The sequence below is a fragment of the Battus philenor genome, unplaced genomic scaffold, assembly GCF_028537555.1.
Source record: "Battus philenor isolate CCGP_79_NKW_IND1 unplaced genomic scaffold, ilBatPhil1.0.hap1 SCAF_11, whole genome shotgun sequence".
In the NCBI taxonomy this organism is placed as follows: Eukaryota; Metazoa; Arthropoda; class Insecta; order Lepidoptera; family Papilionidae; genus Battus; species Battus philenor.
Window position 1 is genome coordinate 10403951 of NW_027181673.1, and position 72089 is coordinate 10476039.

A 72089-nucleotide genomic window follows, 5' to 3' on the forward strand; every position below is an offset into this window, starting at 1 on the left:
ATTAACTCATTATTAATTAAAATAAAAATAAACATTTCATACAATCTTAATTAGTACAATACCATGAGATCAAAATTTGGTTCACAGAAAACTGACTAGCAAATATAGCGTTAGGTATTCAATAGAGATATGAAAATGGCCGCTTATTATTAGAATTCGACTAAACAATATTAAGTTAACGTTATAATATCGTTGAGCTGTTAATACCTTATGAATATCATGCAAAAACGATATATTTACAATAATTTATTACAACTCGACTTTAAAGTAGGAGGGCGTTTATTTTTGCAATCAAGACAACGAAGTTTTAGGAAAAATAAAGAGCTCCCTAATAAAGTCAAATTCAGTACAACATGCAAGGAATACATGTACGTAGAACTTACATTACTTATTCGATTTAAATGGCTGTACAATATGACTAGAGTAAATATTACGTCGCGAAACAAACGTTAGTGATAAGATTCTATTTTGTACGTACACCTAAATGCATCCGTGAAGCGACGCATGTTTTAGCAGCTAGAATATTTTTCAGCGTATCTCAGAACATCTCAATACCCAGGCGCTGCAGTAGTCGCACTGGATCTTCGTCAACGATACGTTTCCAAGATAAATTTACTTTTTTAATGGATAAAATAAGATATATATATAACTTATGGGTAGTAGTGATTAGAATGATACAACCATTGAGATGACTGATTAAAAAGAGGGCAAATATTCGATTAAGATCATGATATCGCATTATTATACTGACATTGACAGCAACAGTATCTAGAAATATCGTCTGACATTTACCTGACAGAAAAGGCCAAAGTGACGTTTTCGACAGTTTATAAATAATGAAATTAACATGTAATTAATGATTGTCAATATTTGATAAAATTGTAAACATTTATTATGACAGTAAGTCTAATAATACATTTTTTAAATAAAATTTTTTAACAACTTACACCTCGCCAAATGTCAATTATGTGATGTCTGTTGAATGTCATTGTCGAACAAATGTCTTTCGATATTGTTGTCGGATACGATCAAGATAATAATCTTTAGCCAGTATACATATAAAATTTTAAAAACATCTTGTATAAAATCTATTAAACAATATTTCGTTATTACATATATTAAGCACATTGGAAATATACCACTCAAGGGACATTTTTAATTTATACAAACACAAACTATTAGTTAACTTGTTTGAGATAATTTGTCTTTGATGAACTGTGAAGTAATCTATTTAAAATGGTTGCGAAAAAGTCTTGTGGTTAAGGTTTCTTTTTAATGGACATAACCGATACGAAAGAACTGTTAGTTACTGAACTGTTATAGCGGGTCGGCTATGGAGGCGCATATTCGTGCGCCGGCGCCGGCGAATAGTCGGCGCCGTGGAGTAACGATTAGGTCTGGTACTGCAGCATGGGCGCAGCAGCGAGGTTCGCGTGGTGGCCGCTGTTCATCCGCAGAGCAGACAACGATTTGTTGTACCATTCATCCTCCGCGCTCATGCCTGTTGAAATCAAATCATTTAAAATAATTGTTTATTTATATATGACAGATGGAACTTACATAATCATCGTTTTTTCGAAGGCACCATATATAGTAATGTCATTATAATAATAAAAATAAAAATAGTGACGATAAGTTTTAACATATGATTTTACGAAAATATTTTTTGTGTTTTAAAAAATCACCAAGTTACTGAGAAACTGGAATAAACAGCGTTAAAATAATTATTTAGTTTTCGATTTTAGTTGTCGTTATCGATTATTTGTTATTGAAAAATAAACAACCTTCGTTATATAGATAATCTTCGTCTTTTTATGTATGCATTAATAATCATGAGAACGTTTAATATTCAGAAGTGAGCGTTTAGCGTCATTGAAAATCATTAAAGTTTTTACACCTATATCCAATCATACTCTATAAAGCGACCACTTTGAAATAAGTTACATTGATATATTTTTCTGTAAGGATGCGACAGGTCAGTAGTTTCTGGCAGTAGAAAGTCTGAACCGACAGATAATAACAAAAATTAATTTTTCTAACACGCTATTACTGTTTTATCATTACTTCATTTATTATTTTTAAAAACACTGATTTTGGATAAGGTGTACTTTAATTGACAGCGAATGTTGTGCTATAAGCTTTTTATTTTACAGATTCTAAACCTATAGCCAAGAATAAGATGTTATTTCCTAATACCAAATGTCATCGAATACGAAATTAAAGAATTTGACACTTTTCCCCGATACTAGACACGATGTTTTGGCTGTTAATGAACTTGATGATGTAGTTTTTTTATTTACGAAATTATTTTATGATTTACAATCACCCTGTACATTAATAAGATCTCAACGTTTTATATAAATAGAGGCAGACAAGTTAACAAGACGGGACACCCTAACAGATATGTAGGTATAGGGGTGTATAGAGAGCCGGGAGCGAATAGTGAGGTACCGAATCGACCCTCGCGTTTTCTCAAGATGCAATCTCGCCGCAGGAAATAAGATATTTGCCAAGACGCCGCGAGGACGCCCGCCAAAGTAAATGTAGTGGAAATTTTCTTATTAGAATATCTACGGTACGATGCCTCGCTTCCATTACTTGCTCGTTTTTTCTACGCTGGAATCTTCCGCGCCCACGGCGTCGCGTTTCATGATTCGTCGCGTCAGGATTTTATAGAAATGGTTTCACTTATTTTGTGTAATAATTTTAAATTTAGATTTTTATTATTTACTTTCTTTAGTTTACCAACTAGTCTAAGCTCTTAAAAATACGTAACACTGAGTTTGATGTATGTAAATACAAAGCGAGCAACCTTCTCGATGTGAATACGATTTGTACTAAAGTTATAAAATATACAGATATATCACTCTCTTATAACAAAAAAACGTTTTAAGAATGCATGTATTTAAGAAACATGTAATATAAAACATTTTTCTAATATCGCCAGAAGTTAGCTAACAAGTTATCATCACCATCATGAATGATTGGAGTAACATTATCCCAAATGATTGTAAATGCTCCGCTATTTTGGATATTTCTAGACGCATCGCGACTTTTGTAAAACTATGTCTGCCTTTACTTTCTTGACATTTAAGACGGAACTGTTGTGTAATTAATAAAATAAAACATTTATAATACCTCCTTATTAATAGAATTATCAATATCATAAATTATAGATAGTCCATTTAATTTTTGGCGTAAATAATTTTTATAACATTTATTCCAAAACCTTTCTGTTCATAGTTGCAATAATTTAAAAGAATAATATTTTAAATATGTTTCAGTTATTATTTTAACTTTTTGTCAATTTAAACTTGAAATTATTAACTAACTTAAAAAAATTAAAGTTAGCTAACAATAGTTTGATTAAAATAAAGAAAATTAATTAAAATATTAAAGTATGGACAATATAAGTAAAATATTTAATTAAATAATGATGTCACACTTTTGTTTCATTTTAAACAGCAATCTATATATAGACTAAATTATTGCTAACCAAATTTAAGTATACTCCGAGTATTTGAGCTCCGCAGTTATGTAAGTAATTTATCATTTCCGTCTGTTAGTTCAAGTAACATTGAATTAGTGCACCTTGGAGTTGGCATTAGATATGTAGGTCAAAATCTTAAGTACCAATCTCCCTTTTGGTAAACTCAAGCTGGTTAAAATTACTTAAATTCATAAAGAAAATGTTATTAAATACTATATTAAATTTTACCTTATTATTGGCGTATTAAATTTTATTTGAGGCTCTTATAATAATATAAGTGAGATGTTAATTTTTTATTCTGTATGCTTTTGAAAGGTTTTATTTAAGAGCCATCTGTAAACCTCGTCTTTCATTCTGATGGGACGTTTAATTATTTTTTTTATTATCGTTCGTATTTTGTTTTGCATTAGAACTAAATTTTATATTACTTGAATAATAAATGATTTCTTATTATTCTTTTCAGCTGACAGACGTCTACTGCAAGGCTAACCATATTATCGGTCCATCTAGTGTGGAGATCTACCCACGCTGTGTCTGTTGGCTTATGATCGCAACTAGAAAACCTTTTGGCCACAACAAATGACTATAAAAAGTTATAATACTTTTTAAAATTGTGACAGTTTTGTTTTTACGTTCCTTTTAAAACTGAGACAAACGATTTCGTAAAAGGAATAAGAAATTTACTCGCCCGCTTTAACAAATTGTAATTAAGTTTTTTTTTTCTCTTTCAAGATCATCTGACGGAACTTAGTGTTATCTGTGGGGGCGTGGAGAGCAACTTTTCTCATTATTATAAGGGATATTTGTATAAAAACGGCCCCAGTTCCGCGATCATCGCTCGGCTCTTGGCAACTTTATAATTGCCTTGACGGCGTTAATAGAAAGTTGATGAAAACTGCCGCCCGTCGCCCGTTGCTCGCCGCTACTCCTTGTTTCTCTTGAAACTTGCATTTTAGTTTTCACTGCACGGCTTTTAATTTTATTCTGGGCTTTGTTACGGCTTGTTTGAGTAGTAATTAAAATTTCATGATACCTATTTAATAATACACCATACAGGGTGATTGGTTATAGGTGTAAAATTACTAAATAGGTGGAGGTATAGATCACTTGCTGTCAACCAGTGTATGGTATACGATATCGTAACCTAGTGATAATATAATAAGAAAAAGCGTTTTCAAAATTCGGATTTCTACTTTTTAAAATTAATTATTGATAACTATTTGTCCCTGTACACTTTTTACTGTCAAAAGTTAATGGCTTGGCGTAATCCAATGGAAAAAATAATTAAATGTCATATATATCAATGATCACTTTAATAAATGATTGAAAAAATGTAGGAGGTTTAAAGCCCTTTGCTGATATGTTTAATCACTCGCTCCGTTTATGTTTAACATCAATTACACTAATAAATGTATGATATGTTACTTTTGTCGATCAATTATTAGGCTTTAAATACAAATTTCTATAGCCACAATACGTCATTTTAATACGATGTATTGCACAAAATGATCATAATCTAAATTATTGGATAGATACCTTAGGTTTGGTATTTGCATCGATGTTATATTGATGCTAGACTATTATTATTAAATTTGTATGAAAGTAAACTTAACTTGTTAACTTGGTTTATATTATACCTTATTCTTGTTCTTAATAACATGCTACAGTAATATAACATAGCGCTTATTATTTATTACTTTAATATGTTATTGAATACGGTATTTTATTATGATTATTATGATCGTGTTCTGCCATTTAGTTAGTTGTCGAATTCCCGACATCCCTACACGGTTGAAATCCCCTCAACCCTCACTAATTGTTTTGCTACTACTTTTATAATGCGAAAAGCCAAGGAACGGAACAACCTAACAGCGTTGTTATTTGCAGCCAGCTATAACTTGGGAGTCTTCAAGTCAAGAGTGAATAGGTATCTTCTAGCAAGCATGAACCGTAGACCTCGTCACTTACTTACTTGCTATATTAATATGGTTATTATATTAATATGGTTCAAAATTATCACCGTTTCTTCACAACAAACAATACAATTATATAAAGTACCTAGAAATGATTTGTGAATATGAATACTATTTATAGATCTTACCCATTGTATCCTGCCGCATGCCAACAGCGGACATGTTTGCGCCGTGACCCATGGAAAAGCCTTGGGGCATGGGATACGACCCACCGCCCATCTGCGACAGCGAAAATATGTCCTTCTGAAGCTCCTCGTAGCTGCCGTGGTGCTGTTTAATAAAATACATGTGATTTAAAGAATTGCCTGTATTTCTCGATGCCTATAATTCAAATATAAAAGTTGACGTTCTAATCCAACTGATGTAAAACCCCTTTATAAGCAAATGTGTAACTGTGTAAGTGATAATGTAATAAATTTAATTATCTATTAAAGAATAACTTCTAAAAAAATCTTTTATTGTGTGAAGATTTTTAACTAAAACTAAACCTGGGTAATTAATTGCTCTACTACTGTATAGAGCAGTGGTAGTCCAGCGGTAGAAGACCGAGACTTGCGATCCAAGGTCGCGGGTTCGATTCCCGAGATACAATCTTATATATTCACACTTCGTGTATTACTTATATAGTATTGCCACTGGAAACTTGTTTGTGTACTTACACACAGACAGAGGATGTGCATTCCCTAGTGCAGTAGCTTAAAATAAATAAATATTAAGTAAGGTAAAAGTGAAGTCTGAAATACGAAATTTTTTTTAATTGGACAATGAGAAGTAATAACGTGATAGTAAGAAGTCTGTAATAAAAAAGACAGTGACGTCCTGTATCACACAGTGAATTCTTTTAGTTATGAAATCTTTTTACTAAGAGGCCTGTATATAAGAATTATAAATGATAATAACGAGAAAACAAATTATCAATTAATAAAGTAGATATAATCGCGTGCAAAATTATTAAGTATAAATTGACAAAATGTAAATGAGTGCACGCGTGGCATTCCGGCGCCCTGAAATCTCATCAACGGCTCATTAACACACGGAGAGGTCGCGCCGGGGAAGTTAATCGTTTTTCGCCCGCTTGTTTTATGTTAATCGTTCGTTGAGCTGCGGTCGTATGTTTTATTGCCATCAACACTTCCGCTAATTGGCAATGCGATGTGGGAGGCAATTATCTCATACGCAGTTCCTGAGCATCTGCGAGAGTTCTTACCGTTTTGAGAAAGAATTAGAGGTAAGGAAAAGTGACTAATGCCTAATTCGAATCCAAAACATCCTTATTTAAATAGGCATTTGCACGCACTTTTCAAACGTCAATTATATTAATATTATATGTAGTAAGCTACCATTGGCACAAAATGCTAATCAGCTGAGGAGAGTCGGCCAGAAACTCAACAGTTGTATTATAATATCAAGCATGTACATGAATCCACTAACCAAGTTACACATTTCGATCGACTAAAAGTTATTCGACCTATCACTTGTAATCTACTGTAGATAAATATAATCCAATATCACCAGTAGGAAGCTGCCTGCATCTAACTGGAATAATCGAGCTGCTAGAAACAGGGAACTTGGTCTTTTTAGATGGCATATAAATAACAAGCGGCGACGGACTGAGCTCACTCTGTGTTTGGCACTAATCGGTGTAACATAACTCCTGAAGATGACCCGTGGAGGGGTGAAACACGTGTTAAGTGATTTGGCTGTGGCGGTTGTGTGATTCGCATTGTTTGCCGCATACGCATTTATCAGCGGGCTTGTGGGCGGTGCATTTTATTGCATGACTACCACTGCATGTGCGGAAGTGGCTAAATATTGGTCCTTTTCTTGCTTAGGATGGACTTCCGCGAGGTAACGCTTGATTCCATTAAATACTTGGTCTTTTTGTTAGTCATCATGAAGACGCACATCCCGGCAATTTTGCCACGCTTGGCATGCGGCATGCTTAACTAACGCAATTTTTTTTCAAATGTATTCGGGAAATTTTGCTGCTCATCGTCCGAACATCCTTCTCTTAGCCAGCTTTTATGAGCAGGAGATGATGGGGACCATACTGTATGCCGGTACCACCACGGATAACAATACAATTCGATGATTTTTATATACCAAAAAATAACTGTGATGCAATCCTTGTATCAAGACGCAATAGCTATACACGCTACATACAAACGCACAATTGTTAACTAGCGATCCCTGCCCGACGGCACGCTTTGAACGTTGGGCCACAGATTTACAGCCTACAAGAACGCCCCTGCAACAGGCGACGAACACGTGTAAAGCCGCTGCAAAAGTACACCGTCGCCAAAACTAACGATTTATGCGTTGCGACAGTAATTTTATGACATTATTATCGCGGGGAAGAAGTAGTCATGTAATTTTATGAATAAAAGTATTCCGTATAGAACAGCCATGTAGATTTCTTGACACAATAGTGTAAGGTAAACCGTAGGGCTAAACAGTGAGAACAAAATCACATGGTGAAACATGATACTAGAATGGATACCGTGGGAGCAGAAAAGACCACAGAAAAGGCTATAATTCTACTGGAGCGATGATATCACAAAGGACACCGAAAATAAAGAAAAATAGAGAGAAAAAAGACTGATCAAGAAAAAAAAAAGAATGTTTACTTTGTTGTCAGTTGCAGTTATGTACTCGCTTATATTATTACTACATAGTAAATAGTTAAACGTTCCGTATGTAACGTTGTAAACAGTTGTGCTGAACGGTCCGTGTTTTAATTGAGCATGACGCACCTGTCCTGCAGGACAGAGCGCGTGTATTCGATTACGAGGAGCAAACGATGGCTATTGTTCGCACTTGTTCGGCTACGTTCGCGGCGGTATTCCCGGCCACCATTTGCATTATTTTCGGCGTCGAAGCTGGCCCGGCGTAAAATCTCATTACGTCGTAATCAGAGCATTGATTAGCGCCACATCGTAATGAGCGGACGAATTGTGGCCCCACACAACACAATTTGTTACATTTTTGTTAATAACAAAAATAAACTTATACCACACATCGATTATCTGGATTTTCAAGCTATTTTTTGTTAAAATTATTAACGGTAATTATTTAATTACTACACGGAGCATCATTAGCAAGTTCACAGATGTTTCACAAGCCACGGAGAGGACTAAGTTTGAGATTTTTCTATAAGATCGAAAAGTAGACGAACGAAAGTAACTGACAAACCAGCCGTTTGTCAAATTTTAATGTTACTGGGTAACACATAAAATGCATAACAGATAGGCGCTGTGGTATTAAGGAGAGGAAATAACGGACCGACAAGCGCAGCGTATAACGTCCACCCTTGTGGTATCCAAGTTGGACGACCTTGTTAAGGTCATCAGAAGGCGTTGGATGAAAGCTGCTTCCAACCTGTCCTTTTGGAAAGCTATGAGGAAGGCTTATACCCAACAGTGGACCTTCTGGGTGACTGCCTATAAAAGTTACAAATTTTGTCAAACCCAGAGCAAAGTGACAAGATAATCTTTATTTTTAGTACTAACCATCGCTACACACGTTTAGGTACATCGCTATTTTATTAAGTTAACTAACATTATTTTAGCACATAGACGTATTTGTCGTATGTTCATAATTTTTTTTTCATAAACTTAGTTATCTTAGAAAGTCTCCAATTCAAAAGTTTCAGGCTTCAGCGGATATTAAGCGTACTATAAAAATATAACACTGTTCTCACCTGTGGATATCGGTTGATAGTGTTAGGATGGGGATAGGGCTGGTAGCCGCGGTACCCCTGGATGTTCCTCATCATGCCATTGCAGCCCGGTAGCACCGCCGGCGCAAGTGCCTTTTGTAGCTGCTTTTCTTGCTTTCGGTACTTCGCGCGTCGATTTTGAAACCAAACCTGCGTACAAATGTTACGCTCTTTTATCCCATTTTTTTTTAACAATGAAATGAAAATTAATTTACAGCCTTTAACATACTGATAATTGCAAACAATTTAACAAAAGTGACTTATTGTATAAAAAAAAACAAATAATTGCCTTACAAGGCATCCTGATAAATATTTGTTAAAAACGGTGCTGTTTTTGTAAAATATATAAATAAATATCGTCGACACTGAGTTCTAAACTATTCAATGAAGTTCAGTATTAGAGATAAAGATTAAAATAAAACACAGTTACGTAAACATCTTGAAATTTCATACATTGATAAAACAACAGAACTTGATTTGAATCGCTTAATGCTTGATACATTATTAATATATCGTTATATATCGGGCTATTTAATCGTTTACCAGTCAAAATACACAATAATCTAAAAAATAGTAAATAAGTGGCAAAAATAAAATGGTAATGACATTAAAACAACTCAAACGCGCACACAAAAGGAAAGCTCAACACGCAAGACCTTAATCCGTTGTTGTCACCAGAAATGAGAGTATACGTCGTTTGATATGGTGATTAGACCTGATTAGAGGAGGGCGGACTGTGGGGCGGAGTGTTGCTCCCTCCGAACGCACTCTCCATATAAATAAACCGATACACCCTATACCTAACACACCCCGAACAGTCTGTCAAAATTTAAGCAATTTTGCTCTTTATCTATCAAAGATACGATTGCTTTTTGTGTGAGTGGGCTCGCTACATGGATACCTTGGCGTGGGTGGAGGGAAGACACATAAATGGCGCATTAGTTTTTTTTTCTGAAGCTATCCAAGTCTCGTATTTGGCTGCGCGTTGTGTTGAAAAATAAGGCTATTTCCTATCTCGTTAAAGGACGATATGTAATTTGTGGTAAATCATTCGAAAAATTTATCTATTGTAGCTGTTTCAATGCTTCATTAAGCATCCTATTTTTTGGATTTCAAGACGCAACTTTTGACACGCACCTAGAAAAATGGATTCAAATTCAGAAGCGTTTTTTGGTTTGAAATATTTTTCTTCAATGATATGTTGCTAAATTTGCATTACGTATTGTATTGACGTAAACAGGAGAATCTGTTAACAATAAAGATTGGTCCAAAATAACAATATAATAACTTTCATTCAAATAAGTTCGTAAGTTTATAGGTTGATTAATATAGTAGAAAAAACAAAAAAATGACAAAAATAAGTATAATTTTTTAAATTTAACTTAGCCCTTTAAAAACAATACATAAAAAGATTTCTTTATATTTGTAAAGCGGCTATAATTTTTTTTGTTTAGCGGGCAATCTGATAAAAAGCGATACCGTGATTATCGAACCAGCCTGTCATAATTTAATTTCGCTGGCATATCATTTAATTACCAGTTAGATAGGTTATTTTTGTAGGTAGACCCGTAATTAATCGTCCTTTTTAATATATTTATATTACACTTTAGCACTACGAAAATGTTTCTTATAAACATTTGTAACAATTTTTTTTTTAAAAATGCTAAGCTGAATGATAGCTATAAGACATATAGTCCGCCGTTACACAAGGATATAGAGCTCCATATTGATGGCCACTACAGCTTTAATACTTTTGTGTTAAATCATTCTTGCGCGTTCAAATTAAAACTTAGAACGCAGAGTTCAATTTGGACGCTATCAGCGATGTAGACGCAGCCATTGCGTTCGGGTCGAGATTGTATATTGTAAATAGTCTTTATATAGTTTGTAAAGGGAGTCAATAAACAAATATTTAAGTGTGAAAAATAAATGGAAAAGTAAATTATTATGATATTATCTTCAGTCCGATATAAATTTCTGCGTAGCATTTAACTCCAGTAATAAATGGACAACAATTCGTCTCCGAGTTTCGGTGTTATCCGATGAAAACGGTCGTATTTAAACTGAAAAAGCACGGGGTTCCAACAAAACATTTTCTTATTTCCAATTGTAGAATTCATTTGAGGGCAGAGACAATGTCGGGAGGCGCGCGGGGAGGATGAGCGGCTAACTTCGTTACGGATCCATTTGATGGGATTGCAATGCCTCAGGGGCCACCCTACTCCGCTCCCCACAACCCCACCCGCTCGCTCTGGCGTTGTATTTTTATATCGAAATTTCTGAAAGGGAGCTCGACGTCGTCTTTAACGTTTACATTCTTATGTAGCGTCGCCCGAACGCTAATAGGTTCCTCCGGGCGCGTACGTACTCGTTTTTATGTACTCGAACGTACCCGAGCGTACGCCTTACGTGTTATTACGACCTTTTAACGGTACGTATGCACAACTCCTCGATATAATTACATTTGAAAACCTTTTATATTCTTAAGCATGGCTTCATTTTGAACCCAGTACTCACACATAAGAATACGGGTTTTTTTATTATAGTTGTATTTTTGAAAAGTTATTTGTCTACAAGGGTAAAAGCTTTAAAGATATGGTCGTATGTAATTATTTCACCACACCGAGCTTTCCCTTATCTTGTCATGACATTTGTTTTATGGACATTTTGTCTATAATTGTAAATATATGTAATCGTATTTTGTTGAATATACAAGATGATTGGTTATAGATGTAAAAATTATAAAAGGGGAAATGTATATGTTAGCAAAAAGTTTTTAAATAGCTATTTAAAGTGATCGCTGTGAAATAAGTTAAATTAGTTGTTTCTTTATTAGAATACCAGACCTATAATTTCTGGCAGTCTCCAGGGCCACATACTAAGCAATTTTAATACGTATTAATTCGAATTTTAAAAAAAGATAATATTTTATTACTACGTTATCGTTACGTTATTTATTATTTCTGATTTTTGGATAAGGTGTACCAAAAATAATTGTCAGCAAATGAGTTAACGTTCACTCCTCTAAAGTAATCAGTATATTACACAGTGTAACTACACTTCGTAATACACTTTTTAACTAATAGAAATAGTACTATAATGATATTAAATTCGCTTCAATGTAACTATCAAAGATGTTCGAAGTCACGTTTTTAGCAAATGTATAAGAGCGTCAAATTAGATGCCCGAGGGACAAATCAATATTTAGCCCCGAGGGATAGAGATTTTTAAAACTGAGATAAAGATCGCGAGTTAGACCAAGTATTTCATTTTTATATGAGCGGGCACGACAGATGGCGCTTTAGTTTAATCCGCCTCAGGGCCACGTTGCAAATTTCATTAACCCAGTGTTCGCATCATTGATATTTTGACCGTGTAAAGCTTCTATTTCTGAGATTATTTATCTATTAATGATACTATCGTTGTGTCCGACAACTGTAACAAATATTATTAAAGTGTTGTTTTAAAAAGCGATCTGATTATGTTGATTTAATTACATATCTATCAAAAGTATTTGAAACCACATTAATGTTGCTACTTATTAATTTTTAGTTAATTAAAAAGTTATAGATAGAATGATGAACACACGCAATTAAGTGAAAAAAAAATGAAATAAGTTAAAACGAAATACTAAAAAGAGAAATCACGTAAGTACACGAACCTAATAAATTATATACATATATAAAATACAGTGTATCGCTAAAACATCATATTCATCATTTTAGGCGAAGGATATCCACGACCAGACATGGCAATCCCACAGAAATTTCCAATAGGACCGGTACGACAGACTGTATCCAGATATTTAAAACAATAAAAATTACAAAACGAATACCACTGAAATTATCTACGAATAAATAATGTATATGTCACAATGTTATCTTATATTATTTAATAATCAAGCAGGCTACTAATAGAGTTATGACATTTTTGTAATCGTAGCGGAACGAAGCCTCCGTAGTTCCGTAGCCGAGCGTTCGTTCAAAGTATCTGCTACGAGACAAATCTGAACGTGATCACCACTGCACAGAATGAACGCATTTAAATTGAATGTTTATTCCGATAAACTATTTGTAGAAAGTTTTATAGCATAGATAATTATTTAAATAGTGAAGTGTTATTTTAGTGATATTATTGTCTTTAATTTTCTAGAAATATTTAAAGTCATAGATTCAAGAAGTTACAATAGAGACAAACATTTAAATAATAAAGTACTTTATTAGTCAATGAAGAGCTCTTTCAACTTATAATGACAGACGAATTTCTAAAGAAGGCGTGGCGTCTTTACACGGCGCTACCTTTATGAAGTGCGCGAATAATTGTCTATAGTTACTAATAAAGGCTTGCAATAATTATCCGGTATATACGCTAAGTTACAAATTGGTACTCAGGAAATAAAAATAAGTCCAATGTTCGCCACGTTTTAGGGTATACAAGAACGCTCGATACACGTACACAAAGATAGACACATGTAAACAAATCCTTAGTTCGTTATTTATTTTGCCTGTTATACATATTGTACAATAGCGGACTTAATGCTTTATAGGTTTCTCAACCAGTCAGCTCGGAGTAGTGAATAGATAACTAGTAGGCGGGTTTATATAATTTATGTATCCGTAAAGTTCTACATTTATCATTTAATTAGAACATTTACGTGTAATACATATATATGCTGCAATTCTTCCTATAATAGGTCTTGAGCTTTTTTTGTGAACATATAACGATTTGCTGACTCTCTAATTCAGAGGAGGAGTTAATTCTAAAGTATAAATGCAATCACTAACCGAAGTGAGAAGCATTTTATTATATTAAATATGTTCAGCGAAAACCAGAAAGGTATTGTACTATACCTGTATCCTGGCCTCGTTGAGTTTTGTCGTCCGCGCCAGTTCTTCCCTGCAGTAGATGTCCGGGTAGTGGGATTTTGCAAAAGCAGCTTCTAATTCCGCTAATTGTTCCTGTTCAATGTAATACAAAGTTAAACATCATAATAAAAAGTATTACAAAAATTCATAATATATCAAAGTTGTATTGATAACTAATTGTTATTGACCTGTAATATATTATTTTAATTTTTACCCAGTGCAGATAATTTGGGCCAGTGACAAAAGAATATCTGTTATGACTGTATGACTGTATTCAGTAGAAATAAGACATTGTTTTTAATTTATTTTATCTATAGAGACAACAATTCACAGCCCTTCCGATTAATTCGATAAGTTTAAATATAAAATAGGTTTTACACTGAAACGGCGACATATTTACGAAAAAAAATATGATTATGAAAAATAGAGTAATAGTTTAAATGCAATTATAACATACGCATTTATGTTATAAATGGTTTGTTAATAGTAAATGGACAGTGCCTTTATAAGTTTTCATGTTCTTTATTCAACTGAAAATCATGACTAGGGTTTCCACAACGTATTACCCACAAGTCTTGTGTTATGTTGGCTATATCGCCCGCAAGACACCAGATGACTTAAACTAACTGGATGTAAGGAGGGTAGACGATAAAATACCACTTGGAAGATGACTCACCCGCGGTCTGAACAAGTCAAGTCAATAACTAAACTCTATTACTTCTGCCCTGAAGAAAGTAGAGGATGGAATGGCATGGAAAGAGCTCGTCATAGATTTCATTAAAGCATTCTACGACAGATCTTCAGTATTATAGAAACGATTCAGAAGTTTTCTTACCTGTGTAAAAGTAGTTCTGTGCCTTCGCCGCGCTGGTGTAGGACAGGAGGCGGTCGTAGGCGTGTGTCCAGCGTGCTGTGGGCCCAGCGCCGGTGAGAGCGCTGACGAAGATCCCGACGTGCCCGTACCTGAAGTCCCGCCCGGTTCAGGTTTTAATTTCTTAAATGCGCCCTCCGCTGTTAAGTTGAACATATCTTTAGGCATTGTCCGAATAAACTACACAATGTATGGTATCTCTTTCATCTTTCTGAGAATAAGCCCTATATCACAAGATATTGTATAATATATACAAGATATTGATAATGTTTAAAGATTAACAGGAAAAACTTTCTTAGAAGGTTCTTCACTGTGACTCATTCATGACATTACGGTACTAAATAAGATTTTGAAATATAAAACGTACGTGCACCGTGAGGTATTGATGAATTTTTGATTTCTTTTAAGAAGGCCTATAGATAAAATAGGAAAAACTGTTTTCACAGTTAATTTTAAAACATGTTGTCCATGTCTATTATTTATGGACGCACTAATTTTAAGATTTATTGTAAAAGTTTTAGTATATGTTTATATTAACATTGTTGATGGTTAATAAATTGAAATAAGAAATAAATAAATATTTTAAAATTAAATTAACTGAAATGATTAGTAGTAATTTAAATTCATTGACCATGAAGATGGTAAGTATCATGGAATACTAATGACAATGACCAACACGTTGTTGTTACAAGGTAAGGAATTTGTTAAATTTCGTAATAATAAAGAATATTCCGTGCCTTATCACTAACATTACATTGCTGGTAGATCATTTGAAAATTTTGATTCATTCTATGCATATTAAATATCAATTTATCTATGATGAATATGAAACTTAAAGTCAAAATTGTTTTTTTATTGATTTTGTCTAAACTAGAATAGTTTAGAGGGCATATTTGTACAAATTTTCTTTATTTTTTTTTCAAATGTCACATCTATTGTTCTATGCCGTAGAGTTGTTGTGACTTGTTCTTATAAAATAAGCAAAAGTGTCATATGCAACAGAACAAACAATTGCTTCGTGGCAGAAATATCCACTGTGTTAATAATTATCTACAAACTATATTGTAAAAACAGTTACACATTGTCATTATACATAACGTATTTAGTCTAGTATTGTAAATCTTTGCTATAAAATCGTTTAACTATAAGCGAAGATAATAAATTTTTATATTCCGTTGGATACGTTTTCTAAATTACTTTTAAATTTGGCGTGAGCGTTTTTAAATAAATCTAAACCGAAAACTTTTCAATTTTTTCATGGGAGTATGTTTTAAATTTAAGAATGTGTTAAGTCCTTTATGATAATATTGTTCTTAAATAGGCGTTTGATATTTCATCTTACATTTTTGTGTATTATATTTATTTTTGTGCTTTAAAAAATGCTTCAGACCCTGACGAAATTATTTCTCTTCAAGAATTTTGGATGAAAACTACATTATTGCATTTATTGTTATGTGTTGGTCCTTATAATGTATCGGATCTGTTTTCCAAAATGACACTGGATTATTTTTGAATCTTGATTCACATTAAAAGCGTATTAGGTTTTTTTCGTAAGCGTTCTTGTTCTTTCGTATAAAAAAGGCTTTAGTAAATCGCGTCCGCAATCACGACGACTTCAGCTCAAAGAAACGTCCCCATTTGCATAGCGGGTGGCTGGCAACCGGCATCGATCCTTCGTAGGTCAAGTTCGTGGCTCTCTCGGTTATAATTGTGTTCGTTTAATCCTATTATGGAAACGATCGAGAAGATATATAGACAGGACAGTTCGGAACTATGTAATTGATATAATAATGTTTTTGTTACTCATTTGTTTCGTCTATAATAAAACCGCTTTTGTTTGAGCATCTAATTTGAACATATAAACGAGCAAACTTCACAAATACACATAAAATTCATTAACAATGAAAATGAATAAATTTTAGTTGTGGATGAGGCAAATAAATTGTTACTTGACTTTCATTTTTTATTGTTTTTAATATAGTACATTTGAATGTATCATTTAAATATTTCACTATTTAAGAAGAAGGAAGTTAATGACTGTAACACAGTCTATATTTAGTACAGTTGCCAATATCATAATAGAATATGATAATTTAATATATTAATAAAATTTTAAATACTTATTATAATAAATTGGATTCAGTGTATTGTATAATGTGTATCTATGTAAATAAAAATATATCGTGCATTGGCGGAACAGCAGTAAAAACAGAGACTTGCGATCATCGGTCACGAGTTCAATTCCTGGTAAAAAATCTTATATTATTCACACTTTGTGCAATAATTATATAGGATTGCTACCGTTCAAAAACAACAAGTTTCCAGAGGATGGACAGTAGCGATTTCTGCGTACCATAATACCACATTTTGATCTAAAATCCACCTGCCAAGCGTGACGATTATAGTATATCTCCTCATAGATATTTTTGTGGGAGGTCTAAAACGTCGATAAAATAAATATATTCCTTTTTCCGTTGTAGTTTTCAATAAATTTTTTAATTATAATAACATTGAAACTTTAAATAACGTAGTTGTGCTCTACGGCTTATCACAATGACTTCAGTTGATGAATAAGTAATCCAGGTTTATTATTATAAATCTTAGAAATTATGGTTGAGTTAAACTTATTTAATTTCGTATTGAATATATCATCCTCTTCATTATTAACCTTTTAGAAATTGGATGTCAACCCTTAGACATAGGCCATTTTGGAAATCTATGGAAAACCATAGATTTACGACCTTGACAAGACTGTCGGCGTGGAACATTTTCAGGGTATACTTGTGAATGTACATGCTATTTTAATCTGTTATTGCTACGTTAATCTGTTCTGCGTGGTGAGTCACCGGCCTACTAGCACTACAACTTGTCAGTCCGCTTTTTGCTTTCGTTCATCTTCGGGTCTCCTAAGCTCTGAGTCCATGGCTCGTTGAGAGATTGTGAGCTTGTCAATGGAGCACGTAGTGAGGTAGCACGTTTCTGTGCCATAAGTGATGACTGATGAATATGTGTCGTAAACTTTCATCTTAAGGCGTTGAGAGGTATTAATAAGGGATGATTCAATGGTTTCAATATTTAATTACGTTTTGTTGTCATTTTATTTAAGAAAATCCTATTTCTATTATAATGAAGTCTGTATGAAATATGTGGGAAGAATCAATCGCAAAAGCAAGAGGTCAATTGTGAATTTTAATGGGCAAAGTAGTTTTATTGATCTGTGGTTCTAGTTGTATCTTTATTGAATTTAGAACGGATCTTATTGTAGCCAATAAACAGAGTTAGAACGGATGATATCGGAACCTGAGCTATAAATGTTGAAAGTGATTTTATTATCTATTTTTAAATTCCGTCTGTACAAATTCCGCGTGCGCTTTTAAAAACGCTGTATTGGAAGAGTAATCAGTTTACCTTTGGTTTCTCTGAGCTTCTGAATTAAGAGGGGGAGATTTTAAAAGCGTCGTTGGAGGTCGGTTTGGTAAGTATTCATGCATTCCCTTTGACGGCGTTCCAGCTACTTACTAATTAACGTGGAGCTAAGTGTTTGCGTCCGCGGTAAACGGAGCCTTTTAGCGTTTAAAAGGTTCGTTTTTTATGTCTATATTTTACAAGCTTTGACGGTTATATCGGTTTCGCCTTTTTATCTGTCATTTTTGGTGGCAATTATGCCGTTAGAGTTGACTTTAAAAAGACTTTGTAGCCGAATTTAACGGAGCGTTCGGAAATTAATAAAATATAATATCGGAATATTTTAATAATTTTTAATTTTTGTGTTAAAAAAATGTGTATATTGACGGAGTAACTAAGTTATAGATAAATAAGCTTCGATTTAATTGAAACGTTTAGTATTGCTTTCATTAACGTTATAGCCACAGGACGTCTACTGATGAATGCAAGCCCCCTGCTTGGGTGTCCAGTAAGACCGGTTGCAAGCGACCCGCATTCAGAGTCTCCCGACGATCTCACAAGGTTGCTACCTTGTGGATGGACGTCAGGCGACCCCAGCGGCCTATTGTTCTGTGCGTTTTATCATTTGTCCACTGCTACTTCAAGTTCTCGTTGGGTTGTTTATATTAAAATTGTTGTTTATAGTAAAAAAAATTGTAATAAAGTAATAACGTTTGATATAAATATTTTATCTACGGAGATGTTGCAGAAATCACGGAAATTCTGTGAAAAGTCAATGAACAATATTTATTTGTAACATCGAATAGAGAACATTTGGTCGGGGGCGTTATAAAAATTCAATGTAACATGTCATTAGGGGGCCGTAATCCCCTAATTATGACGATTGACATAAAAGCGCCATCTGTGGCGGCTCGAGAGGTGTCGGATGACTGCACCCTCAACACAGGATTGACTGATGTCAAAATTACGTCACTCTTTTTTTATTTTTAAGAATTGCAAGAAAGTTCCCACTGGTAACTATTTATGATTTTTTTCAAGATAATGAATAATTTTATTTGCTAGTTTTTAAAGCCTGCGAAAATGTTTAAAACAAAACTATTAAAACTCAAAGTTATTTCGCTCATGTCCACTTAAATAAAAAATAGTTATTAGCACAGCTATTGAGACACAACTATTGATTTGGGTTTTACCATTTGATAATTAATTCAATTTCTTGCATATTAAATGTCAGTTAATCTACATAGCCTTGTTAAGGTCGTTAGAAGACACGGTATGTAGCCTCCGTCGTCTATCGGAAATCAATGAAGGAGGCCTATGTCCAGCGGTGGACGAACGGCTTAAATTATGATGATTAATCGTTATGATTAATCTGTCTTCGAATACGCATTAATGCGTAAACAGTAAAAATAGTTTTTTTTGAATTCTCTTCGTGCGTAAATGAATAACTATAACTTTCAATCACCGTTATCTGTCGTAGAAAATGTTCAACTGTAAACGTTAATAAGTAGTTTACAGGATGATTTGGTACTAGTTTTAAAGATGTGAATGTATAGTCAATTGGTAGAAAATAAGGTTAAAAGCTTTTACACCTATTTTCAATCACCCATATAAAATAATCGGTCTGAAATATGTTACTAAAGTATTTATTAATCTTTTAAGTACTTACACTGAACAGCTTAAACAGGAACTAACTCCTACAATTTATTACAACTGGCGAAGTGCTTAAATAAAAATCGAAAATCTATTTTAGGTTTGTCGCCCTAGCAGAGAGGGTTTATGCCACCTCCTGAGAGCCCGCGGGGTACTTCGCCCTTCAAGCGGTGTGCATATGTTGTCACATGCCACTAATAGATTTGTAATCGGCGCAAATGCCGCAAATCCGAATGATTTTAATCACCGATTCATTGCTGTACACAGATATATGAGTAGAGTAGTGTAAGGTACAGAGTATAAATTAAAAAAAGCCATGAATTATTTCATAGCAACGATATTTTAAAAAAAATTGAAATATTAAAATGATATGTCATTTGAATGTCATTGATCAGTGGTAGTACTGTACAGTATAGGGTGTCCGCCCACCTCAGGTGGACACATTACATTGCTATGGTCGTTGGTAAACTTGATGCAGGCTGCTTGTTTCCGGTCCTATTGAAAGTATATGTGGGTGACCTATATCAGCAGTAGACGTCTTACGGCTGAAACGATGAAGACATCAATTGTATTTTACAGGTAATCGTGATGTTAATTAACATTGCAAAAGAACTACATAATGTCACGGTTATTTCTTTTACAACTTGCAACTTTTTCAATTGCCAGCTGATAAGTATAAAGCGCTTAAAGGGATTTGTAGTACGTGACGGGTGCGTACGCGGCTGTCAAAATCGACACTCCATTATGTCGAGTACGCACTTAATGCGACTTGTTAAACTGCAATTGGGTTACCACTTTACATTCCATAGGGTCCAGTATACATTTTAATTTGTTTCTTAATATTTATAATAACAATTTTTTAAAATAATCATATTGATATTATATAATTTAAATATAGGAAGATTGGTTTTAGGAATAAAAACTTTAAAGGGTTGAATGTGTAGGTCCATAAAAATCATTTATTTTAGAAATAATAAGATAATTATGTAATTGGAAGAAAAAGCGTTGTCAAAATATGGATTACTGTACATTAAAATTAATAATTGTTTACTATCCGTTCCGGTAGAGTTTATACTGCTAAAAGTTATCGGTATGTCGCAAATAAATCAATGTAACTTATTTCATAGCGATCACTTTATAGAGAGTGATTGGAAATAAATGTTAAAGCCTTAAAGATTTTTGCTGACAAATGAGCTATACATTCCTTCCTTTAAGGCTGTATTTGAAAATACATTTAACATCGGTGTTATATTTTTGGATGTCCAAAATTTGTCCATAGCCAATTTTACTTTTATATGTTTATCTATTCGTAAAAGTACATCTTGTGATTCGTGTACTGGTGTAATTATAGACACCAGAGATCATTAATAAATGATTTACTAACGACCATATCCATTTTAACTAATGGTTTGATCGTAAACCTTAATGTTTTATATTTATGAATAATATTTAGTTGTTAAACTGATAATTCTGGAGAATGTTCTATGTGTTATATATAATGATAAATAAAAGGAATAGCATAGCTTCACTAATTATTTTAGGTAAGTGACCAAATTACGAAGTGAATATAGAAATGTATTTAAAATAAATTAAAGTCGTATATTCATAAACGAATAATTTTTCTTTAAACCATATTTTATTTTCATAGTAAAATTTGTCAAATTTCTGATTTTATTTTTAAATCTGAACTAAATGTCAAAAATAACAAGTCATTGCTTACTTATTTTATTGTTCTATTTTATATTGAATGTATTTATAATATTTAGCTGTAAGTAGTTGTAGTGTATGTTAGTATTTGGTGAAAATAGGTATAAGATAAAAATAAAACTTTTTTAAACTGTTTGCAGAAAAGTTATCGGGTTAATTGATGTTATATATTCTTCATTAATTGAAAATTGGATAATTCAATAATTATGTAACTACAGCATAAATAACTTTATGGTTGTATCTGTAAATCTTTATTTCAAGATAGCGCCAAAGAGGACTCCGTTGTCCTTTCAGCCCATAGACACTCAGTGCAAGGCATAGGCCTCAACCAAATACATTTATGGGGGCATATACAATAATTGCCAGGGTTGGTAGGCGGGTTGTCAATCGTAGTGTGATATTATGGTACGCAGAGGACGCTGCTGCCCATCCTCTGAAAACTTGTTTGTGATTAGTGGCAATGCTATTTAGTTTATGCACAAAGTGTAAGTTATATAAGATTGTATTCCAGGAATTGAACCCTCAACCTACAATCGCAAGTTCGCTATCTCAGCTCACGGGAAATGCGTATTTGTCTCATAAATCATTGATGTAAATTATGCCTTGTTCCGTTTTATTCTGCATTCTTTAAAAATAGTATTTTTTGGGCCTAATGTCATCAGGTGACCAACGTAAATATGGTATAGAGTAGGAAATGAATAAAAAGAATTTAGGCATGTTTATGGCATATCACACGTAGTTCTATTTTTACTTAAAAAGTGTGAGAGGAATATATTGTATTCACTTGTTAATTATTCTAATAATATACCAATTACCAATTAATCCTCATTATCGTCCATATTTTTCTAAATTGTTATATAAATTGTTCCAGGTATTTTGATCGAAATTGCAGCAACAAAAAAGTGGGAATTCGGCATTTTAAAAAAGCCTTCAAAAGACAATGATTTGAAAGAAGACGACGACGATTTATTTACAATAAATAGCCGCATCAAAGACGTGTCTAACGAGTCTGAACCGCAGTCTGAATCGACACGTTTGCCTAATTTAATATTAAAAGCATTAAATAAAATAAAATTTTATTTTCAGGCTGCACCAGTGCGGCCCCAGAACTCTAAACAGTTAGAATTAGAAACAGTTTATTATTTAGACTTCGAATAATTAAAAAAATAGTTATTACTTAGTCATATGTAAAGTTTATATAAATATTACATTTAAATGATGTAACTACGGATAGCCTAAAGCCATTTAGAACTTTGAAATTAAATTATTTAAAACAAAATTTATAAGTATTAGGATAAATACAGCTAATAAATTATTTATAGAAGTGGTTTTATTTCTTTTTGGATTACATTTTCGTAATATTTAATTTATGTCTTTTCATTATAATTTTTAATAGAATAGCCGGAAACGTCACCCAACATTAAGTATATTGAGTGGTAAATTCCTCCGATACTAATCTATATTTCTCATCCGTATTGAGGTTTAAGCTTTGGGTAATAGGCATATGATATGAATAAATCGATATTAAGTTTTACTTAACAATCTATAATTATTTTGTACGAATCGGAAAACTTTTGAAAAATGCGCCCGAAAATTGAATATCGTTTACAGGCAATAACCGTATTCAAAACCAGTTGCATGGTATTTTTTTACATTCAAAAATAATAAATGCATTTATGCATAATAAAAAAGGCCTTGCAAGGAGATTACGACACTGTTAACAAATTCTTTGAACAGCAATTTAGTTGTGTAACTGTTTTATTGTATTTCGAAAGGTGCATCGCGTTGGCGCTTAATACATTAGGCTAAGTTGGTATGACTCATTAACTTAGTTTATTGAATCGCCTCTGAAGGTAGAATATAGTAGCATTTACGATAAATTGTTTGACAGCAGAAAAAAATTAGCTAATAGATAAAATAATAAAATTTCTGAAAATAAACTAACGAATAACTGAAGTAAATATCAAAAAATGAGTAGTGGTAGCCCAAGGTAAAGGATTGAGACTTGCATTCGTAGGTCGCGGGTTCGCTACTCGGGATATCTTTTGAACTTATAAACTTATAAAGTGTGGATTATACACTTTGTGCATTAATTATCACGGATTGTCACGGCTCACAAAAAATTTCCATAGCGGATAGGCAGCAGCATCCACACTGCGATGACTAATCCGACTGCTAAGCGTGGCGATTAAGATATATATATATAGATATCTTTGGAGGAGGCCTAAGCTTTGCAGTGGGCGTTTGGCCAGTTTTTTGACAGTGAGCCTTAATCATATGACTTACTTTCATATTGAAATTTGAAGTGATAATAAGGCTTTAGAAGAAATTTCTTATTTATATACTACTGTATTAGGAATATTGTTAAAAAATACCCATCTGTATTTTTTGTAATATCTTTTAATATCTGGTCAAGTTAGGAATCTTCGAAACTGTATGTAATTATAAATGGATAATAACATGAACGAAAGAATGATTTTACTCAAAGAATAATTTTTGTGAAAATAGGCTACAATTTGTTTTTGTGGCATCTACAGTTTGCATAGATTGAAGAAGGCAGAGTATCGAAGACGTCGGAATTTCAGACCGTATCGTATCATAATATTTTTCGCGGTTAAACGACCTAAGAACACGATGGTTTCCGAGTTCTTAGTTCGTTTAGCCGAAAGGGGGTGACCGTTTTATCCGACACGCGTTGAGCATTCCTATCGAATGTTGCCCAAGAAGGTCAAACAACGGCTTGATCGCTTCCTATAGTCAGGTTAAAGGCTATAGAGGCAACCAATGGCTAAAACTAATGAACCAATTGGACGATGGTAGGTCATATTCGATGTAGTGATAAAAGAAATATCAGGATAAATACCAGACAAAAATTTTCGGAAGTCGTGTCCTTAGTGATAAACACAAGACATCGGTTCGCTACGACAGCGTTTAGCTAAACAGTATTGAGTAGTAGAAAATGAGTTATCATTTTAAATTAAAAGAGGTTTAAGCTAGAAAATTAGTTTGGGTTAAGATGTTCATTTCTTATAATTTAATTTCTATTTTGCAACCACAATTCGGTGAAAATATATGCCAATGAGATAAATAGTAGCTTCCACTTAAAAATAACCTTAAATCGAATTTGTGCAAATAACATGAGCTACAGGTGTAACAAATGTTTTAGGCAGAAGAATTTTGGTAATATGTCATTAATAAAGTTAAATTATAATACATGTGCGATTCGCCTCTAAAATCTTTGTTCATAGATCCCGTCGGAATATTTTAGTCTAGTGTTGGTAGTTCCCCTTAATGAAGTTTGTTTGGTGGGTATAGTAGCCGACATTCCATTTGGCAAAGATTGTCTGAGTTCTGTAGAGCGTTGTATTTATGACACTTTGCTCCTACAGTTTATTAATAGACAAAGATGATAATTTACCTAACCTAGTCGAATATCACGGTCTATTTAAAATTATGCCTATAAAACGACCATATTTTTAATTGTTACTAAACTATGATATTAAATAACATAAATTAGTTATTAGTTTTAAAAAATATTTCTTCCTTTTAGTTATTAATTATTTTTTATGTACATATACTGATCGTGTCGAATCGTAGATAAACGTTGTATATTAAATCCTCTAGTTTTAATAAAAAACCTTATAGAAATGAAAACAAAGTCAAATTTAGGTTGTTTAGTAGGTTGTACCGAAACTTATAACTTTAGTAAAAGGGTAGTAGAACGGACCAGAGTAAAAGGTGGTGGGCACACACAGGCAGGCGGCCGCATAAAGGCATTCCGTCCGGCACGTACGAAGCGACCATTGTTAGCAGTTGCAAGTACGTGCCACTCCGATGTACACCGACCTTAATTTGTATCTGTGTGACCAATTTCAATATGTAGATATACCGTGGTCTACTTTGAGAATTAGATGCGAATACACGCACATTCCTTCTGTACATTGTCTTTTATATTGATATGAAAATTAATATACATAAATCTTTCTATGTCGTTTTGAAATTTGTTTTAAGTTTTAAAATTAACCTTACAACACATATTGTAGAATGTACGACAATATTTGAAAGACGCCTGTGTATAAATTAGTAGAAATTATTGTAGTTTTAGTACATGTAAGCATCTATGTTTAACACACTTACTCTTAGACCGTAAATCTTTGTGTAACGATGACGCGTTGTCTTTACTACAATCAGTAAATACAGAAAAAACATTATAGTTCCCGGTATTTGATTTGGCACATTTGGCGTAAAAGGCTTACGGCGATCGGCAAGGATAAAGTTTTGTAAATCGATTTCTTTATTGTACAGTGCTCCTATAATAGTTAAAACCGATTGTTTATAAAAGATTAATATTTAGAACGATAAACATTCTCGATGTACCTAATATGTTAATATGATGCAGCCTAACACTAGCTTACAACTAGTGGTAATGCAAATGATTAGGCACACTTTCCATATGTGTTAATCTTAAATGTTATATCACCGACAAATTGAAGAGCACTAGTAATAATATTTATACCAAAAGTGTTACCATATGTAGATATAACGTGGTTTAACTTGGCAGCCAGCGTTGTCTGAAAATTCGGCCCCAATTCGCGACTGGGGTGGGATCCGGTGGGCGGTCGTTAGTGACATTTCGTATTCATGACGTCAGCCCGGGGCCGATTGTTTGCAATATTAGTCTAATTGGAATTGTAATACGCGTACATATTCTGGATAGATCCGGCGATACGTGACCGAAAGTGCTTCGGTCCAGTATTATTTTAATAATTTTAAACATCACGCAAATAAACCTAAAAAGGAAAGTACTGTGCGACTACGAAACACAAAGATTATTTTATTAAAACGTAGCTTTGTTGTTGAAAATTGTTTCGTACATTTATCATTAGCATCGCTATTTCAGTAGTGGGCCTCCCACTGCTGGACATGGGCCTCCACCATAGATTTCCAAAACGATCGGCTCGAAGTAGTTTGCATCCCGCGTCTTCCGATGATCTTAACAAGGTTGTCTGCCCACATTGTGCGCGGACGCAATACATTGCGGTTTTCGTTCCATGGTCTTACCTTCGGAATCTTAAGGCCCCAGCAGCCTTCTGTGTGCTATGTAGCTTGCCCATTGCTACTTCAATTTACTAATCCGCTAAGCTATGTCAGTTTTTTTTTTAATTTCAAAGAGATTAACTATATTAAATATATTTTTAGCTATTAATATATTGAATATAGGCCATTATACTATATCAATCACCAAAGGTTACGTAGTTTTTATGAGCTTAATAACAGTTTACTTTATTAATTTATTTCTATCTTTTTATTGTGCAGATTAGGAAGTTGAAGTGGCATTGTATAGGTCACAGTGCGCCGAATACATGGTCTTTGGGCCCCAAGGGTCTGGAGCAGAGACCACGGACCGGCAAGCGCAGCATTGGGCACCCATGCACATGACCAGTTTTTTACGCCCTACGGTTAAAATAATGATGATTATTATTGTTGATGATGTTCATGTTATTTAAATGAATGGGTGCGATAGTCATTTCGCCTGTTACAGCTTTAATAAACTAAAGATCCAAAATCATTGAATTTACTTTTGAGCATAATGTATTGTAGATCATTAAAACGCTTTTTTCAAAACAGTTTCGAAATAACCTATTAAATACAATTTAAATCATGACATGTATGAATTTAAAAGTGTGGATGAGATTTACATTCAGAATTAAAATATTAGCAAATGTTATTGTTGTTATCCGGCAGATAAATTCGTTTAATCTACTTCAATGGCACATTGTTTAAAATTTTGCTTTGAAGTAATTTAACTAAATATTGGATGAACGGGCTTTCAGATTTTGAAGTGGAAACCACGGCAAGCGCTGTGTAAAAAGTCCACCAGGTGGCTGGGTTTCAATCGGCCTTATTGAATGAAAATCGGTTTATGAAGGAGGCTTAAGTTTATTCGTGTACGGCTACGGCTAAAATGATGATGAATGGTGATGATTAAACGATTAAAATCTTTATCTGATGTATAAATAAAGCGACGTTCATTTTGAAATAATATTTTTTTTCCATGCGAATTAAGTATACTCTGTTCTGATTGCTTAACACGCGTAAAATTAAACACAGTATAATTAACAACATCATCAGAGATCTATCAAATCAGAGATCAGATAATAGCACGCATATTATACAAAGCTGAACCGTTGTCTTACGTGTATAGATAATATAAAAATCACTTGTGTATCGTCGTTTCGAGATTGATGAATTTAATATTCTGATTATAGAATCGAGTCATGTATTTACATACAAAGAATATGGGCATTATATAGATTGTTTACAGTAATCGTACATATTGGGCGCGGCCAACGCGACCCGTACGGGAGGAAATCGTTTTAATTCTGTTTAGGGGTCATAGTACAGAATATCATGCTTCTTTACATATCTGAAAAGATTTTATTTCGGGTATGGTATAGTGCCTAGCAGTGGGCAGACTTCTAAGTTTCTTCTTCTCTAAGTCGTTCTTCTCTAAGTTTACCTCGAGACGACGAATATTTTGAAAATGGGCAAATGGTGTGACCACATATGCCTGCCTGCGCACACGTAAGGACTCCGTAATATTTCTTGTTATTAATTTATCAATTAAGCTTATTGTCGCACCTCTTAATTCAATCTTGTGCTTTATTACTAAATACGATAATTTTTTGCAGTAAAAATAGTGGAATTATAACGTAAATTTAGTAGAATTAAAACTGAGTTACTAGAAGATTTTCGACGATGATTGTGTCGTAGTTTTTTATATTCATTTAAGGACTATTATTGGTCTTCTTTTGAAACATTGCTCAATCGGTACGAAAGTAATAGACGAATTCAATAATAAACAGATAACCTAACGATCTAGCAGTATAAAAACATTAAACCCTGTAATGTTACCAGTACAGAGATAATTCATATGTAAGTGATTTTGTTTGTAATATCTATGATAATGTGGAAAACATTAAACGTATCGTACTTAATGATGCTTTAATATTTATTTGGAGGACATACGGTTATACAGTTTAAGGTAATACGTACCCGAATGGTCTTGTAGCGATCGACTAAGAGGGGCCGGCGGTGTTGCAGCGTGGTCGCCTCCGTATAGCCCGCCAAACTCTTCAGCAGAAGAGGACGAAGCATTGCTACATTTTCTTCCCTTGTCCGGGGTATACTTGCTTTCGGCACCCGGGAGAAACTTGGCGTCGTTTTGGTGCTCATCTAGCAACCCTGGTACGCCGAGGAGACCACCCACCAAGTTCGGCCTGAGCTCCTCCATGATCTTGGAGCCTTGTCCGCAGCCGCCGCTGCTGGTGAAGTTCAGTTGGCGGCTGAAGAAGGCCGGGAAGATGTTGAACTGTTGGGGGTCGGGCAGCGTGGCTAGCGGCGGCGCGGGCGGCTCCGGGGCCCCCGCGCACGCCGAGCTCTTGAACTCCACCGTGCTGTAGCCGGCGCGCTGGAGCGAGCAGCGCGGCTCTCCCGCGCCTCGAACCTCGTGCTCCTTGCCCTCGCCGTCGGCACGGCCCCGACGCTCACTGACTAACCACATTATAGTGACGTCGCTCGCCGACGACCGCCACCCCGCGCGCTAATTGTCCGCGACTGCGCGAGAGGACCGCACGTCGCCGCCCTCGGGTTGAAACGGAACGGCCTGCTCTCATACCCCCATAATCGATGTAAAATCTTTATAGGGATGCTGCGTCTCATTCATGCCCGGTGCGAGATAAACGGGGGCGGCAGCCGAGCGCCCCATTGGGCCGATGCGGAGCACCCGTTCTCTCTGATTGGCGGGGAACGTGCGCCGGGGTGCGTCTGTACCGCTCCGGGCCAGATACGCTTCTTTGTTTTATTGTCTCCATAGCTCGTCGGTCTTGCGTTTAAAGTTTATGCATTGTACCATGTTTTATTGCACAAAATACAAAATCACGTATGAACTTCTTGAGATAATTTGCTGAAACAGAGCCGTGTATTTTTCTTTCAAGATACCTTCGGTCAGTGCTTTAGCACTGTGTGCACTATTAGATTTTTGAGTTTATTTTGCAAACAAATTAACTTTATTCTATTTAGCATGTTCCTATCATAAGTCAATAGTTTGCTGATTGTTTGAAATGACATAGGTCCTCCATAATTATAATCCGTCTGATCACTAAAACTTATTTTCATACAATTAATTTTCTCTTTCTTTTTCTATATTTAAATATAATTCACGTAAACTATAAACCAAATGAGCATTTATTTATTCATTCGTCCTACAAAAAAATCTTCACAATTTTGCCTTGAATTTGATTTCTTTGGATTTAAGTATCATCACATCCTTTCTTTTTATAGTCTATTTTCCATCCAACTATGGATTATAAGTAAACGTTCAATTATACTCTGGTCTAATCTGCCCTAAGAAAAGCAGAGGTTAGGTTAGCGTGGAAAGAACTTGTCATCGTTATGGCATTTCATAAAGTACACGATATTGAGAAATGAAAAAACGATTGAGAAGAAGTGATATTTATTTCACCTGTCATAAATCCAGTATTTGATTTTCTTATGGCATTGTTTGACGGGGGTAATTGGCACCATGACTTTATACAACGGCCTTGTAAAAGACTACTTTACAAATGCATCTTCAAGTGATGTAGCGCTCATTGCTTCGTATCCCTGGCTATGACGGTCACAATAGTTTTAAGAGTTAAATTATTCTTGCGCGTTCGAATTCAAATTTAAACGCTACTTTTAACTCGGACATCTTTACTGAGATAGTCGTTGCTTATGTCAAAATTGAAAGTAGTCTCTGTACGTATCTATATTATCTTGAGCACTCCTGGTTTTCAATTCCTCGTCATCAAGTAGAAACAAATACATGCACGGGTGGTCTTTCACCGCCACTCACATAACACGAATTTATTGAAATGTGTTTTATGTCGATTTATTCCTGATGATAGTAATAACACAATATGTACTCCTGTACATTTAAGAAAATAAGCAATTATGCCATGAATATTCTTGAAAAGAAGCCTGCTATGTCTAGCTTTACTTTCCGTATTATTAGTTAAGAATGTATCAGTGTTTCTTCTCAATAAATTAATAAAGATATGAGATGGAAAATGATTGTTTTTAATTACATTGTCACGTGTGTTTACAGCCCTGAGATAATTGTAGTATGATCTCATCAACATCGTACACATTTGAATAATATTATTTTTAGAGCACTTGTGTTTCTTAAGTAGACTTGCTAAAGATAATCTAAAAATTTACCATATGTCAACACACGTGTAATTTAAAACAACGTTTTCAATATCCGATAACGATGTTTATGATTATTACAATTTAATAAGTTATCACGAGCAAAAAAATTGAATAAATTATCTGTGCTCCTGTCCTGAGGCAAATGGGATAGATTGATAAGCATTCTGTGGGCTTATTTGATACCCTTAATTATATTCATAACGTCATGTGGCGACAGCCGAAGGGTTGATATTCAATGATTTTTATCGTTTTCAAAGAATAGATTACATACTGGATTATTTTTGAATATCAAATTCAAAACAAATGTGCACGATCGTCTTTTGTTATAACGGAGATTAAAACATTGACCACTGATAAGTAAAAACAAAATATACATTACTCAATTATAATAAAAAAACACAGTAAGTATTTAAGTTTAAAAAATATGTATCATTGCGTATTTAAAAAAAATTATTATATCTTAAAATATTTTTAACTCTAGTTCCGATCTTCATGTAATAAAACATTTTCAAAGACCTAGATGAAAGAATTGAATTTAGAGAATTATTTAGAGGTCAAGGTCACGAATCGCCACGTCTAGACCCAGACAAAATTACTGACGACTCGTGTTACATAATTTTTTGGCTGTCGTACTTATACTATGTCTCGTTCACGTCTTTGCCCTTACTTTTTACTAGATTATACAATAAATAGAGAAAAGAATAATTAATCCAACAGCATTAATTAAAACTACTATAATTCTGTAACTTCAATTGCGAACGAGATTTTGTTTTTGGTCATTGAGTTTTGGTTTGCATGTTGTGGTCTCCTGTAATATTGGAAAATATCGCGGTGTGAACTTATGTTGTTTCGTTGTGGTTGTATAAAAAATCTCGGGTTACGAAAGTACGAATGAAACGTAGAGCTGCTTATGCGCAGGTGTTTTCAAAATAGTTCTGTTTGCCCATTTATCTATTAATAACTCATTGAAGCTGCTTTGTTAACTTCTCCGTGAATGTTATTTAATCTAAATTTATCTAAATAGTCCATTTTTATTTATAAATCTTAAAATATGAAAATTCAGTATAGTTCTAACAGGCCCTGTGGCGCAACGGATAACGCGTCTGACTACGGATCCGAAGATTCCAGGTTCGAATCCTGGCAGGGTCGTAACAAATAGTTTTATTTTTTTATTTTTAACGAAAACCTGAGTATGTTTTGCTTTGTACAAGTCACTTTAAGTAACTTTTTATTTAGCAACATCCCCTTAAACCTGAATCATTATTTTTTAAAACTTGTTTTATATTGTACATTCTCTTTTTAAAAGCATGAAGTACCTTTTGATGTACATTGTTTGTGTACATCAATTTAATATTTTATACAATTCTCTTTTTGTACATACTATAAACTTTGATTTAAACATACACAAGTAAATAATTGTATAACTAATTTTTATTTAAACATCATCATTGTTTAATAGTACAGAAAAACTAGGTTACGTAGCTAATACCAAGTTTTTCAATGCGTATTAATAATAATTAACATTTTACATTATAACCTTATCATAATCGTCCATTTTACTAATGAAAAATGAATAAAATTAAAAATATTTTAATACACATTTTTTTAACTTGCTATTTTATATTTATTTAGGTTACTTTTAATTAGATTTCATTAGTAACAGATATGGACATTGGGTTTTTAAAACTTTTTTCGTCTTCGTTTCTATCCATAGACGTCCACTGCAAGGCATTGGCGTTATCTAAAGATATCTATGGGGGTATATACCATAATCGCCACGTTTAGCAGGCGGGTTGGCGATCGCGGCGTGGTATTAAAGTACGCAGAGGACGTTGCTGCCTATCCTCTGGAATTTCGTTTCGGAGCAGTGGCAATTTAAAAAAAATTTTAAAATTGTATTCGGGGAATCGAACCCGTGAACCACTACCGCAAGTTTCCTACTATCGCAAGTTCTCTATCGCTGGGCTAAATTAATAAATATTCTTATATTTTGACAGATTGCTTATTATTTCTATAATTGTTTTGCTTGTTGTGTGTGTGTTTTGCCAACGTTTTGCTTGTTTCGAGTTATATAAATAACACGAAACAAGCAGAACGTTGGGATGACAGTATAGGAAGACTGTCTGTATAGATCTCTATTATATTTGTCGAACAATTTATACGTACAAATGCAGGATTAGTCTCATTAGTTAGTCAAAACTAACGTTAGAGATGCGTTTAATTAGGCATATGTTGTATGTACTTTGAAGACTGCGTATTTTTCTTTATATTTTAATTGTTTCTATTTACCTTTGACTATCTGATAATACTCGTAGTATTTTTAGCTAATTCCTATTAAATCGATGGTTGCACTTGTTTTCGCGTTGATTCCTGTTTGTTCTGTAATATGGCAACCGGCAGAAATAGAGTTTGATGGAATTTTTTGTCAATCTAGATGTTTACCCCTACGCTTGCTGTATTTTTGGACAGATTCCTATTTTAATCTGTTTTAGTCTTATTCTGTGTCTTTCTTAGACAAAGATTTAAAGAGTATTAGAAAAGTCAGCAACAAAAAGGCACTGTGGTCAATTGAGACGATGATTATAAAAATTAAAAAAAAATATATGAAAATTGTAACTTAAATAACTTTTCTTATCAATGAAGTAGTACTATGACTGATGCTTCTAATAAATTTTATTAAAGTTGCCGCATGTAGACCAATCTTTATATTTCTTTACCACTACACCATCTATAACCGCTACAATCCAGGTTCCTTTTAATTTTTTTTTGATCTGGTATTACCTTCAATCTTTGTTTTAGTGGGACAAAGTGGGACAATCTAAGCCTTGTTGATATTGGTGTTATATAATATATATATAATGTTATATTATAATTCTTCATTATTATCGGATTAGGGGGCCAATAACTTCTAAGATCACTTAAGAGGGTGTGCCGTGGAGTTACCTGGCGCCAGGCACCTCGAAGAACCTCCGCTTGGGCTGACTCTCAATACGCGTGTAATATTCAGAGTCAATAGCTTGGTTAAGTTAAAACGAGCTATATTAATTTCTCTGGTGAATAAAATATAAGAATAAATAATAGAACACATTGAGAACTCAGGTTCAAGAACAAAGATATTCCTGGTTTTGTTCCGAAATTGCGGTGATCTTAGAGAATAATATTACTCATGAACGCTGTGTTACGACTACAGCATACTCGTGGGACATACCATTGGAATTGTAAGTTACATACGTGTTATAACGCGGTAGAGAATAGATTGATGAACTTCGTGATTGACATAGATACCTTTAGAATATTATCACTACTAATCAATGTGCCAAAGAAATTAAATTGTTACCTATTGTTTATAATTTGACAGTAGTATCCTAGCGGTAGAGGATCGAGACTTCCACGCAGGTTCGATTTCCGGGATACAATCTTATATAATTCATAATTTGTGTATTAGGATTACCACTACACACAAACAAGTTTCCATAGGATGTAGCAGCATCCACTGCCTTCCATAATACCACACTGGTATCGCCAGCCCGTCTGCCAAGGGTGACGATTTTGGTAAATTCCCCCATAGATATTTTTGGGGGAGGGGTATTCCTTGAAGTATAGATACGCTGAAAAGAAGAAGAAAATCTTTAAAGACGTAACGTACTCGGCCCCCTAAAGGGCGATGGATACGGCACTCGTAGTGGAATGCGCAGACCGGTTAAAGGTAAACTTTCTGGTTTCCATAATTTAAAAAATTCCGGCAAAAATTTATTTTGTTTGCATTACCATTGACTTCAAAATCTTAAGCTCAAAAACTTGCTATTTCTAGTTTCGATTCTTTTAAAAACACATGTACGTTTCACCAATTTTATAATAACTATAATATTTCGGAAAGCTCCGTTGAGGAAGATCAATTACGGAATATTTTCCGTAATCAATTTTCCTTATCAACGATTTCTCCATTATAACTATGATTTATAGGCAGTACAAAGTAAAAATGAGATAATTTTCAATGTTCAATAACTTATATTATTTAGTATAGTAACCACCAGCTTGCAATGTTTGGACATTTGTGACGAACATGTGCCGGTTACGCCCACACTTTGCCTGTCATTCAACAACGTGTACTCACTAATAAGTCCCTTTATGCCCCTTTTAGTTACATCTCATTGTGACGAATGAATGTAGCTTTACGTATATATAATTTTAAGAAAAATGAAATTATTATTTTAACCTTACCTATTATTATTCAACATTATGAAACATTTCTGCTGTTTAAAAAACTGAAGTAAAATAGACCTCCATTTTAATCGTTTTTTTCAACTTTCAATAAAATATTATTGGTTCCTTATGCGTCCTGATCTGAAAAGAGCCTTAAAGAGTCGGATTTTTTGTGACTACTTTCACAAATAGCTTAGCTACAGTGGGTCATCAAAATACTTTACAGTTTAGTAGGATTTTTGATAGTTTTTACGAAAACATATGTATACACGTGTGTATATATACATTAAAATGTATGTAGCACTTCATTATAGATTTCTAGTAGCACTTCTAGTTACATACACACGCTAAAATACATGTTCAGAGTAGCGAGAATTTGATATATCGAATACATGGATCTGCGTCGTTGTTGTTTATTCATTTTCTTTATTCGACCAGAATCCTTCTCTTCCTCGCATCTTATCACTCACTACTTAGGAACGTAAGCCTTATAAAAATTTTGCAAAGCACCATATTTTGTTATCCATGCTGGTTTTCGTGGTTTTTGATTTTTTTGTGCCCTCAAAATTATGATGTCCAAATTATCTTGATGATTTTTATTTTAAATTTCTTCTCCATTTGCAGTCGATAGACGTGCGCTACAAAGTATTGGTCTTCCTTAAAGATCACCACGATGATCGATCTTGCGTTGCCGGTATCCAGCGACTTCCCGCGATCTTAAATATTTCGTCAGCGCATCTAGTCCACTAACTGGCCGGGTCTACCGGCTTGTGGGTGCCACACGAGATCCTTTCTGCCCCAACGGACATCGGCCCGCCCACTGCTACTTCAAACAAGTAAATTCTTCGAGATATGTAGGTGATCTTAGTTTCAGGATCCCCTCATTTCTGATTCGATCTCACAGCAAAATTCCGAGCATAGCCTTCTCTTCTTATGAGGCCTATCGTAAGCGACCACTTCCCGGATCCGTATGTCATTATTGGCAACACACTTTGGTCAAAGACCTCTACATATCGCGGCATTTTGTACGAGAAGAAGTTTCGAAGCTTCCCGAACGCTGTTCATCCGAGTTGGATTTGGCGAGTGATCTCTTTCTCGAAGTCGGACTTAGCAAGCTGACCGTTTTGCCCCAGGTACAAAAAAGTAGACTACAACTACAGCTTTTGGCGTAGTACCTGCGATAACTACTTGAGTAGGCACGACAAGGGTATAAGACATTAACTTCGTCTAGTCAATTTCAAATAATTTATTTTTATTCATTAATTTCTTTAAAACGCTTACAGATGTAGATAATTAAATATATACAAAATAAAAGCGTAGATAAATTATGAGCTAGTTGAAAGTCTTTATTTATAGCTCCATAATAGCTTACAAATTTTCTATTTAAGTTAATTTAAGTGTAAGTAACTGGAGAAGTTTATGCAATAAATGTTACAACACATTAACAGTTCTTATATTTAAATTTTTAATACATTTAACTTACAAATTAATTTTCAATGTGAATAACCGAAATGAATACCATGTCTATAATATTTAGATATATATGTATAATTCGTGTAGCACGAAGCGACTGGCTAGACGTGACCGTTTCCTGTGGGCGCCCGCATCCGTCGCATCCGGTCAGATGCCTGGGCTGTGTTTACCTATCGAAGTGTACATGTATTTCAAGAAAATATTCAGTGAATATTTTGAATTTTTTATTTGAAATTCCTAACAAATAGTTTTAAGGTTTTTAATAACGACCTAAGATCATCAGTGGCATTTTTTCATTTATTTAAAATTACCGCGTATTATTCTAGTGTTTTTTTGTTTCGTGCTAGTTATAAACTGTTACTCGTCTGGGTTCTTCTCTTTAGATATCGAAACAATAAATCTGTACTATATAACCAACTAAAAATTTAAGTTTAAAACTGTATTTATAAGTATTTGTTTATACCTTACTGTGTTTGTGTGTATGTGTGAATTTTGTGTGCACGAGTTTGTTTTTCAAAGGCTCCCGTTTTTGGAGACCTCTCATTATACCATGATGAGGCAGAGACTATTTATACAATTAATAATTTTTCATTGAATATTATTATTGCCATGGTTCTCTCTCAACCTTCTAGATATCTTCCATTCATTCCTTTACTTTTCCCTTCACAATATCTTGAATTCCTTTTTTTACCTTTTCTTTCGTACATCGCCTCACTTCTTTCGCCGTCTTTGCGGGATTCTACGTTTACTTTTATTTCCCTTAGTTTAATTTTAATTTTATTTTGTTTCCTTATTATCTATGTCATAGTTGATTTTCAGTCGACTTTTAAAATTATCATAGTTTATTAATAACTTTTTGTTTCCTTTTTTGATCTTTATTTAAATAATTTAAATTATACTGTTTTGGGTGTTCGAATTGAACAGAGTTTGCTGTATTCTGATTTATTCTAGGAACCATTATGTTTATTTATTCTAAGTGTTGTCATTATTTGTTTTGTTATATATTATACTTTTTGCATTGTCGCATTATTTCAATAAACCTTATTAGATACCACATACAATCGATGAGATCAATAAAGTAGAAACGAATTTGCTATATGTTTATAATTGAATATTTATGTGCCGGCGGTGTCAATATTTTTATCATCCTATTCTTTTTTTTTGCCCCTAAACGCCCACTGTAAGACGAAGGCTTCCACCGAAGATATCTGTGGGGGGATATACCATAATCGTATTGCTTGGCAGGCAGAGGAAGCTGTTGCTCATCCTCTGGAAACTTGTTTGTGTGCGGTGCAATTTCGATATAATTAAGACGCAAAAGGTGAATTACATAATTTTGCATCCCGGGAATGGAACCCGCGACCTACGATCGCAAGTTCCAGTCCTCTACCGCTGGGCTACCACTGCTCGATTTTATCAATCATTTCTAATAAATCAGGATTATTTTACCAGGATCAGTTTTCTCTAAAAAATTGACGATTTATTTAGAAAAGCGTGTTCAAAAATTGAAAATAACTTACTTTAGATAAATTTTGAAATACTTACGCAAATAACTCGTAAAGATATCAAGTCACTACTAACATTCTTTGTGAGATTATAAATCTTTAAATAATAATGATTTATATGAAAAATACATTAGTATAAATAAAATAAAATAAAAATTTGTTAGACCTTGGCTTCTAAAAAAAGTATTAACTGTATTTCAGAAGATAATGTCTTCTCTGTCATAATTTAAATCAACAAGTTTAAAGTACGGATAATTAAATTATCATTAATTAAATAACGATTAATTTCAAAAAGAGAGCAGCTAAAAAGTAATTTCTTTTGGCTTATTTTTATTGTAAATGCTGTTAATTTTTATTAATAGTAGATATATTTATCCTAAAGAAAATTTATGTAATTAATGTAATAGAAGCAAAAGTGATTTTTGTCGTTATTATAAAAATAGCTTCGTTTTTTTTTTTAATTAAAAAAACTGGAATCTCTCTTTGCAATGTTTCAGTTCAAATATGATGTGGATGTTATGTTACAAATATGATAGTTTTCACCTTCCTGTTTGTATCACCAGAAATATATTAAAAAACGCGACGAACATTCTTTCTTTAAATATAAACGAAGCAAAAGTTGGAACAGTTTTCCCACGTTATTATTTTCGTCCACATATTTTTATATTTACGAGTACATCGCGTAAGTTTGTAGAAATGCTAGTATTATTATGATTAATAAATAAATTGTTATGGCGCATGTATTACGATAAGTATATATGATATAAGAGTTGTATGAATACATACAAATACATAATAGCTTCATACGTTAACGTTTAGATATGAGATGTCATGATCCAATATTAATTCATCACTTGAACGCTCACTACACTAATACGGAAAGGGACCAGGTGCCTCAGGGAATGAGGGAGAGGAAAGGGAGGTGTAATTGCTCGAGATGATGTTTAATAAGTTTTTAATGGCTGTCACGGTACGGAGCCGACATTTATCCAGTCTCGAATATACCACCAACTTCCAAAGAACTCTCATTATTTCGTTTACTTGGTAAAATATTAAAACACAAGGATCTCTTTTAACTGGACCGCTGTTTGACAATCGTTTTTGAAATCGTTATGATTTTCATTTAAAATACTTTCATGTTCTTCGGTACTTCTCATTTTAATCTGAACTCAATCGTTGTTTAGTTACGTCACCGTGGTACCTTGATAAAATACATAAGACACTTTGGAAAACTGAAGATAACTAAGAAACAACGAAGTGCAAACAGTCTGTAAAAATGTATGATATTGCTGAGACATAAATCGTTTGATTTGGCTTTATCTATATATAGACACTATATAAACTATATAATATAGTTTATTTTATAGATATAAACTATAGTTTCTAAGTAGATTAGGTTACGAATTCGGTATTATTTTCGTATAACAGTTAATGGAAATAATCAAAGTTATTTTTTCTTAATTTTAGGAAAAAAACGTTCGTCTCAAGAAATATTAACAGTGAATACTACGTCATTATTTTAGCAACAAACAGGGACAAGACAAGCGACCCTTGAAAGGGGTCAGCACTGCTCCCGGACCGATCGAGGGTTGTGGAGTCCCGTGTATAGATCTTAAAAGCATACCCTTTTTGGCTTCAGTGAAAACGTTTGAGAGATAATTTTATAATTCTTCCCTTTTCCGCCATTTTCCTTTATTAAATATTTATGTTGTCCTCTGATTTGTTAGGCAGGTTAACTAAGGGGGCGATTAATTATTTCTGTGAATGGTTAGACAGTTCGCTTCTATACGTGTGTCGATACAAATATTTTTCTTTTAAAAAATATAACTTAATTTATGAAAGGAGACCATTTTAGCACCCTTTCACCCTGACTTCCAAAAAACAGAAAAACCCGTAAAGGTTGATAGCACTCAATATCCCTAAATATCCAAGAATTTGTAGAGCACACATTACAATACACTATAAGAGCTCAAAAGTAATATTTAATGATTGAAGAAAAAATATTGAATGATATGTTGACGTTAGATGAAATTCACGCCCGAGTGGTATGACTTAAAAAAACAGATATCTTGATAGCATTTCGGTGTAATTTAAAATATGAAAATAGAAATCTAGTTTAATTAAAGTTTTTAAATCATCACAATAGAATCAACTTATTTGTCTTAAGTTTTTTTTTTATAACAATCGTCAAGGAGACAGTCTTATTTAATTCATACTTTATTTGTTAATTATATAAGATTGCCTCTGCTCACAAACAAGTTTACAGAGAATGGGCAGCAGAGTCCTCTACATATCATGATATCACACGCGCTCGCCACTCCGCTTGCCAAGAGTGCCAATTATGATATATCCTCCTTAGATATCTTTGGGGGAATCCTACGTATTGCAGTGGACGTCTAGGTCTAAGGCTATTTATTATCTAAATCTTGAACTATAAGTTATCTATTTGAGTTTTTATACTTTTGTAATTAATTTTAATAAAGCGACAATCCTCCTTGATGTGGTTTAAGAATTGATGTACAGTTTCTCCCTAGGTGAGATACCAGTACAACTAAAAATAACGACTTCTTTGTTTCGCCAATACATTCTTTTGCTTTTTATTTCATCATCAGAGTTTTAGGTACTGATGATTCGTAATGCAAAACCTATCTAAGATGTGCGTCTTTAATTTTTTTTTCATTAGATTCAGCTATAAAAGTTAGACGTTATTATAATAGCACTTACTAACCTAACCTAATAAGGTTATTTTTTATAATACAAAAAATAAATTTCATGCCTTGCATTACGTACCATAAAACACTCACACAGGCAAAAATCCACACCAGCGCAATATAAACCATTGTTACAATTTCAATAAAAGTTACAAGTAACTATTATGCTAATTGTGGTTTTGTTTTGTTATTTCAAAGTAGGCGGCGATTTCTTTTGTAACCAAAAAAGAGTACCGATTGTTTGCAAAAATATTTTGACAAGTAAATTTTGGCCTATCCCTCTGTTAGATTTGCTGCCTAATTTAGTGCGTGCGCTGGGACCCGCCCAGTGATAATTTGAAATTAGAACGGCAAACTTTTTTTATTGTCGTCACGTGTCAAAAATGAACCAGTCCGTGTTTTAACGGTTTGAAGCTATAGAACAATCCATTTTATTTTGTTATTTTTATTGTTGGTAAGTTATTGCTGTTTTGATAATAAATTTCATTATTTACTCTTTAAAAATTAAATTTAACGCTTATTATAATATAAAACATAGCTCAATTAAAAATATAATAACTGCGACGAATAATGAATACGTATGTATTAGATTTCTCTTTTAGATTTTTTTATATAATTTTCCATTTATTCATCTCTTATTTATTATCATTAATTTAAGTAGTATAAAAACTCTCAAATGTGTAAAATAATGCGGTGTTAATATTATACCTATATTGGCGTAACTAAAAGATACTCAGTTGATACATTACCGCCTAAATCTTGACACAAATGTTTGCTTCTACGTTTCATGACGTACAGTCAGACACAGATATGTGTAAATATTTCAATATATGTATTATTTGACTAAAAAACAAGCAAGGTATACACATTAAATTGATTTTAATAGGATACGTGATGTGAAATGTGTTTTTTGTTATATATTGTCTATTCGTAAAGTTATTTTCGTCTCAGAAGATTTTTTAAATTAAATATTTTGAAATTAATGTAAAAGCACTTTTAAACAGTCGAACAACAAACTCATCAAATCGGTTATTGTAATAAATAAGTAGGTTAATAATAAATAGATTGATACTATTTTTCATGATCATCATCGTTACGATTTCAGCTGATTGTCGTCCACTGTCAAAAATAAGTTTTCTATAGATTTACAATGGTATGTGATGAAAGCAGCCTGCAGCCAACGTTTTTCGACAACCTTAAAGCTGCGCTTGCTAATCCTTGGTCTCCACTCTAGAATCTTAAGGTTGTTGATCATTATCATGATTAAGATTGTTGAACTTGATCATCGGAATTATGTCGGCTGCTTTCGTCATCTACTGTCATCATATACGATAATACTATTAAATAACTTTAATATGGCGATAAAAGTAAAACCTTTTGTGTCGCTTTATTTGCTTATTTCTTAGAATTTTTGGGCGGCAAGTATACTCGCAGATACGATGTCAAACGAACGAACGCTAGTCTTAAAAGCTCACCAATTAGGGGCTAAAAGCACCTTCGAGTCCCGGCTGCTTCGCGGCTCGCGGTTTCGTTCCCTCATCAATTTTGTACGGTACTCTCTCGTTACTTGGAAAACTTTTCGTTCGGAGCAAATATAGTAAAAACAACCCGAATCCGGCGCTAATGCTCGAGATTTTTGCTCGGACTTGTTTTCAAGAATTCATTACTGTAACATGTGCTCTGGTCACGGAGTCGTATTTATAGATCAGAGAGAAAAAACATAAAATAATTTGTACTCTTATTTTCAGTGTTGGTACATGTTTTATTTTTAAAGTGACTTATTACTAAAGATTCATTACTACAGTTTGTTAAGAATTATATAGGAACCAATGTACTTGTGTAAATACTAATTTTTCCTGTTTGAATATTTTCCTGTTATAAAGCAATTAAAGTTTAAACCTTTTCATGTCTTATAGAGATTCTATTTTGATATTCGTCGTTGCACCCAATGAACTCACACTACAAGGCATAGACCTCCCTCAAAGATTTCTGTGGAAGGATATATCATAATCGCTACGCATGGCAGGCGGCTTGGCGATCGCATTGTGGTCTTATGGCACGCAGAAGAATCTGCTTCCATCCTCGAGAAACTTGTTTGGGAGAAGAGGCAATCCTATATAATTAACGATAAATGTGTGAATTATTTATAATGGGAATCGAAACCGCGACCTACGATCGCAAGTTTTATTCCTTTACCGCTGTTCTACTGCTGCACATCGTTTTTATAATACATAAATTTTATATCACTATCACTATAAAGAATATATACTTTTCCATTATTCAGGAAAAAACAAGTAAAAAATCGTCAAATAATATGTGTTTCCTCAAAATTCCTTACTATCATCAAGAAAATATCTGTTAGAGATATGATTTTTTTTAATGCATTTGAAATAAAGTTATTTTTTTTCTTCAGGATTAATTTTTGTTAAACAAGGTAAATTTAGGATTTAGCTAGAACTTTTTTATTTGCTTTACCGCGTCTCATTGTTTTTTTTTCAAGATAAAGATATTTTGGCAAAAAGTGCAACGTGCAACACACCAGAATCATTAGGTTAGGTTATAAATATATAAATTTTTTCAAAAATAATTTTTGGTATAATCGGGTGACTTCACTTACTTGCCTTTAGTTTCACAACTAGAGATATTTGCGCCCGGCTAACGTAAAAGTATCCACTGTTAGTTTTGATGATGTTACGGCTGTTAGCCTTGTTGCTCTTATGGATTCAATCGATATGCGTTTACGAAACTGGGGTCCATAACTTAATAAAAAAAATTATTCCCGTTCTTCTAAATATATCGGAGGTTGAAAAACGTCTGATGAGAGTCTAAAAAGATGCTGAGTAGCTGTTGAGCGTAATGGTGGAAAAAGAGTAAATAGAAAATTTGTTTAAGAAAGTAAACGATTATTTCTAAATAAGCGGCCAGTGCAAGGTGGAATGTTCACCGACAATGTAGACAGACGACATTGTTAAGTTTGTCAAAAGACGCTGGATGTAGTCTTCTTCCAATCGGTCTTAATAAGGAATCTATGGGAGAGGCTTATATCGACCAGTGAATGCTCTTCGTCTTAGATGAGGTAGATTAAAATAATAATAAAGACGAAATTTTGCGCTGTACTTTGTACATATTTAGTAATATATGAATAATGGAGAGAAAACTTAAGATTAGCTTTTATCTTTGATGTTAGCTACTTTTAAAAGTACGTCACGATACGGCGATGTCATGCTGAAAACAAAAAGGAGGCGAATCTAAGAGCCACAAGCAAACCTTAAAACTTTCCAACATGAAAGTTTAAAAGTGATCCGAGTGGGGGAAGCGTAATGGGAGTAGGGGAGCGTAAGGTTGCTCGGTAACGCCACCCTCGCCCGCCCAGCGCTGCAAATCTCCGTTTGATATATAAAACCGAAAATTTATTGTTTTATATCAAACACATTTACTTTTCATATTATCGTCTAAAAAAAAAAGATTGCTTTTAGTTGAAGGATGTCATTATAGAGAGGTTACGATTCTTGTTTATTTCAATTCGATCTCTTTAGGCGTTCGTCTCATGACTTACATAAGTGGTTACTGTAAAGGATGCAGTGTGAATAATAATATAAATAAATTAAAGCTTTTAAAGCCTTCTACTTGGCAACATGGTCTAAAGTCATAAAAAGAAGTGAAATTTTCACTAGCATCTTAATCATAATTCCAGTTGTAGGACGACCAGTGTCAAACATATGTCTACTCTATAGATTTCCTATAGGACCGGTTAAAAAAGCATCCAGTCTTCTGAGACTTTAACAGGGACGTCTGTCCACCTTAAGAGTGGACGTCTCGGTGTTCTGTCTATATTACCACTAAATAAAATCTAGTATATTTTTAAAAAGTTAATATTGCTTTGTTGTTTACTATATCTACACAGTACTGATGATAATAATGTATATTTATTATCAAGATTATGCCAGATCTTTGGATCGAATCGGATCAATTATAGTGATTGATATCAAAAGTTAAGACTATACGTTAAAGCGATTACACAATATAAAGTTGTAGTATAAAAATGGCTGTTTTGGTAACTAATTAAATATTTAAAATGTTTACTTCAGCAAGGAAGAATTTCAAAAATAGAAAATTAAATCAAAATTAATAAAATCTTCAGTAATTGACGACGATTGAGAGTTTATAAACAATATTCAACGTGATAAAGGAGTATTTACCATTCGACTTCGGTCGTTAACAAATACCTCAAAGATTCGGTTTAAGCTGTCAGTAAAGTTTATAGGATGTAATTTCAATCGAGACTTAAATTTCGAGTAGTAAATAATATTTCATGATATCAACATTTTATTATTAAATCAGATTATAGATGACAAAAGTATAAAGAACTAGATTTATTTATAATGGAAGATTAATATATCGAAAAGTATTAATAATCTGTTAACATCGGTACTGCCGATTGCGTTTAATTCTGCATGTTAGTGCGTCTGATCTAATCAGAATGAAATCAATTTAAATAAGAAGAAATAAAAAAAAATTAAAATATAAATACAAGTATTTAAAATTCCGACAGATTGACAGTTGTAACAAATGTTGAAATGGAAAATAGCATTAGATTTGCATTTTTTATTTTGTAAATCTAAGCGATGTTATGTAATGTTTTGGATTTTCACGGAAATTGCAACAAGTCTCTGTTCATGTTAATTGTTACCAAATACAGTCTACATTAATATACATCGTTAATTGTTGAAATAATAATTTCATTTCATAGGCCTCCTCTAAAGATTTTCAAATAAATCGAATGGAAACGGCTGGCATCCAGAGTTGTCCGACGACTTCGCGAGTTACATTCTACGAGAGACATTCTACGCTATCCCTGGTCGGGCCATACGACCCTGGTGGCCATCTGTTGTTGGCGCTATGTGGCTTGCACACCGTCACTTCAATTCGCTGAGAAATTTCGTTTGAATTTTGTATAACCTTCTAGTCATTGATTCGATCTCGTTGAGAAATCTCGAGCCGGGACCTCGCCATGGCCCACTGAGCGACTCTAAAAATTCCAATGCCCGAAATAATATTTTATATTTCCTTATTCATATTCCAATTTCTAGTTTTTAATACAGTAACTTCTGATACGGGAAGCTAAAGTACTCGCTTCATTAAACTAACGTTGTGCACAAATGCATGGTTGGCTAATGCACCGCAATTTACGTCACATATACGAGACAAAAGAAAGAGTCCGGAATGTTCTGAGTGGTGAAGTCAATTAGAATGCAAATGTAAGAAAACGACCATTAGAGAAGCCTTCGTCAGAGCACGCACCCTCTCCCCCTGCGATGTATTGATCATACGGTACCTCACACGCTTACATACGCCCGTCTCTTTTTAACTCCCTCACAACAGATAGCTATAAACATAAACATTTTCATTCAAAAATGCCTTTAGTCCTAATATCTGACAAAAGAATTTAAACCTTATGTGCTAAGAATTAAAGCATGTTTTTCAAATTAAAAGACTCGTGTTACTTTTGATTTTCTTCATAAGAAAAGCTGTTGTTGTGCCAGTAAATTTTGTTCGTATCTTTAAAGGAATAAAGATCTATTTCAGAGATGAGTTAAAAGAAAATGTATTCTATTAATGCTATTCAAAGGTTGTTATTCATAAATCCGTTAAGAGTTCTGTTTTCAATTTGTTGACAAATTTAGTTGTGCCTATATACGTCAAAAGAGGTCTGTAAACAGGGAGATGAGTTCTGTGTAGTGAGATATTTACTGCAATACATGTTAGGGTTTAGGGGAATCATTAGTAATAATTAAATTAACTAGTTTGAACATTTTGTATTTATTTTTTTAATGATGGAAGTTTTTTTCTTAATGTTTAAGTTTCATTTATGTCTTTTCTAGCTCTAAGCCTACTAAACGACTTCACAAACTTGCATACAGGAAGATAACACACTTGTGGAAAGTTTGTTGTTAAATTAAATTCTTCGAGTTATAAATCATTTCGTATATGTAGATAGAAATAATCTTCAAGCATATTAATTCATCTATTTTAACAAGCATGTCGTTTAACCAATCAGAGTAAATTTCTGAAATAAAAACTCTGGCATTCATTCGAATAGAGAATTATTGAAATTAAATATTCTCCTTCAAATAAAGTAACATATAATAACATTGGCTTTTACAAAAACACAAACACATAGTATTTACTTGATAATATACTTTTAATAATATCTTTTGAACAACCCTTATAATAAGTTAAGTAACATGAATACCATGTTGAATATTGTGAAATGAATTGAAATGTATTAAATTGGATTCTTTATCATGTATCATCGGCGTCAATAGGTTCGTCAAAGGCTCCTACAATCGCAATTCTTTATACTTATGTAATTTTCTTTCAGACATCTCTGAAATCTAAATTGTGTAAATCAACCAATACACACATAATATTAGTGTGGGAGTCAAATGTGTTTTCAGTTGATTTATTTTGAAAAATAAATAATTTACGTTGCAGTAATCTATTTAGAAACCCTTGATAAAGTTTACATTATGTCAAATTTGTAACTTTAATGAAGAGTCTGTAAATTAAACATAATGTAATCGTAATATTAATAAATAATTAAGTTATAAAGTTGACATTATGATTTTAAAAAGTCCAAAACTGTTTCAAATTTTTTTTTCACAAAATGTTGTCATTAAAGTCAAATAATTTTTTTAAATGACATTTTTGTTTAGTTTCTTCTCAATAAACATAAAATCGGCTTAACGTATTTTAATGAAATGTTATTTAATATGATGTTGCGAAATTTGAAAATAAAACCTCATCTAGAGATAACATCAATTTTTATCATCTGTGTTATTTATTTATTAAATGCTAATATACACTTTTTACACGTGACGCGAAGTGGAAGATGCTGGATGTGATGGGTCTTTGGGGAAGGCCTATGCCTTGCAGAGGGCGTTTATCGGCTTAAAAAAAGTAAAGAGAAGAAAAAGACACGTAGTTCAATGTGGGACTTAATGACTTTTAGGCATCCTTACTAGTCATTGTCATCCGACAGACGCCGCGATGATCGGACTTGCGACATACAGCGATTATAATCCTACCAGTTTACCTGGTATTGCTTATGAAAACAATGTATTATTTTAATGAAATTATCAAATAAGTACTTACATTGTTAAGTTGATATGTGTCATGAACTTAATTAAGTTTTTCTATACTTCATCATCGATTATCGTGGATCAACTGTTATTATTACCAATTCAAGGTTATTAATAGTACATAGGATTTAGTTCAACATTATTTCTATTAATTTAGTCCTTGCACCTACTTATAAATAACTTAAAGGTAAAATTAAACGTTTAAAAAGTAGATCGAAATAATTTTTATAAATAAAGATTATGGTAATGTCTGAGTGGGGCCTTAAAAAACATGTGTGATTGTTTATTTACCAAATAATTTTAAATAGGCACGCCGAAAGCAAATCTTGTATTAAGTTTTCATTAGTTCCGCGGCATATACGAATTTTTTTATGCTAGTTATATATAAAAGTTAAGAAATGAATAGAGCACAGAAACAGTATTAATCGGCTCTTTCAATAATAAAAAAGATTCGAAAAATTTATGTTAAATTAATTATTACTAAGATTGTTATTCTAAGTGATTTTTTATTGACAACAATATTTATTATTTAAATTATAAATAAATTATTGTTCGAGATCGAAATATTTATATTTTAAAGGTATATTGTAATTGCAAAATTTTACAATTTTTAACACAAATATCAAAACTTGCAGCCAGTTAGCGCCATCTAGTAATTCGTATGTACAAGAAATAAACTTCATGCGCAAAACCCCTTCAAAAGTCATGCGTGATCGTAAAAAAATGTTATTGTACTCTTGACTTTATGCAATGACTTTAAGGTTGATATTACTGTGTATTAGCAGCGCATGCGCTGTAAAGTTGATTTCCTTTGACAGGTTTGACAAGAGTGAAGTGTTGAGAACTGAAGATGTTATTATATTTTTAGTTACAAACCAAAACAAAACACGTTGGTTTAGTAGCAATGAAAGTTGGACGTAAGTAGTATTTTTTCTCTATATGGTATTTGTTTCTTTAGATATTGTAAAGATCTAAATTTTCAGAAGACCAAGTATCATTCCTTCTCATTAGAGTATACCCTATCAAAGTTAAGAAATTCATCTTAACGTAACGTGGGCTAAGTCAATATTTAGTTAATATATTAAGTACAAGTTACAAAACATACAATTGGTTAATACGTATATTACTGTTCGTCTTATTTTGCTATTAATACAAAAGAAATTCATTTTTAGAAAACATGTGCATATTTCTGAAAATATGTGTGTATTTTTGGAGTAATATAGTCTCTTTTATTATCGTAACTAGTAAAATGTCGATTTCCATCATGGTTATATTCTAGTCAAGTAGTTCGCCTGATAATAACGCTCTTTGCGCATGCTCCATCGCATAACATCCACAGACTACAGATCATAGAGAACAGATTTTTGCTTGAGGCCACGGGCGTTTCGTGATACGTACGTGATGAAAATTTTTTAAAGACCTATCAAGTTTAGCACAATTTTTAAAACTGTGGTCAAGTCGGAACTCTGACACTGCTATCAACCACATCAACCTGCTAATAGTAGCTGAAGCCTGCCTCTCCAGCAAGATAAATTCAATCGTAGTTCACTCTCCCGAGATCAAACACTATCTTGACTTTACGGATGATGCGAAGTTCTCTGATATTTTGTTTAAATCTAGCAAAAGGATTTTTCTGAACATTATTTGAGATGCTATTACAAAAGCATATAAAATGCCCATGAAAATATTTATTAACTCGATGATGTCTACTGGTCTTAGGTCTTTATAAAAAATTATTTTTAAATTTGATTTGTATCTGTTATAATAATTGCGATTGTTTTAGTTATTTTCAACTAAAAATAAATCTTAAAATAAAAATGATTGTTATTGGTGAGCTAATATTATCTACGATTAATTAATTTCAGTTGTAATAATTCTCTTCGTTGATCTTTTCATGGTATGTAGGCGTTAGGACATGTCACAATAATCCTCTTTTATTCCTTTTTTGGTGCAAATGTAACCAAAGTGAGGCGAATAATAAAGGAATTCGTGACCCGTACAAGGGATCCATTGTAATCGCATAGTATTAGGGTGTTATCGGGTGATAATACGATGGGCTGTGCAGTCGCGACTCCCTCCTAAAAACCCTATGACCATAGCTGAATTGACATACAGATCTGAAGAATATGCAACGTACGTTTAAACTATATTCTTTTATTTGCACGGTAACTACTGTTGTATTATATGCGTTTCAGATAAATTAAATATGATCTATTGATAATACTGTTAATTCAGATGTAAATATTTTTACCAACACCCTAAAATTATGTAATTTAATTAAAATTTAAAACCTTGAATCGTCATCATTTCAGGCGTACAATGTCCACTGCTAAACATAGGCCTATCCCATCGATTTCTAGTAAGATCAGTTAAAAATGTCCTATGTTCAGCGATTTCTATCGACCTTAGCAAAATCGTCTAATAGATTTGTTGTTGGTCGTTCTACTAAGCGCATGCGCCCTTGAACATCAGGAATCTTCTCCCCACTGGTCATCTGTTCTGTGGGCTGTGGCCTGTTCACTGCTACTTTAAGTTGCCAATACGCTGCTATGCGGATTACTTTTGTTCATCTACGCATCCTGATATTTCTACTTCGATCTCGTAGTAAAATACGTCTCCATGGCTTATTATGCGACTGTAGTTTGCCAAAAAGGTCTGAAGTATGAGTCATTAAATAATCGTTCATATTTCAATTTTCACTACTAATTTAATTTTAAGTTTTATTTATCACCAGTCTAAAGTACCTATTCATTAAATGTCTCACGATTTCTTTTAAAAATAATTATGTTTGTTGTAATGCAAAGTTACTATGTTAAACTAAGCGAAAAAAATAATAAATTTATAGCTCATGTTTGACATTCGCTGCGGTCGTATGTCTCCGCCGTGTTCTATAGCGCTTGTGACGGACACCCTGACATACGGAGCGCGCACTTGTCACTACAGGCGCATAATTTGTCCTCCATTATGGCTTTATTTTATACACTGTGCTCTATAATAAAGTGGGGTCCGATTAAAGATTGGTCTCGTCTTTCCAACGGAACAACTGTTCGATCTGGGTCGAAGGGGACGCGGCCGAATAAATTATTCATTTGAAATATTGAAAATGAACTGTAATAGATTTTTAAAGGGTACTGAGGCACCTGTTTCTCTTTAATTATCATATTTTATTTGTTAGTTGCTTACTTGCGTCATAAGCATTTATTATTATTAATTTCTTCGTAAAGGAGAATTCTAAAATCAAACTAAATGAGATTAAAATTAAGTAATTTTATCAAGAAATCATTTTTTTTTGTAAACATATCTACCAACTTAGTCTGCCATGTACCAAAACTAATAAGTACCTCATATTTGCTCAATAAGTATGTGTTAGTTATGTCTCTCTTTTTAGCAAAACATACCAAATATTCGAAATAAAATTAAGGAAGATTTAAGTTATATGATAAGGCAATAATAAAATTTGTGGGTTACTATATCGACAGGAAATTAAAAGTATATTGTTTAAATTTGGTAATACTTTAGACATTATATTGAATTCATATTTTAAGTCTATTTAAAACTAAATGTAATCATTGTCACATCCATTTCCTAATGCAAGCATATTACCTATAAAACTCAAAACTATGATTACTTATAGGGAATTTTTAAATACTTTTTTTATATATGGGTATATTTGATGCTCAATGATATAGCACTCCCATAACTACGCTGCCATCATCACCATTTCAGCCGTAAGATGTTCAATGATGGACATAGGCCTGTCCATCAGTACCGGTAGTCCAATAGGACCGTCTGGAAGTGGCTTGCATTCAGCGTCTTCCGACTACCTTAATAAGGTTGTTTATGTACCTTGCAGTGCCAAGGAACAGTAGCATCAAATCCTTTATAGAACTATACCACACATGTTTCTTTTGTTTGCAGAAATTAATTGGTATCTATTATTAGCTCAGTACATTCACTAGGTAAAACGCGCTTTAGCAAAACTCTGCTTAGCCACACCCCTTGACCAGTTGAAGTAATCTCTCGAGAAAATAAAAAACACGTCTTTCAAATGTATGAAACTCGTATACACTATAGATGGCTTCTCACAAGAGAAAACCACCAGTTAAAATATAATGGGCTACATAAGCGTGATACACTTGTTTCACTGTTCTATTTGCGTTCGATATTTTTAAAAAGGAATCTAACATAAATAAATTAATAAAGTTAATCGGCGCTCAAAAATCGATTTTATTTCAACATCTCGGCACTTTTTGTGGGCAATGACAAACGTAATAGCCGGGTACTTGTGAAATGAGGTGTGAATATTGCATCTCCGCGGGATACGCTCTCTCTCCGGGTTCCTGGCCCCATGGGGACGGCGCCCCAGCTGTCCACTCCCCTTACCCTTTATAAAATACTACAATGCCCTTCAATTTACTCGCAGGTATAGTGCTGTTGGTGTTGATCTCGAACTGTTGTTCGCATTGTATCTGTTTGTGTCGATTGTTGTCCAAATTGACGGCGCGTGCGTGTCGTATGTTAGTGTTATTCATTTAATCTTGTCCTTATACTTTCTGTCTCAATTATAAACTTTTTAAAACATCGTAACTGTTAAACTTTATATTTTTAAATATACATATTTCTGCGTAATATTATAAAAACTTGCGACAGCGAAAGCACTATAAAATAAAAAAGGTAAATTAAAACGATTTAGTAGCGTTATACAACCTATATTGTTTCCGGACAATAATTTATATATTTATTTAAAGTTAGAACTATTTCCTTGATGATGTTTACAGCACTAATCGAATATAGCCAGTCGTCCGTACCTAGTGGCGATAAAAATTAACAATTTATAATATGATTTATACAGAGTCGCCGGTAACATACAATTTCGTGTTTTAAAATGGAGGATCTCATTGTAGAGAAGCTCGATTTGGTTGTAATTTCTGTCAAATTCGGTTTGCCCATCATTCTCTCCTTGATATTTATAAGTAAGTAATACAGATCATCCGCAGTAGAAAATAATACAAATAAACTAAGGTGTTTTGAAATTTCAGTCAGTTTAGTTCTGATTCTCAATGCGGTGGTCTCCGGTATGCGACGAGGCCCGCACCACCCTCACGGACAGACCTCGAAAAACAAACACCATCATTACAGGCCACGTGGCGATGAATCTCTCACTGGCGAAAGTCAAGTGTTGCATGACACATTGTGAGTATTTAATCCTTTATTTGCTAATATTACGCGCATTTTTAGCTTATTTTTCAATGATTTGCTGTATATTTAAATTAAAAGACAATTCCTCAATTAAAAAGTCTGGAATCTTCGGAAATAATCGTCTTTTTGCGATATATGTGTAGTAATAGTAATTTGCACTGCATTTTTGTTTAATTACCATAAATGTAGCAAAGTTTGAAAGTAATCTACAAGAATAAAATGAATCACAAAACGTGTTGCTAATATATATAAAACCTCTTTGGCAATTATTTTAAAAATGTTGTTTAGGTTCTTATGGAGACAAAAAGGAATAGTAAAAACAGTTCGATTCCCATCTCAAACAAACTATTTGACGAAATTAAAATAAAAAAAGCTTAAAGTCATAAAAAATAAACTTAATGCATTAATAAAATTCTTTGATTAGATATCGAGACTTGTTCTCATGAATATACATTCTTATGTATACTTGGTCTCTACATTCTGTCTTTCTCTCTTACTTACCTTATGCGACAAAGAAGCCCATGTCTCAATAGTGGGAAAATATTGTTTTTTTTGTTCTTTTATTTATATAATTATTCACATATGACCACTTGTGAGCAGTGAACGCTTGTGTATTATAAGGAGAATACCAGAAGCGCTATATTTGAAATATTTTGAATTAGATTGAACTCCTTTATAATCGAATCCTTCAATTTAAATCTATGAGAGCTACAAACGTGCCTTGATATAACAGGCCATAACAAAATAGTATATACAGTGGTAGAGCAATTCATTCTGAAGGTTTATTATCATTTAGACATCCTTGACACTGTAATAGGACTATGTACAAATTATATTCGAATCACTTCTTAAATTTATTATATGATAATTAAGATACGTTGTAAAGAATGTTTTGTAATACCACTTACTAATTTTATGAAGTCTAGACAAAGGTATAAAAAGCCTATTTAAGAAAGGATAATTACAACAATATCTAACAATATTGAGTCGTTAAATGTAAACTAAATTTTAAATATCATCTGTTTCAAGGCATATTGAGGAGGATACAAAAATATTGACACCAGAAGCTTTAGCAATGATGAGTCCAGAAGAGCTCGAATTCCATTACTTTTCGGCGCATGATTTTGACAGAAATTCAAAACTAGACGGATTGGAACTGTTAAAGGTGATAATATTAACTTTTAAGTTGTTTTAACTTTAAATAATGGAGAATTTCTTGATTCAATTTGCAACAAAGGGACAATAACGACTTCAAAGTATACTACTTAATAGTTATCAACTAACTACCTGACTCATCAGACGATGTTCTGTCTTAGCTATGAGTAATCAATTTGAGCCTTAATCAAAAAGAGTTATTGAGAAAAAAAATGGTGTTTATTATAATGATGGTTTATAGAGTGTATATGAAGTTCTATTTTTTGGCACGTAAAGAAATAATGTTGAAGCTCTTTCAACGCGGAAGCAGGCGACGTTCATATCGGCCACGTGAAAAACATTGTCTTTTAATATTGATGCTACAATAACTCAACAACTGCCCTTGTGATATATCGACATTGCAGGTGCATATGCATTTTTTTCATGAGAACCTTTGGCAATGTATTAGGAACCGTACAAAAAATAAAAAATCAGTAGTCGTTGTCAAATCATGGTGTAACCAAGGGGATTCATTTTATAAACAATACGAACAGATTAGGTAAAAAATTATGGCGGCTTTATAAGCTACAGAAAGTGATAATTTTTTAAGAAAAACTATGTATGGAGTATCTACATCTACATAAGCATTTAACTATAATAAAAATATAAAATATTATCAAACAAACTACATGTCGACTTTCTTTGTATAATATTTTATTATATGTTCATCTAAGTTCATACTGTGGTAATCGGTAAATAGTGCCCCGATTGATAAGTTCGCCTATTATAATTTTATATGTTATTATAACTCTGTTTTTCTTTTTATGAAGTAAATAGTATGTAAATTCGTGAATGGTATTAAATATTTATAGCATTTTATATTAATGCGCAGTAATTCCATATTAATTTTATCTTTTGCGGAAACACATTATTTTATCCTCCAGGCCGTATATCACACCGTGGACCACGAAGGACATGAACCTGATCCAGACTCTATTGAACCTGAGACGAATGCTATGGACGCTTACATAGGTAAGATGAATAAACCGCTAGATTATCTTATGTGTGCATATTTGAATATATATAAGTCGATACTGAAAGTAAACTGTATAAAATAGAATATTAGGGTTCAGAATATTGTATTCATAATAGAAGGAAGTTATAATCACCAAACAACGTCTCTTGACTAGTTAAATCTTAGTTAATTAGAAAAAAATCTTCACATTGACTAGTTGAAGTAAACTGTTTAAAAGCACAGACACGTCTTTCTAATTTACTAAAATTTAAGTGTCATGGGCTCTGCACTAGAAAATACGCGCTTCTATTTCCTAACTCTCCCCTGAAAACCCTAGACAAAAACGTTGCTTTCCTTGTGCCATTATTTCTCCCAACGTTAACGCTTTCCGAAGTCATAGTTATATTAGCCAGGCAATAATAGCCAACCAAGTCAAGGTTCGACTCCGGGTGCTAGTGAACGCCCAAGCCGAAGTCTAAGGGGCCCTTGTATGTGATAAGACGGCTCGAACTGTGGTTCTCTAGGAAGCCCTCGAGCAATGTTATGTAAACGAGATTACAAAATGTCATTTTCCAGAGGTATAGCGTCTTTGATTCCTTTTATGTTTTTTTTGACACCTTATTAAGGTTTCGCATCTCCTATACTAATTTTTAATTTACTTGAAGTAATTTTATTAATGTTTACATCGTTTTCAGAGCTTGTGGATCGCACTTTAGAGTTCGATGACACAGATGGTGATGGCTACGTTTCGTACGCGGAGTACCGTGCTGCGAGGGCAAGAAATCCAGCGGAACGAACGCCGAGAGTACTCGCTGCTAACTGATTATATATTGTTCCTACTATTTACTTTGAAAACAGTGATTCACGATAAAAATAGTGATTTATCGTAGTCAAATTAAACCGATACAACTTACAGTTCCCTAGGAAACAGATATATTTAAATACGACATGAATAAAATGAAAAAGTACTACGAACTAGCCAACGAAATAACTACATAGGAGTATTTCGTATTAATCTTGTAAGAGGTGAAGGTACAAGTGGTATAACAGCGAAATTTCTATATAATTTGTTGAAGGATTTAGACCTGTCAAGAGTGGTCACCAAAGCAACATCAATAGGATAATTTAAATTTTAAATAAGTAAGAAGAAGTTGATGCTGAATGATAATGACGTGTCACTACTTTCTTAATGCGAATAAACTATAGCAGTTGATGATTATAACTTATAAAAAGGTAATGTACTTTCCGCGGGTTCAAATTCCTACTGCAAACATTTCTACATTAATTAATCTGCAATAGTGACAGACGCTATAAAACGCTATAAATAAAACATATATTTATATTTAAATAAGACTTTTAGTGACATTAGAATTTTATTTATTAAGAACTAAATAGTATATCGACAAAAAGGTAAATCTATCTGAATTATTTTTAATTTTATATAATTATTGTGTCACTACACGCATTTGTATAATTTTTCACACGGTTTGCCTTCTTCGCCGAATTTCGATGCCTGCTTTATACCGTTGGAGATGTCTTCATATTCTTCTATTTCAATGCTGTTACTGAAAACGTACGGTTAAAATTTAAATTAAATGCATCTATTATCGCGGTATTCAAAACGACTTCAATAATCCGATTCAAATTAAGTTCTGATAGATATAAGATGGGATGGCTTATCTTAGGGGTCTTTGACATGGAATTTTATTTTTGAAAGAAATAATGTTTTTATTCACATATAGAAAATTACCTATAAAGATTTAACACCATATTCTTTAAACAGAAGTCGTTAACTATACACCGTTACTTGTCTTTTGTTTGATTTCCGAGACTAATAATTTTATTTATAGAGAATGTTACAAAGAACTTCCATTTTCTATAAATGATGTAAAATATTTTAAAGTGTGTAAAATAATGTAAATTGTCCAAGAAGAGTTCGTAGGTGCGGAGTATTCTCATATCAAGTCTTGTAAAGTAAAAATATTCTTAAGAATTAAAAATTAATAAATATTGTGTGTATTAATTCAATAAGTTCAGTGTTTTTGATTTAAATTAAATATAATGTATTAAAACTGAAAATAATGAGTTATATTACTCAATAGCTATTTTTACCATAGAAAGATACCTTAATATTTACAGCTTCAGCTAGCAGAGCATTATAAATGCTTAGTTCAGACATGTTTAACAGAAATTGAGAGCTCCCTCCACAACATTATTTATTTATGATCGGGTTAAAGCGGCGGTATGTAGGCTAGGTAATACGAAGTACAGGTGATAGCCGAGGCCTTAAGTTTAAAGAAGTAGAGAAGCCTTAAGTTTTAGGGAGTGGACTACGAACCGACAAGCGTAACGTAGTCCGTTCGACAACTAGGTAGATAGACGACCTTATTGAGGGCGGCCTAATGGCTAGATGGACGAGACCTAGAGGAAATCTACGGGGAGGACCATGTCCAGTACTATAACTATAAGTACAATTAAAATGATGGTTGTGATAAGCGGACTCTTCATATAGGGATTACGCGCAAATGCCACCGACTGTTAAGCTGTTATCGAATTGTTATGAATATTTTAAAGATTGCTATCACTTCCAAAAGCGTTAAAACTGAGCAGTAAATATATTTTTTAATAAGCCTTAAGTATGTTGATCTCATACCCTTGCCATAGTTTTGCTCCTTGCAGCATCAGTTCGGCACCAGATGAGTAAAGTGACGCTTGGTGTGGTTTTTGGCAGGACAGTCGGTACAAGCAGCCGTAGTCCTTGCTTTGCTGCCCCGTCAGGTAGCTCAGGTAAAGTAGAATTTCGTCCTCGGTAAGGTACACGGCGTTACTGTTCTCTGAGAATATATATTAAGTGACAAACATGAGTACTAGCTGACCACCGCCCGTTGCCCGCACTGTCTTTTGATACGTAATGCCAAAAAACATTCTTAGTAATTTTTTACATGCCAAAAAATATTCGGAGGACGTTTTTTTAAACAGTATTAGAGTCTTACTATGAGAGCTATACTTTGACAATAAAGTTTTATTGAGCTATAGCTTGAAAAAAAAAAGCATTTTTAATGAATCACTTAGTTGAGTAGTTACTTATACTCCAGTGGAATTTCGTAAAATACCTCTCTTAACTAATCTCTATTCAATAAAAGGAATATTCTTAGTGAATTTTAAGTCTCTAAGCTTGCTTGTGGTTTCGTGGTAGAAATCTCATATATAGATAGACATATTAACCAATGTTTTTCGATCGTAAGAAACATAAGTACTCGGAATCACTCGGCTTATTAATTACAATAAAACTGGCCAATTGAAAATAACCCATTCGGAAAATACAGCCGCGTGAACCTAATTTACAATGATTTAAAAGAAGAAACAAGGCTGAGACGAAATACAATGATAAGTCTATTTTCTTAATGCGTAGGCCTACTATTAAAAAATTGAGAATCGAAAATGTTTTACTTGAATCCCTCTTTGTAACAATATGTAACAAAAGTGTGAGTTTAAACATTTTCGTATGTGCTTTTTTTATTTAATCTGAAATCTATGACGTTTGCATTTTATAATTTCGATGTATACCTAGTTAGTATGTTGGTAGCGCAGCAGGGGAAAAAAAAAACTTTAACCAAACAAGCATTACAGTAAAAAGTAAGCGCGGAATATCAATGCCAGTAATTACATATATTTTCACTAATATATCGAAAATACCTTGAAAATATTATTAATATTAAATTCTCACAATTCACGCTTTTATAAAAAATCGATGTTAATATTATTAAGTAAAACATTTAGTGTTTGAAAAGAAAGATCCCCTGAATAATTTAAATCACAAATGTTAGGACGATGTTGCATCTAAAAACTATAAAATTTATTTACTTCAAAATTAAAAGTTTAGTATATACACATAAAAATAGTGTTACAAAGCTTATGAATGAAGGCAGTGATATTCTTTGTTTTTAATTATGCTATTTTTATGCTATTATTATATTAATTATGCTATCATTATGTTTTTAATACATTATTCAAAATATATAGTTATAATTGGATTATGGAAACCATTGCCAGGGGGCTTAATACAGGCCATGCAGCCATGTGAAAATCCATCGCTGTGCATGTTATGGAGTGTTTCAGACTATATATATAAGAAAAATTAAAGCAACGACTGATCCCGAATTATAAAGTAATATTACCTTTTTATTTATAACAGTATTTATGGCCAGATTAAGTAAATCAAGGGTCAGCAAGCAGAAGTTTTTTGCTGTTGGTCATTTGGCGAATGCGGTGTCCACCGGGTACGGCTTATCCTGGCAATAGGATTACTCCGGTGGCGACACGACAAACGCATCACTAGGTGTATTGGATTAACTACAGGCTGGCGAATGGTCAGCCGTGGCACGTGTCGACCACAAAAGGGTTAACGGTCCCCGAGTGGACGGTAAGGCAGATGGGATTATTGTTTGACACACGCCGCCTTAATACCACTTCCTGGTTATTATGTTTCCAGTTTATATGGCTAATTAAAAAGATATTTAGTAGTGTTCAATGCTTATGGGCCTTTAATATTTTTCACAGTATATCCGTACGTTTAAACGGAACTCTTTCTATGAATTGATAATCAATATGTTTAATTGAACGACACTTACATTTGCATTCCTAGACAGGATGGTAAATAAGTAGAAGAAGAGGTTAATGTCATTAAACGTAACTTATTAAAAAGGTTGTATTAGATCGCGACCGGCTAATATCTTCTGGCAGTACGTAGTCTGCAGGAACTGGTAGTAAACAATAATTAATATTAATATGTAGTAATACGAATTTTGAAAACGTTTGTTACTATATTATCAATACTTGGTTTGTTATATCTAAAGCCATTGGTTTTAGGATAGGGTGCATCAAACAATAATTGACAGCAAATGAGCTATACATTCACCCTTTCTAAGTTGTTATACTTACTACCAATCAACTTGTATATATCAGACGAAATAGCCGAGGTAGTTTTATTTTAAAGTTACTGTCAGTTTTGTCGACTTTAATAATATAATTATATTGATTACAATTCCCAATACAACACAATGTTTTTTATTAGACTGACAGCATATCAACGACTTCTGATTCGAACGTTCCGGCAATTCATATTACAAGTCACTGGTGCCATCGATGTTTCATTATTTATGTCCACTAAAAAGTTACGAATATGTATATATACATTCGTAACTTTTATTATAACACGTTTTTAAAATAGTTCGGACAAACCTGAACTAGGTTTTTGAGACACTGAAATGTCAAAAATATGTAACTTGTTGTAAAAAGTAAATATATAAAAACTAATAAAAAATAGACAATATGTTATTTACCGTCAATACTTCGTCCATAGTGATATCCCTTCCAAGCTCCTGCTCCGAAGAACCCGGCGGCAAGGATCAGGGCTTTCAAGATTACTAAAATAACCAAGTTGGTCAGGTTCAGACTGAGCACCTGCGAAATGATAACAATTTATACACTGGCTTCTTAATAGTTCGTTATAAAGATATGTATCAGTCGTTACTGATATGTCATGCTTTTAAAATTTTCAAGAGAAGAAAAGTGTACACTTTATTTAAATAAATACGTCCTATCTATATTGTATTGTTTTTTTTTCTTGTTGACGTGGCGTGCAGATTCCGCTGTTTTGAGATGACAGGGCGCAGAGAGTGCTTAGAGGGCTGCTACTTTTAAGTTATGATATATATGATAGCAATAAATAGTCGTTTCTGCTGCGCTATTTTATTGCGTTACGATAAAATATCTTATTTTATTTGAACACTGTAAGGGGAATAGATGCGGGTTATAATTTTGTGTTATAAATACCTACAATAAATAATCAATCGTTTAAGCTTTTTAGCATACCAATTTGTGTTTTAATAAGAATCATTCGCCTAATCAGTTATGAGTAATAGAAAAAAAGGACTTAAATACTTCCACAAATCGGCTGACTCACAATAGCTATATCAGTAACAAGAGACCTTTTAAAATGTATCAAAAGAAAAATTCCATGCATAACTGCGTGCCATTCTAAGATCGAAAGTGCGATACGAACCTGCGTCATGCAGTCAAAACCAACCTGGCTGCTTCCGGTTGACCTTGCTATGAAGTCCTTCGCCAGGCTTGACATGACTTGCCCTCCTGCGCTGGTGAGGAGGCTGCCGGCTGAGTCCAGGAGTGTCGAGCGTGCGTATTCGCCCGTGTTGTTTTTTTCTTTAACATTTGTGTCGAACCTGTCTATGGAACCGTGGCTGTGGAAAGGTATCGGAGGGTTTTCATGTGGAAGAAGTTCGCTGGTATCGAAGGATTTCTTTGGATACATCTTCTTGGCATACTGCGGAGAGGAATACGCTCCGAGATGTTCTGCCGCTATTGCTACTACGAAGAAGAGCAAACCGTAAACCGCAGCCATGTCGGGACGTCACTGAGTTGCAACTGCGGACTTGTGGAAGGTAGCAGGTAGTGTTCACAATAGATTGCGATAGGGTTTGCGGCGGGTCGGGTGCGTTTCGCTATTTTATCTCCACCGAGGCGGCTTTGTTTGTCGCACGCACGATGACATCTCCTAATGGCGCCATTGTTGTTACCTTTTAGTGGCAGTAGTCTATTTTGCCGCATTGTTTTCTTTATGTGCTTGTAATTTGTCATTTTTCCTTCCACGAAAGAGGAACTCGTTTGATTAAAAACCAAATCTTTTTATACTTTTTTCTTGACGTATGCTATTGCTCAGGATCTTAAACAAAGCGGTAAATAAAACGAATAAATGGATAAACTACTTTAATTTTACTTTAATTTTTTAATACTCTTTTGTCATTATTAATCGCAAATCAGCACTACAGTTAGCAACTTTGAGTTCCAAGAAGTTTGTAATTGATGGAAATAGCTTCTGATATTCCAGTCTAGAAGAACAATTAGATTATTACCAAATAGCTCCCTTATTTGTTCTAAAGAATTTATTTTCAAGTTCTACAGACAGCGATAACGTACAAAGCGGAACACGCATGTTTAATGATAGAAATTTTACTTCCGTAACGTAAGCGTAACAGTTATGTAGCTCAGCGACAAGATTACTGCGTGACATAACAATTGCGAGAGATAACATCTATGGCCGAGATTTGTGACACATTTATTTAAAAAAATAAGTTACATCTACATCTACGTCTACACACAGATTTGTTTCACTTAGAACGGCTTAGTAAAATTAGGTTGTAATCTAACAATTCCTCTCTCTTTGATTTATTCTGATTTAAATTAATTACAAATGTTATGAAATAACTACATTCGTTAAATATTGTATTAATAAAATATTGTAAGTAAAAATTACTGTATTGAGCTTTTTTTCGGGGTAAACCTTCCGGATGTTCAAGATGCCCCGCCCTCTTGCAGAAAGACCAGGCTATGTGGGTTTCCTACTTACTAAAACTAATCACTTCTATGCTCGGTGCTAAACTCCCTTGACGCATCTCTGTTTGGTTTCAGCCTTACAGTTTGTATTACTTATTTTTATCATTTTCGTACTATTTATTGATGATCAACTAGTTCATGAAAAAAAAATTGAATGACCATCATCTTGCACTTACCATTCAAATTAACGGTGATTCCTTTAGGGTTAAAGAAAAGTACAAATATCTTTGATTTCCAACTTGACATTGGGTGTTATAATATTACGTAGATGGTTTAAATTTTAAAATATATATTATATATAGTATGAATACGAATAAAAGTAGCCTAGCAACTTGAAATGATAGTGGGAAGGCCACATAGGGCGATGAACCTTAAGTTTCTGGAGTGGACGCGGCTATGGGGTCCACAGACAGGAAGTTCACCAACGAGGTGGATAGAAGGCCTTGTCCACGAAAGACGCTGGATGAAGGTCCCTTTCAACCAGTCCCATTGGAAATCTGCCCGGGTTACCAGAAGTATACGTCTTACAACTGAAATATTTTCTAACAATAAGCATAATCTTCGGGTTTGAAGCCACTGGAGCTGTTGTAATTACTACTCTAATGATATCATTAAGCTGATGTGTTTGTTAACAAATGCTGTTTGGCCTCTTACGGCTAAAATGATGATGACGTGTATGTGATGGATTTTCAGTGAATGTTACTACTAAGAAAAAAAATAATTTTAGTGATCACCGACTATATGAATACTATTACATTGCTTTAGGTTTGGCTGTGACATGTTATTTTTTTTTTCAAAGAATACAAAAATAAATTAAAGGTGATTTGGTCAGCTTGTACCTATTGATAATTTACAGTTTGATAAATTTCAAAAGAGAATAATAGTCCCATTGTTTACACTGATTTTAAAACTTTTTAACTCAATACAAACATGGGCTTATGACTCATCAAAACATCGGCCAACATCTGATCAACTCCAGGTTTGGCCCTCTCGGGCCCTTGAAAAATGCTAAACGCGTACTGAGTCTCATGCTGATGGCCTATCGATGGCTCTTGCATCAGGTCACTCTATGGAGCGTCCGCTCATCGATCGTACAGCTCGACGGCCTCACAATCCGATAATAAAATAGCAAGTAGTGGCCCGAGCCGATACTCCTGGGGAAGCAACTTGACTTAAAACGAGGTTAAGATTACCGCATCACGTAGATGGCGCTAAAATTTCTCTAAAACCAGCGGAACATATAAATGACAATGAATGAATGAGATGTAGCACATGTGTGCTAAAAGATTAAAAGTTACAGCCATTCTCAGTTTTGTAGTTTTAAAAACAATGGATAGATGCTACTATATGATAGGGAAAGATATTAAAGCCAAATAGTAGTTTGAAAACTCTTATGGAATGACAAAATATTGTCGTATTAGAAGTTTTGTTATAATTCTGTGCACTTTCTTGTTTTCTTATGAGATTATCGAGCAATAGGAGAAAGTCGTTCCTTTGAAATGGTAATCAAACAATTTTCTACATGGAAGGCGCTTCGCTTTCGATTTGCTTACAAGTAATCATTATCTGGTATTTGCAATGTGAATTCATTTTTCTTATGTTAAGTCGTGGTACATTGAAATAAATCAAACACAATTAAAGTACATGTACATATTTATATTTTTTAAAGAAAATATTTGTCAAACACTCAAACACAGAATCATCAAAAGGATCAAAATAACTTTTTTATTTATTTATTTCCATTTATTTTGTTAACAGACATAATCGTTGATCGAGCATATTAATAAACACTTCTATAGGCGATTTATAAAATTTAATATCATCCTCGCGTACAGTTTAAATCACTTCCATCTTTTTATTATTGCTGGCAATGTGTTATTGAGGGTTATGGAAATTTTATACCACATAATATAGATGGCGTTTTATTTTTTTGATTAATATTCGTTTTACATTTTTTTAACCTGCGAGAAAGCGCAAATATAAAATGCGTAAACAATATTATGTAAAACTCCATATATTTGTATATTATTTTACTTATGTCATACAGTTGGTAGAAACCAGCGCCACCTAGAAAATGAATACAATAACAATAGTTCCAGATAAAATAAGTCAGACATATTTACTTTTATAGATGGCATTATTATCCAAAACATTCGTTAGACTTTTAAGTTCTTTTATTTATTGGGAAAAAGATGTGATATAATTAAAGAAATAATGAATATAAAAATGAGTTTTTGCTATTTTTTATATGGTAGAAATCTTCATGTACAAAATATTTAGATTATGTATATAAACAATGTAATGTGTTGAATATCTTGATTTATTATTATTTTTTTATGTTTAGTATATTAAATAATAAAAGCGACACGTATAAATGTATTTATTCTTTCAAGTGAATATGTCACTGTGATGTCTTTTTGATAATGATTTGTAAAGATGTCCATAAACTATGCTTGTTAGCCAAATTAATAAAGGCTAACTAAAAGAACAGTCCGTTCAAGTCAAGACAATTTTTATTAGAAACTATAGAACATGGCGATTAGCAAAAGACATTGAGATGACTAAGCATTTATACGCTTACGATATATTTAGAAGAATGTTTTAAAAATTATATGTGTTTAAGCTAATGTTATGAAAATTGTTTTATTTGTTACAAAACAATTTTCATATTTAAATATATTTCTAGAATTTCCTTTATGTTTTTGGTAATCAGAGATATAATATGTATATGGTTACATGGTGTGATAATATGGGTTATGGATATGAAAGGTTTAAAGAGCTGAACGTATAGTTCATTTGCTGTCAATATACACCCTAACCAAAATTAATAATTTTATACAATCTGTCTCTGCAGACTGTACCTAGCCGGTCGCATTCCAGTAGAAAAAATTAACAATCGTTAAATTTTTAGAGTGATCACTTTATCCTGGGTGATTGGAAAGGAAATAGGTGTAAAAGCTTATAGGTGCAAAGATTTTACTGACTAATGAGTTATATTTTCACCCCTTTAAAGTTTTACTTCTATAACCTATTGTATATTGTACAAAGTTGATGTTTTGGGTTATGGAATGTCTCGAAAAATGAAATTTTGTGCCTGTGGGAGGAAGGCAAAATACCTGTTTATGTGATTATGAATGCAAAGGAAATAGTTCTGTTGGTTAATTTATTTATTAGTTATTTAAGTCGTCTCCATGTTTTTAGCCAAAAAATAACTTTAGACAAATATGCCTACGATTATGGCATCTCTGTTAAGAATAATATATTTGTAACTAAAGATTAAGTAGTAATTAATCACGCAGTGAAATAATTATATAAATGAACATATTTATATCATTATAATTTTTAGGTTCTTTCGTCATTATTGGGTTCTCTCCCTTAGTCTAGCGTAAAAGAAAAATCATTCACAATATGCATACAATAAAATAACTGCTAAAATATAACATAGAACTAGAGCTTATATTTATTAGCTCTAGTTCTGTGTTATAGTTTCGATAAATAATCAGAACCAAAAAGGTTACGCTCGCGTCCGGTAAATGGAAAAATAAACCTATCGCAGAAATAATCTTGGGTTTACAATATCTTTCGATTTATAATTGAAATGGAAAGCTTTGGAAAAATTTTATTCAAGTTTCGAATAGAAACTGGGTCGGTAGAAATTTTTTTTAATCATTTTCTAAGAAGCGCTGATATTCTCACGTAGTTTTCCTTTGCTATTGAAAACTGCAAGAATCTTTGTTACCCTACTCGTGTTATGTATCTATTTAACAGGCACTGATCTGAAGATACCATGTACTGACGGATTGTTTTGCAACTAAATATTGCATTAAATTGTAGAGTTTATTATGGTTATACGTTGTTGGATTGACATTTATACCTTCTATACATTATAGCTTTTAAGAAGATCATTAAATGAGCAAGTTTTTGTGATAATTTCTAAGCCTAAAGTCATGGTTATTTTTTAAACTAGTCCACATGTTTTGACACGAAATATGTAATTTTAAAATCAAATTGTTTTTGTTTTAACTAAAAATTATTAATTGTAAAGTAACATTAGTATCGTTATGCTGGAAAATAAACCGAAATAATATTTTAACAGGTATTTTTAAACATACACATAATTTAGAGTAAATAACGAAAAAAGCTTATATTGCAGAAATCTTTACCAATACCAACTTTTTTTTCCAACCAATTCGATAAATTTTTTTGCATTTTGACTCGTATCTCCCGCTGGGCTTTAAATATTTTAAAATAGATCCGTTAACAGTTGTTGAAATTTACTACCATAACAAACTTACACGCTAATTAAGAATACGTTGCACAACTACAAAATAAAAATCAGATGAAATATATTTTGTGAAAACAACACTGGTGGAAAGATGGTATAGTATTTTATTCCAGTGGGATATTTTAATCCACAGTGGATTAGGATTTAATTAAATCAGGTTAAAAATTAGAACATCGGAATGTAATCGATGTACATAATCAGCAGTTTACTGCTGCATTCGTTCGCTAATTTGCACATTAGTGGTTTCGTGGAGTAAGAGGCAAAAACGGATCTTCTGCGGTGGGAGCAAAAAGCAATTACCAGTTACAATCTATACTTTTTGTATTTTTTTTTTCATATTGTCGGTGACGAGACCTAGGCTAAACAATTTTATGAGAATGGACATTCTGGCGAAACTAGGATACCATTTTCAAAATTTTCCTTAACCTGGCTGGGACGCTCAACAACAAGCTTGATAATTTGTGCTAGTTTTTTAGTCACAATGTTGTATTGGATAGTTGAACAACGCGCGTTTGCAATTGAAGCGTATTTAAAGGCTACTTGTTGACTATTTATTTATTTACTATTTTCCACAAACGTAATGGTAAGCCTAGAGCCTTATAACCATTCTATACCATTCAACGTGGAGTGGTGCAGGGATAACAAGTCGATATTTCTGTAAATGTGATAGAAAAACAATATAAAAAATACAAAACACTTCAAACTGTATGAACATGATAAAGACTATACTCAGTATCTAATTACTAATAAACACTGACTTATATAGGTGGGTATAATACAAACATACATAAATCGAATACATATACATAATAATGTATATTTGCGAGAAGTTACGTCGATTCTTCCGTCAACGGGTATCGAACCCTATTTTTAAAAATGCAACGGTTTGCTAACTTTCTAATTCCGTGGGGAAGTTAATTCCAAAATAGGATGCTTAGGATAAGAAAATAAATGAATAAGGCCAGATTTGAAGCTTGGCGTGAAAAGACTACAAACTCATAATTATTTTTTCTAGAGTCGTTAGAAAATATGACATCCGCTTACGCTACTAAGGAATTGTCTGTTTTCCTATCCGTTGAAATAAATAATATGTACCCGAGTCTAGCTTCATAACGGAGCCCTCGATCTTAGTTACAATCATCTTTAATATTACAGCAGCAACATGTACATTGCAGGACAATGGCTGGAAGCGACTTGCATTCAACAACCTTGTGGGTACGCAGCGCTTGTCGGTACACGGTAAAAACTCCAAAACCTAAAGATTCATTTGTTCTGCGCGCTGACCGCCCACTGTTACTTAAACTTGCCAATCCGCCGTATCTCCAGATGTCCTGATTGCTGGTTCGATTTCCCGAGCATGCCCTCTCCATGGCTCGTTGCGCGACTGAGGCCCAAAGCAACAATTGTAAATTAAAAACAACGCTATTTGCGTCAGAAATTTTTCAAATTTTACAAAACGTAATTTAGCCACAACAAATATAGAATAATTAATGTGATATGGAAGCTATTAATTTTGTAACCGATCTTAATTATTCAACAACGAATATTTTTTTTCTTGGCTAATAAATTTAGCGTCAAGACAGTTGATGAAGCGAGGCAAAACGTTCCCCTTTAACGGCCATTTCTCCGAGCTTCGTGAACGGCAGCGACGTGTGAGAGCGAACGGTGAAAATGTTTTGGTATCAGAAAGTGAAACCGGGCCTTGACCGTTACGAATAGAGAACCGTAGAGAGGTTTTATTTTTTATATTTATCATTTTACTTGCTTTATTTTTATAAAAATATATCTTTAAATATTTCATTCACTTCTTACCTTTAGTAAAAAGTTGAAGTCAGTAAATCTTCGTGTTAAATGTTTAATGTTTTAAAATTAATTTCTTTAATAAAATTCCTTACATATTCAAAGATGATGATTATAAAAAACTTACTAATAATTATGGGCGTACATATTTGCTAAGTATTGGCGTACAAATTTCCAAAATTCAATTAAATTACTACTAATTAAGAATTTGAATTGAGGGTTTAGTTAGTCACAAATTGAAAACAATATTGATTATGTTAATATTATTGTTAGTAATATATTAAAAAATATACGCAAAAAAAACATTACGCAAGAAATTCTACAATTTGAAAGGCGTCTCCGTGGCAAATCTTGTTCTAAAAAATTTACTTGGATGTTTTGTTAGATTGGTAGGAAAGTGCTTTTGCCTTGCTCTTATAACATTTGGCGTCAATTATGCTTTCAAACTTTACCAGCGTGACGCAATTGTATTCGGTAAGTGTGACTACATACGTAATTGACAACTTCCGGCAAATTAGTGTAACCAATGTTTATACTGACTGCCTTTGAAGTTCTTTATCATCTCGTTTGAAAATGTACAATATTTTTCTAAAATTTATTCGCTGTTTGCTTTATATTTCCTTAATTTAAGGGATTTTCCCAATGGATATCTAAAAAGCCTATTATCAAAAAATATCCATTAAAATTATCTCCAATAATTCTATAGGGTAATTGGTTATAGGTGTAAAAGCTTGTTATAGCAGTTAATGTGAATCTTTTTGAAAATGTGTGATTACAGAAATAATAACTTATTTAATGTTAAACAGTAAAACAAAACATTTTGAAAATTCAAGTTATTAAGTGATACAATTATTTATTGTTACTAACATAATTGTTCCTACAGATTCTCAACTGCTAGAAGTTATTGGTATGACGCATTCCAACAGAAATATACTAAATCATTTCATACATATAAAATGCTTCCGAATTTTTATTTCACGTAATTATAATGACATAATACGTTTTAAGATAAAGAAATTTCATAAGTATTTCTTCTAGAGATATTCAATGTTTATACAAGCATCTTACGATTAAGTGTAATCTTTTCCATCCAAAAATATTAATGTTTGAAGTACGAACATTAATTAGTACGCTTGTACAACGGAAATTCAACAGCAGTTAAATATCTCAACGTTACTCGGAAAATTGTATAAATTAATGTAAACAAATTTCATAAATTATTCATTGTCTTACAACGATAACCTGAGCTTTTATTTTCAAATCCCACCTGGTAAGGTACTATAAATAATTAATATTATTGTTTTATTCAGAAAGTTAAAAGCAATCTTAATAAAAATACCAATAGCCATTGTTAAATATTCCTAGAACTGTGTACAAGGAGTGCTTTTATACTTTTATCTTTTTTTTTATGTTGCTAATGATTATTTGAATACCGAACAGACAGTTTTAGAATGACAGATTGACATATTAATTGACATTGCGTAGCGGATTATCAAGTTCAAGTGACAGGAGGCAAGGTACATATCGCGCATTAAATATGGCCGCACGGACTTTGGGGTTCTGGGATGGAAATTAGCTACAGGTAAACGCAGAGTAAGCCGTTCACCCGCAAAGTGAATAGACACCCTTTTTTGTGGTTACCGCTATTGCGGAACTCTCCTTCCACCTCTATTTGTTTAGGAACAAGGATTTTGTTTTTCTTTTATTATTTTTTTACATTTCATTTATTTTTGCAATACTTTTTTTCCATGCACCACATTATCTATCTTTTCGTTCTTTCACTCTACAATTCTATCTATCTTTCTCTTCTATTCTATCCTAATTCTCTATCCTCATTACTGTAGTTTAGTCTTTTTTATTATAGTTCATCAAAGATTTTTGTTTATGAATTCTCTTATAGGTGTATTTAGACGCCCATGTTATGGTCGTCAGAAGATGTTGGTTGCAGGACTCTTCAATTTGCCCATTGTAAATCTAGTGTGGAGTTCTATGTCCAGGGAATGAAGTCTGCCGGCTGAAATTATGACAATAATAGTTGACTCGGATAAACAATCCGCTCCTTGTTCATCCATCTAAACGTGCCAAAAGTTGTGGTGGAGTACCTGCGTCAACACCGACGACATATCTTCACCCTCGACTTGATTTTTTGTTTAAACTAACAAAAGCAGTACTTTGTCAGCATGACATGCAAAAAAGAGAGTCTGGTATTTTTTATAATAACGGATGGTTCTGACCTGTACATATACTCGTAACATTAAATTACGCCATGATATTTATCGTATTGTCTATAGAAAATTAGAATAAAAAGCTGTCATTGTGTATTGTATTGTACATGAATATTTCATTCGCCTTCCAACACCCTTAATAAGGTTAAAACCTTAGGTGGTCAAACGACCTAAGCTACGCTTGCCGATTCGTATTCTTCACTCAAGAATTTCAAGACCCCAGCTGCCTTCTGCTCTGTTCATTTAGTGAACAAATTGTTCAATATTTATTTCCAATCATTCCAATCATGCTTTAAGTTTAACTAAGAAAATTTAAAACTTTATTTGTAAATAATATCGTTGGTCAGCCGTAGCTCATCCGCATGGGGGATTGCGAGTGAAATTATTCTTTGAAACTTTCAACGAATCTAATTTGACAAGTTTTAGAAAGCATAAAGGAACCGCGGGGCGTTAAATGAGAGTTGTCGACAGTGTGACATTGTAGCAGAGGTATGACCGTGACAGATGCCTCTGTAGGTTTAGTACTCTGTAAAAAATTTTATTCAATAGAAACGTAATTGAAAGCAAATCTTTTTATAATCAAATTAACGAAGAAAGTAATTTGTTCAAAGAGAAAAGTATATTCAGCGTGTCTATATTTCAGTGAGCCGTATCCATAATTGAAGGCCACCATAGCTAATAAAATTGGTGAACTAATGAGCCGTGCCTTGTTACATATTATAACTTACAATGGACGCTTGCGTAGCGAGAATATTATATTATCTACGAACCTTGTGTAATCACGTAGGTTACGATATAGAATATTAAATATTTTGTAGCAATTTTATTTTAAAAATATGTACATAATCAAATTAAACTGTAAAAATATAATTTCACTTTAAATCTCTACGATGATGAGCTTGTTAGTTTAGAAAAATTTCATTCAGTCATGACTTGAAGAGAGAAGAGACAAATATGCTGTAACAACAATGTTGTTAAATATTCATGAATTATTCTTTAAACATATTTATCTAAAATAGAATGAATAAATGTGCATAAAATCAATTATTTAAA

At 33.2% G+C, this 72089-nt stretch overlaps 3 protein-coding genes and 1 non-coding gene across 5 annotated transcripts; 2 read left to right on the forward strand and 2 right to left on the reverse strand.

The window, feature by feature from the left end:
* Positions 1-1013: 1013 nt before the first annotated feature.
* On the reverse strand, positions 1014-29243 carry LOC137930846 (pituitary homeobox x). The gene is made up of 6 exons (XM_068774185.1): positions 28736-29243; positions 14882-15057; positions 14032-14139; positions 9159-9331; positions 5592-5746; positions 1014-1501 (listed from the first exon to the last, which is right to left on the reverse strand). The coding sequence occupies exons 1-6, from the start codon at positions 29241-29243 to the stop codon at positions 1392-1394; spliced, it is 1230 nt and encodes a 409-aa protein (XP_068630286.1). The 3' UTR covers positions 1014-1391.
* Positions 29244-32007: 2764 nt separating this feature from the next.
* Positions 32008-32080, forward strand: TRNAR-ACG (transfer RNA arginine (anticodon ACG)). The gene has a single exon. It is a non-coding gene; the product is annotated as a tRNA-Arg (tRNA).
* Positions 32081-52366: 20286 nt separating this feature from the next.
* Positions 52367-56228, forward strand: LOC137932268 (multiple coagulation factor deficiency protein 2 homolog). The gene is made up of 5 exons (XM_068775874.1): positions 52367-52388; positions 53005-53158; positions 54194-54329; positions 55243-55330; positions 56009-56228. The coding sequence occupies exons 1-5, from the start codon at positions 52367-52369 to the stop codon at positions 56134-56136; spliced, it is 528 nt and encodes a 175-aa protein (XP_068631975.1). The 3' UTR covers positions 56137-56228.
* Positions 56229-56678: 450 nt separating this feature from the next.
* LOC137931128 (uncharacterized) lies at positions 56679-61787 on the reverse strand. 2 transcript variants are annotated; one of them, XM_068774538.1, is made up of 4 exons: positions 61402-61787; positions 60656-60776; positions 57967-58147; positions 56679-56878 (listed from the first exon to the last, which is right to left on the reverse strand). In XM_068774538.1, the coding sequence occupies exons 1-4, from the start codon at positions 61732-61734 to the stop codon at positions 56770-56772; spliced, it is 744 nt and encodes a 247-aa protein (XP_068630639.1). In that variant the 5' UTR covers positions 61735-61787; the 3' UTR covers positions 56679-56769. The 2 variants fall into 2 exon arrangements, with proteins under 2 accessions (XP_068630639.1, XP_068630632.1); XM_068774531.1 differs by having other exon boundaries at positions 61378-61787.
* Between the last annotated feature and the right edge of the window lie 10302 nt (positions 61788-72089).

Coding starts and splice junctions, on each gene's coding strand:
- LOC137931128 (XM_068774531.1), bottom strand. CDS start 61,734: ATGGCTGCGGTTTACGGTTTGCTCTTCTTCGTAGTAGCAATAGCGGCA. Junction 60,777..61,377: donor GTTTTGACTGCATGACGCAG/GTTCGTATCGCA, acceptor ATCATTTCGCAG/GTGCTCAGTCTGAACCTGAC. Junction 58,148..60,655: donor CTATGGACGAAGTATTGACG/GTAAATAACATA, acceptor ATATATTCTCAG/AGAACAGTAACGCCGTGTAC.
- LOC137930846 (XM_068774185.1), bottom strand. CDS start 29,243: ATGTGGTTAGTCAGTGAGCGTCGGGGCCGTGCCGACGGCGAGGGCAAG. Junction 5,747..9,158: donor AACCGATATCCACAGGTGAG/AACAGTGTTATA, acceptor AAATCACATGTA/TTTTATTAAACAGCACCACG. Junction 1,502..5,591: donor CATGCGGCAGGATACAATGG/GTAAGATCTATA, acceptor TGATTTCAACAG/GCATGAGCGCGGAGGATGAA.
- LOC137932268 (XM_068775874.1), top strand. CDS start 52,367: ATGCCCTTCAATTTACTCGCAG. Junction 53,159..54,193: donor CAAGTGTTGCATGACACATT/GTGAGTATTTAA, acceptor ATCTGTTTCAAG/GCATATTGAGGAGGATACAA. Junction 54,330..55,242: donor ACGGATTGGAACTGTTAAAG/GTGATAATATTA, acceptor TTTATCCTCCAG/GCCGTATATCACACCGTGGA.